The following is a 54,549-nucleotide window of genomic DNA, read 5'->3' as shown; positions in this document are numbered from 1 at the left end:
TTGTGTTTATTGTTAATTGGCTTACCTAGCAGGTTCGGTTAGGTGCCATCATGGCTAATTGGATTTGTCACGCCCCAAAACCGAAGAGTGCGACCATCACTCTACCGAGTGAACCCGACCGAGCAAGCCTATAAGATTTCCTTCTACCCAAACTCATTCATGAATAGAGAGAATATATATGTTTTCATTATTCAACAAAAAAATTGATCATGTCTGCAATACCAATTTCTTACCATCAGTTACTTTATTTTAAAGTCTCAATTCCAAACACATTTTTCATAATCTGAAGTGGAAATAGTAATTCAAGCACAACACACGAGTTTGACTTCCCCAGCACCATTATACAACCCACAATGTGTCTATGGAGCCTCTATAGATAAAGATGAGTAAAATAATAATGCCGGCAACAAGGCCCCGGCTATACCTCAAACAAAATACACAAAGAACAAAAGATACATGACCCCGGGATAAAGTGGGGTTCACCAAGTCAGCTGGGAAGAAGGTGTACTGCTATCACTGATTAATATCTCCTGATGTGTAACCACCTTCATCCATTTAAAGACGCAGCGCCCCTGTCAAAAGGGACGTTAGTACCGTCGAATTGTACTAGTATGAAAACTAAATACCAATTAAGAATTCAGAAATACAAGATAAATATGATGAACCAGTGCGGCAATAGAATAATATAGATAACCATTTAAACCAGAGAAGGCTTATTAAGAGCTATCAATAACATTTATAGGATTTAAGATGAGATCCTTTCTAACCATCTTCACACAAAGCGGCCCCACCGCCTCACCCGATGTACGCAGGTGGAGGTGTAAGTACAATACCGTAACTCTACTCAAGTGGCCTTGCCGCCTCACCCTAATATATGCAGGTGGATGTATAACCACATCACCAAGAACCTACACAAGCGGCTATGTCGCCTCACCCCAATGTTTGCGGGTGGAAATGCATCAACAATACCAATACCAACACAAAGCGGCTATGCCGCCTCACACCAATATATATATGTGGGTGGTGGTGCCACAACAATACCAAACTATACACAAAGTGGTCGCACCGCCTCACCCCAATGTATGCGGGTGGAGGTGCAGTCCCACAATACCAAAATCCCTACACAAAGTGGTCATGCCGCTTCACCCCAATATATGCGGGTGGAGGTGTATCAAAATCCCAATCTCTACACAACTTGGCATAATAACTTTCACATAAATCACGACTTGAAATTATAACATGTGGATACACAATCCATAGTTTGAAACACATCCTCAATTTATAATGCAATATGATAAGAGCATTTGAAACACAAATTGAACATATATCTTTATCACAAAACTTATCGGAATACTTGATTTGTAATCAACATCTTGGAACTTACAAGGATAATGAGAATTCCAATTCTTAAAGAAGAGTTTAGCCAACATACCTCACTTGAGCTTCCTTACACTCTAAACGTTCCGGAATTCTTGGCAACTTCAATCTATTTTAGAAATATAACAAATTGAACCAAAATTAGGAAGATGATCACGGTTCTAGCTGATTTGAGCATTTTATCAAACATTAAGTGTGCATTAAGGTTCCAAGGTCCTTTTATGGAGAATTCCATCATCCCACAACCCAATCCTTACTATTTTTAGCAAAACAATCTTCCTACATCCTTTTATAACACAAGCATGTAAATAAACAACCCTCTTTCCCAGAAATTATCTTGCTAATTATCCATTTCTACATAAAATTCGAAAGTGAGGGTTAGGGTGTAGAATTTTACATCTAGGATGAAGACCTAGTGAGTTGCCCTTCTTAATCTTCCAAAACTTGGGCAAGAATTGAAGAACAATTATTAAAGAATACCTTCAAACTCTAGGGCACTCTCTCTCTCACACTAAAATATCAGATTATAGCTTAAAAATAGCCCAAAGAGTGTATTTAACGAAATAGGGTCGGGTTTTAAAAACCCAAAAATGGAGCTCCGGAACAGGTTCTGTGGTCGCATATATGGCTCAAAGAGTGTATTTAACGAAATAGGGTCGGGTTTTAAAAACCTAAAAATGGAGCTCCGGAACAGGTTCTGCGGTCGCATATGCGACCGCATATCGGTCGCATAACTACAGACCAAAATGACTAAAACTCTTCCTGTGTATGCTATCCGCATAACTGTTATGTGGTTGCATAATGCACCGTATAAAATTTATGCGGTTGCACAGTCGACTGCATAATTACCCCCCAGACTGGCCCTCTCCTGCCTACTTCTGCGGCCATTATGCGGCCTGCAGAGTGGTTCTACGGTCGCATAATGGACCGCAGAAACGCGATTTTTCACCAAAAAATTTTCTTTACTTTTCGGTGCATTGTTCAACCCAAAAAGTTCGAGCCGCGGCGAGCTAAATTTCTATAATCCTCAACATGTAAAGACCATTTAGCACCATGAAACATTATTTTTTTTTACAAACTTTTAAGGGGCCTTACAAGATTTTGGTCATGACAGAAAGGTCCAAGCAAGGAAGGCAGATATATTCAGAATATCCCAAGGAGAATCCGAACTATTACGAGAGTTCGTGATCCTATTTCAAAAGAAGAAGATGTTGGTACCAGCAATATCGGATGAGTGGGCAGCATAGGAATTTACAAAGGCTCTCAACACGTTTAGTTCTGATGCCTCCAGTAAATTGAAGAAAAGCTTGTTAGAATTTCAGGCAACTACGTGCACTGATATTCACAATCATTACGAGTCAAAGATCATAATAGAATATGATCAACTGGGTTCCTCAATGTCTTCCAAAGGATGAAATCGTGATCGTAATCAGGATAAATTTAAAAATTATTTTGATGCAGATCGGAGGTCCTCTAGGAGTTAATTTCAACCTTATAAGAGGGCCGATGGGCGTGGAAATAAATGTTTTCAGTCATCGCATAGGTTTGCTTCCAATAGAAGGGCAGATCGTGGTCGAAGTAGCAAATCATTGCAGGAGAAAAGGGCGTCAAGGTCCCGAGATTCAACATATCCCAGGTTATCTGGTTATAACTTTAATATCAGCTTGGTAGAACTGGTATTGGTTATGAAGAATATTAAAGAAGCTAGGTTCCTAAAACTAATCCGGTCGGATCCTAGAAAAAGGGATCCTAATCTATGGTGTGAGTGCCATGGAAATCACGGCCACATGAGTAAGGACTGGCGATGCCTTCGTGAAGAGGTAGCAACATTATTGAAGAATGGTCATCTTAGAGAGTTTTTAAGTTACCGGGCCAAGAACAGCTGTGGGAAAAATTGAGATATTGCAGAACCATCAAAACCGGTTGCAGGGCCACCTCGTATGACGATAAACATGATCTTTGATGGAGACGAAATAAATGGGTGATATTTTTCAACATCAAAGAAAACAAAGATATAGGTAACTCATGACAAGAGGATCCGAGAGGTCTCAGAAGATGACATCACCTTTACAGACGAAGATGCTGATGGACTTCTTCTACTGCACAATGTTTCTCTAGTAATTTCTCTTAATGTTTTAGATTTTAAAATTAAATGTGTGTTGGTTGATCCAGAAAGTTCAGCCAACATCATACAATGGAGAGTTTTTGAGCAAGCAAAGCTAACCGGAAACATAGTTCCGGCAACAAATCTTTTGGCCGGGTTTAACTTAACAAATGTGACAACCTGAGGAGAGATTTTATTGCCAACACATGCCGAAGGAGTAATGAATACCACCCTGTTTGAAGTGGTAGATGGCGATATGGGCTATAAATTAATCCTTGGAAGGCCATGGATACATGAAATGAAGGTTGTACCTTCAACATACCATCAACTGTTGAAATTTTCCACACTACAAGGGATCAAACAGATCAGAGGATGTCAATCGGCTTCTAGGGAGATGAACGCAGTGATCATTTCCAGTAGCAAAGGCAAAAAAACTAGCAAATAGCAATTACAGGAACCAGTGCTTTCTTCCACCGCAATTCAAGTTAATAAAGAAGAGGAGTCATCGGAATTTTATCAGGTACTGAGGTCTTTTTAGGTACCGGAGGAAACAAACGCGACCAAATCAACGTGTAGAGGAGCTCGAACAAGTGGCATTGCTCAAGGAGTTCTTAGAAAGAAAATTTCACTTTAAGTTCGGGTTTGAGTCTTGAACTCAGATTAAAAATTATGTATTTTCTAAAATCTAACATTGATTATTTTGCATGTTCACATTCAGATTTGACAGGTATTCCATTAGAAGTGGTTTTCTACAATCTTAGTTTGGATCCTAACTTCCTTTGGTAAGACAAAAGAAACGACCGATAATAGATATCAGAAATAGGTTTGTCAAGGAAGAGGTACCCGGTTACTAAATATAGGTTCAATTCGAGAGACAAATTATCCTGATTGGCTAGGTAACATAGTGGTAGTGCGTAAAAAGAATAATAAATTTAGAATGTGTGTAGATTAAAAAGATTTAAATAAGGCATGCCCTAAAGACTCTTTTCGGTTTCCAAACATCGATCAAATGATTGATGCTACAACGGGGCATAAGTTAATGAGTTTTCCTAATGTTTATTTCGGGTATAATCAAATTAGGATGGACACGGAAGATCAAGAGAACATATCTTTTATCACAAATTTTGGCACGTACTGCTATAATGTGATGCCTTTTGGGCTTAAGAATGCTGGAGCCACTTATCAGAGGCTTGTCAATAAAATGTTTGAAAAAACAGATAGCTAATACAATGGAAGTTTATATTTACGACATGTTAGTTAAATCTTTTAATACAGGAGATCATTTGAAACATCTTCAAGAAACGTTTGACATTTTGAGATAATATAACATGAAGCTCAACCCAAAGAAGTGTGCCTTTGGAATTGGTTTCGGTAAGTTCTTGGGGGTTTTGGTATCTCAAATAGGAATCGAAGTAAACCGTAATAAAATCAAAGTCATCGAGGATATCCCGGACAAATTAAAAAGTGGGAAGGAACTACAAAGGTTGACCGGTAGACTGGCGGCTCTGAGTAGGTTCATATCGAGGTCTTCAGAGAAGTGTTGTCACTTCTTTTCACTTCTGAAAAAGAAGAACGATTTCGTGTAGACTCTAGAATGCCAACAAACACTGAATGATATAAAAAAGTACCTATCTAGCCCTCCGTTGCTGTTAAAACTGATAGAAGGTGAGCAATTTTTGATCTATTTAGTGGTCTTGAGAGTAGCGGTAAGCGTTGTTCTAGTCCGAGAGGAGGAAGGTACACAATTTCCTTTTTATTATGTTTGTAAAGTTCTATCAAGAGTGGAGACACGTTAACCATACCTTGAAAATTTGGCCTTAGCTCTCGTAGTCGCATCCCAAAATCTTAGTCACTATTTTCAATGTCATTCTATAGAAGTTGTGACAGCTTTTTCCTTGAGGAATGTCCTTCATAAGCCTGAGTTATCGGCTCGTTTGGCTAAATAGGCAGTCAAAGTTAGTAAATTCGACATTAAATACAAGCCAAGTACTGCAATCAAGTCACAATTTTTGGCCGACTTCGTGACTGACTTTAGTTCGAGATTAATGCACTTAGCTGCTAAAGAAGCAATGTTTGTATCAGGAATGGTATCAAGTGTTTGGAACTTGTTTACGTATAGAGCTTCCAACATAAAAGAGTTTGGTCTCGGGGTAGTATTAATCATTCCTTCGGAGGAAACCCTAAGACAGGACATTAGAACTGTGCCATGAATTAATAATGAAGTCGAGTACAAGGCTTTGGTTGCAGGACTTGAACTAGTTCGGGGACTAGGTTCCGAGGTTATCGAAATAAAGTGCGACTTCCAGTTGGTGGTGGACCAAGTATACGGGATTTTTGACACCAAGGAGGAGAACATGCAATAATACTTAAACAAGGTTCAAGTATTACTTTCCCAGTTCAGAGAGTGGCCAATCATCCACATTAAAAGGGAGGAAAATGTGGAGGCAGACGCATTGGCCAATTTTGGTTCATCCACAAAAATGAAAGGATCTGATTCCGGTGCGGTAGTTTAATTGTTGCATTCGATGTTGTATGTGGATGTCTACTATGAAGTTAACTCAACCAACTTAATTTGGAATTCGAGAAATGAGTTTATATAATATCTTAAGGCATAGCAAATTACCTGAAGATCCAAAAGCATCCTGAGCACTACGGACCAAGGCAGCTTCATTACTGTCTTGTTGGTGGTAAATTATACATGTAGTCGTTCTAAGTATTATTGGCTCGGTGTTTAGGGATATCGGGGCCTGGCTACATGATGAGGGAAGTTTATGAAGGAGTATGCGGGAACCATTTAGGTGCAGACTTGTTGGTTCTCAAGTTAATAAGGGCTAGCTACTACTGGCCACGGATGGAGCAAGACGCAAAGACATTTGTACAAAAGTGTGATAAATGTATATGTCATGCACAATTAGTGCATCAACCGACGGAACTTTTGCATTTGGTGGTATAGTCGGTCCCTTAGCATAAGGACCCGGTAAGGTAAATTTTCTTTTGGTTTTAACTGATTATTTTACTAAATGGGTTGAAGCAAGTGCTTACCAAAAGATTGGAAGAAGAGAAGTGATCGATTTTATATAAGATCATATCGTCTGCCGGTTTGGAATACCAAAAAAGATTGCTTGTGACATGGGTCACAATTTATAGGTTCCAAAGTCACAAAGTTTTTGGAGGGATTGAAGATCGCATACCACCCGAGTGCTAATGGACAGGCGAAGTCAACGAACAGGGAAATAATCCAAAAATCTTAAAAGGAAGTTAGAAGATGCTAAAGGCAAGTGGCCAGATAGGCTACCAGGTGTGTTATGGGAATACTGGACTATGGCAAAGTCAAGCACGAGTGAAACACCCTTCTCACTTGTATTCGGTTCAGAAGCTTTCATCCCGATGGAGGTGGGGGAATCGACTCTAAGGTTTTCCCGAGCAAAGTAGGAGACAAACAATGAAGCATTACTGATGAAACTGGATTTTCTTGAAGAGCACTAGAATCTGGCATATGTGAGGGTGGTGGCACAAAAGCAAATAATAGAAAGATATTATAACCGCAGAGCAAATCTCTGATATTTCAAAGTTGGATATTTGGTACTAAGAAAGGTAACTCAAAATACTTGGGAAGTTAATGCCGGAAAGCTGGGACCAACATGGGAAGGACTTTACCGGTTTCAGCTATAACTGACAAAGGTTCATATGAATTAGAAAATTAAGATGGAGTTAAATTGCCAAGCAATTGGATCATAACTCACCTCAAAATGTATTATTTCTAAATATCCTTGATGGAACTGAAAGTATATGCTACACTCTTTTTTCCTTCATCCAATTTTGGTTCCAATTGGGTTTTTTTGGCAATGTTTTTAATGAGGCTGACCTTATGGTTAAAAACAAAGTTGTTGGCATAAAATAGCTCTAGTTGTGACCTTTAGACTCTTGTGTTGACTCAAATAGTCATTGAGTGGTTCAGTCAACCCATTTGTGATTCTTAAAAACTAGTTAGCACAAAATAAAGCATGTCTAATCTAAAGAAGAAAAACAAGAAAAAGAAAAAGACACATGGGTTACCTCCCAAGAAGCGCCTGATTTAACGTCACGGCATGACGCCCAAATGGGTTGAAGTTGTGGCTTTTCCCAACAATGAAGCTCAGAGTGTGGTGTCACTCACAAAGTGTCGACCCCCTATCATCCTCAAGCAAGTGGATAGGTTGACGTGTCCAACCGAGAGATAAAGAGTATTCTGTCAAAGACTGTGAATGCCAACCGGACAGATTGGTCGAAGAAACTTGACGATTCTCTTTGGGATTATTATAAGGACAAGATGAAGTACCTCCACGACAAGTATATCCAGAACAAATAATTCAAAGAATGTGATCTTGTGCTTTTGTTCACCTCTCAGTTGCGGATGTTGTGACCTTTAGACTCTTGTGTTGACTCAAACAGTCATCGAGTGGTTCAGTCGAGCCATTTGTGATTCTTAACCTTAGCTAGGGTTGTTGTGGGCCCTCGACTCCATTCTCTGTAGCAATCCAGCAGTATGAGAGGTGAGGTATTGAATTGCAAGTCCAAGTTTCCATGCCAATATTCTAGAATTTGCCCCGAATATTTTTCTTGATTTTGAACTTGAATCCAACTCTCTGATTCTTCACTCATGTGGTCCGCATAATAGTGAGTGCGGCCGCATTTGATATTCTGCGGCCGCACAATTTTGGTGCGGTCCGCACTCCTTCAGCTTGCCCAAATACCATTCTCTGAATCTCCTCTCTGCGGCCGCACTAGAATTGTGCGGTCTGCACTACTGGCCTTTATGCCATGTTTTGGTTCTTGTTCACTTTTGACTCCTTTATGAATAAATTTTGACTTCTTTGGATCATATCCCAATATTCCTGCAAGAAGCACATTTTGTTAGTTTCCGGGAATGCCTTTAATCATTTTTAGCTAAAGCGCAAGTAAAAAAGAGCAAATAATCGGTCGAAATCCCTACTTATTAGAGGCAACAATGCAAAGCATAATATGAAGAAAGTATCATCGGCAAAAACAAGACTTCCAGTGTTCGAATTCTTATACTTAGCATCTGAACACTGGGGGGAACCATGAAGGCACTAAAAGTGTTATGAAGACCGGGGATTGTTAGAACCGGTAACAATGTCTTATCAGGACCAGAGACTACAGGATCAGCCTCGTAGAAATAAGTTGTACAAGTTTGTCATATGTATTAACAACTTTATTTACTTAAGAAAAAGAATTCTTATGTAAATGTACTTTTAAGATAGAGGGAATAAATCAAAGTCCTTTTATTTTTATCTTATTTCTTGTGTGAATGATAAGTTAATTTACTTTATCGTTTAAAAGTTAGTTAAAACTTCAAATGCTTGTGCCGGAATGAACATAAGATGTCCTCTTTAAGAGCATTGTAAACATAAGGGCCCCTCTCTTATAAAACTCTCATAGTCAAAGGGTAGATTCCAGAAGTCTTAATGCCTGAAATCAAAATCTATTGGATGTGAAAAGATTCTCGAACCTTTGTCAGTTAAATAAAAAAGAATTTTTTGCACAATATTTAAGCAAAGAATTTCTTTCAATAATTAAAATGCCTAACTCAATAAATAAGTTTGGGCATAGTTACAGAAATTATAAAATAAAATAAAATATACACATCAATTATTCTTGCTGCTAGAGCCCGAAGGGAGAGAAGAGTCTTCGTTTTTTTATTTGAGGAAGGTTGTTCCGCTTCCGGTTTGGGGCCTTCATCTTTACCTTCATCTTCTTCCTCTTCCTCTTCCTCTTCCTCTTCAGTTTCCTCTCCAGTTCTCGAATACTCGGAGTTAGTATTCGAGGAGTCAGAAGCAACGGACCGAGGTGGTTCTTGAAAGCAATTATCTCCAGTTTACGATCTTTGCCAATGCATTCATCAATGTTTGCAATACCTTCTTTGGCCTCCTTCAAAGTCTTCCTCTTCGTATGATATATGGCATAGGTTTTCTCGAAGAGGATAGAATCTTCCTGGTCTTGGAGTTTAGCTCGGAGTTTTTCAATCTTGTATTAGAGCTTATCATTTTCAGCTTTCATAATGCTGATTTTGGAATCAAGCTCAATATTGGTGGTCGCGTGAAGTTGATTATGCTCCATCACCCTTTCGATCCTTTCTTCCATTCTTTCTCTCTTCTTCTCAACAGCATTGGCCTCCCCGGTTTTGGAGTTTAGGCTAGCCTCTAAGTTGTTGACTTGCTTCATGAAAGCAGACTCGCGCTCGGTAGTAGCAGTTACTGTATCATATAGGTCAGCCCACTTAGCCTTTGCATCCTTAAGGTCTTCATACAATTGTGCAGCCTCTTGGATGTGGGCCATTCTATCCTACTCAAATTGCTGCAACCGAGCCTCGAGATCATCTATTTGAGAAATTTTTGCTTTCAACACCGGGAGGTGCTCGGCAAGCTGACTCTGTTCAGCCAAAAGTTGATCTTGTTCCGTAGTAAGTGTTTGTTTATCCAAAATTAACCTTTGTAGGCTGCCGAAATCAAGATGGTTGGACATAACAGGTTAAAGCTAAGGTTATTAATTCAAAATATAAGAAAATAAAGAGTGATGGAAGATGACTAAATTGATGCATATGTCTAGCAGTGCATGTTGTTGTTTAACAGATACTCCGCAGAAGAGAGTCCATTTTTCTCTAATTATTTTCTGTGGCCAGCGGAATCAGATAATTGGCAAGATCCACCGGCTTGGAAAATATATGGCACTCATTCGATATCGTAATGATGACGTTTTGTTTTCCATGAGGGTCTTGAGTAGGTGCCTAGTAAGTATTTCCCAAATTTCCATGGTTGGGTGACCGTGGGGAAGGAGCATCTTCCATTTGTTTGGGTGACGCCAGTGGAGAGGTAGCAGCTAGTGTAGAAAGGGTAGGGATTGAATTCCTTTGATCGGAGACGTCGGCAGAAATTGGAAAACAGGAATCAGCATTTTCAACCAAATCCATTTTCATAATGAGTCTCTGAACTTCCCCAGATGGTGGCGTTCGAAGCTCTCCCGACTGAGTATCCGGTTGAGATGATAAAGGTCTATTTTTTCTCTGAAGGGCAACCACTTCATCATCAGTTTCTTCATCATTGAGGATCATTGTGGCCGGTCCGGTTGGTGTTCTTTTCAATTTCTTCTCTTGAGTCCCAGTCGAGGAGGTACGCTTCCTCTTTGGTTTCTTGTTTTTGGGTTGGGGACTCCAGGAGGAGGCACCTTCACCAGAAGTGAGAGTAGATTCACGAGCTCTTCTCCGGTTAAGGGTATTTTATAGTACCCATTCATATTCCACTGGATCATCGAGAGCCTCAATGTCGAGGAAAACAACAGATCCCTTCGGAAGTTCTGTGTGGTACTAAAGGTAGTTAACAAATTATTTCTACGTTATGTTTAAAGATTGATATCCAGAATTTTCTATACCCATTCTACCAGATCCTGAAACCCATGGTGGTTCCCAATAAGTAGCTGGAATAAGAAAAATTCAAGGTTAATAAAGTAGTAAATCTTTTTAAATATGAAAAAAAAAGATATCGGAAGACTTACGAAGAATATTTCATGATTCAGGAAAAGATGTGTTGTGGTCGGGAGGATTGCCCTGGTAGCAATAACAACGAACTGTTCCATCCATTAACGGTTGTTGTCGTCATCAATGCTGGTAAGAAGGGAATGATGAACTCGTTTACTAAGTTTTAGCACACTCCCACGGAAGTTCTTTGGGGAGTAGAGATTCATCATGTGAGAAAAATTTAGGGTTTCTCTGGTCTCAGAGCACAATTGGCGGATGCAATCCACCGTACGCCAAACAGATGGGCATACTTGTGCCAAACAGATTTGGTACCGGTGGCAAAATTTCAAGATAGTTGGGTCGATTTCTTTTTTCACTCCTAAAGTGAAAGGGTATGTATAAGCATACATGTACCCTGGTTTGGAGAAGGTGACCCTTTTTTATTTCACTTAGGGCGAAGATTTCAAAATTGTTCTATGAGAAATATGACACGAGAAAATTATATTATTGATGTGTTTTAACTATAATTCAAGTACCCCTATTTATAACAATACACAATACTTACATTACTCATATTCCATGTAGGACTATACATATTTACACAACAACTAACTAACACTCCCCCTCAAGCCGGTGCATACAAACCATATGTACCGAGCTTGTTACATATATAACTAATACGAGGACTAGTGAGAGACTTGGTGAAAATATCTGCAAGATGATCATTGGACTTCACAAACTTTGTAGCAATATCTCCTAAGGGTATATTTTCTCTGACGAAGTGACAGTCAATGTCAATGTGTTTAGTTCTCTCATGGAACACCGGATTTGATGCAATATAAAGGGCAGCTTGATTGTCACACACAAGTTCCATCTGGCTAATTTCACCAAATTTCAACTCCTTGAGCAACTGCTTGATACAAACTAGCTCACATGTTGCCATAGCCATTGCTCGATATTCTGCTTCTGCACTAGACCGAGCAACTATATTTTGTTTCTTGCTCTTCCAAGATACCAAATTGCCTTCTACTAAACCATAATATCTAGACGTAGAACGTCTATCAGAAGATGATCCTGCCCAATCAGCATCTGAATATCTAACGATATGCGCATGGCCTCGATCCTCAAACAATAATCCTTTACTTGGAGCCGACTTTATATACCGAAAAATGCGGACAACTGCATCCCAATTACTATCATAGGGAGAACCCATAAACTGACTTACAATACTCACGGGAAAGGAAATTCAGGTCTAATCACTGTGAGATAATTTAATTTACCAATCAGCTGCCTATATCTTGCAGGATCGCTTAGCGGCTCCCCCTGTCCTGGCAGAAGTTTAGAATTCAGATCCATCGGAGTAGCAACAGGTCTACAACCTATCATCTAGTCTCCTCAAGAATGTCTAAGGCATACTTCCGTTATGAGATCACAATACCTGAACTAGACTGAGCGACCTTAATACCCAAAAAATATTTTAATCTACCCAGATCCTTGGTCTGAAAGTGTTGAAAGAGATGTTGCTTCAACTTTGAAATACCATCCTGATCATTGCTGGTAATAACAATATCGTCAACATAGACCACCAAATATATACAAAGACTTGAAGCAGAATGCTGATAAAGCACAGAATGATCGGCTTCACTATGAGTCATGCTAAACTCCTAGACAATTGTGCTGAATTTACTAAACCAGGCTCGAGGAGACTGCTTGAGACCATAAAGTGACCGGCGCAAGCGACATACAAGGCCACGAGACTCCCCCTGGGCAAAAACAATATGTAGTTGATCCATATAAACTACATCCTCAAGGTCACCGTGAAGAAATACATTCTTAATGTCCAGTTGATAGAGAGGCCAATGGAGAACATCATCCATAGATAGAAAAAGACTGACTGATGCTATTTTAGCCATGGGAGAGAAAGTATCATTATAATCGAGCCCAAATATCTGAGTATATTCTTTGGCAACAAGACGGGCCTTAAGTCAATCAACCTACACATCCAGACCAACTTTGACTGCATAAACCCAATGAAAACCAACAGTTGATTTACATGAAGGAAGAGGAGCAAGTTCCCAAGTACTACTCGTTTGTAAAGAAAATATCTCGTCAATCATAGCATGTCGCCATCCTAGATAAGACAATACTTCACCTGTAGACTTAGGGATGGAAACAGAAGACAAAGAAGATATAAAAGCATAATTTGGTGATGACAGACGATGATAACTTAAACTGATATAGGGGATTAGAATTAAGTGTGGTCTATATACCTTTCCGGAGTGCAATCGGTGTACTAGAAAGAGACAAGTCCGCAGTAGGAGCAGGGTCAGATGCAGGACGTGAATCAGCTGGGCCTGATGCTGGGCGCGAACGATGATGATAAGTCAATAGTTGTGCTCCTGTGGTTGGGGATCTAGGAGGAGAAACACTAAACTCCTCAACGGTTGGAATGGGTAAGACTTCTGTGGCGGAAGGTGAAGGAGGAGCTATAGCAAACTCCTCAAAAGTCGGTATAGGTAAGACCTCAGGTATATCAAGGTAGTCAGAAGAGGTAAAGAAAGGTTTAGACTCAAAAAATGTGACCTCAACTGACATAAGGTACCTACGAAGATCAGGTGAGTAACAACGATATCCCTTATGAATACGAGAATAACCAAGGAAGACACACTCGAGAGCACGAGGAGCTAAAATATTTTTCCCAAGGGCTAAGTTATGAATGAAACATGTGCATCCAAAAATACGAGGGGGGAGAGTATAAGGGTGACTGGAAAAACAATACTGAATACAGAATCTGATTTTGGATGGGAGATGAAGGCATCCGATTAATAAAATAACAAGTTGTGAGAACTGCATCGCCCTAAAAACGCAACGAAACATGAGATTCAATGAGAAGTGTGCGAGCAATCTCAATAAGGTGCCTATTCTTTCTCTCTGCAACCCTATGTTGATAAGGGGTATAAGGACAAAAAGTCTGATGAATAATTCCTTGAGAAGTCATATACTGCTGAAATTGAGAGGATAAATATTCTAAGTCATTATCACTACGAAAAGTGTGAATAGAAACACCAAACTGATTTTTGATTTCAACACAAAAATTTTGGAATATAGAAAACAACTCAGAACGATCTTTCACTAAGAAAAGACAAGTACAACTTGAATAATCATAAATAAAACTAACAAATAATGAAATCCCAAGGTTGAACTGACTCTACTAGTACCCCATATATCATAATGAACTACAGAAAAAATAGACTCTGCATGACTCTTAACACTACGAGGAAAGGAGGCTCGGGTATGTTTCCTGAGATGACATGACTCACAATCTAATGTAGATAAACTAGACAAACTAGGCACTATCTTCTGAAGCTTGGATAAACTCGGATGTCCTAAAGATCTGTGAATTAGGTCTGGAGGATCTATAACTAGACATGCTTTGGAGGGTTTGAGTGAGTTAAGGTAGTAAAGGCATCTGATTCAAGCCCTGTGCCAATCGTCTGTCTCGTACAGTGGTCCTGCATAATAAAAGAATCATCAATAAAGTATATACCACTATGGAGGGCATGAGTCAAATGACTAACAGATGCAAGACTAAAAGGATATCTAGGGACATAAAGAATGAAATCTAGAGTGACAAAAGATAGGGGATTAGCTTGTCCAACTGCTTTTGCTTTAGTTTGAAACCCATTGGCTAAAGTAACAGTGGGAAGAGACTGTGAATATACAATATTTGATAAAAGTGATTTATTACCAGAGATATGATCAGAAGCACTTGAGTCCATGACCCGGTCCAAGAGTACTAGACTGGAAAACACAAGCAAAAGAATTACCAGCAATAGAAGTATCAGTTTGAGCAATAGAGGCTACTTGTGGAGATGTCTGCTTACTTTCTCGGTACTGAAGGAACTCATTATATTCTCCTTCAGATAAAGAAAATTATTGGTTACATGTAGTCTCAGTCTAAGCAACATAAGTATTTTTGGGTGATCGACCATGGTTATCGCACCACGACCATTTATGAAGTGGGGAATGGATATCGTATGTCCTTTGCTGCAAGCACTAGGAAATATTTTTTATTAATATTAACTGATTATTTTTCTAAGTGGGTGGAAAAATGTGCCTTCAAATAGGTACGAGAAAAGGAAGTTATCAACTTCATCTGGAGGAATATAATATGTAGATTTGGGGTTCCAAGAAAATTATTTGTGATAATGGACCACAATTCGTGGAAGAAAAGGTCGCTGACTTTCTCAAAGAATAAAAATCAAAAGGATTACATCAGCACCATATCATCCCATAGCTAATGGGCAAGCGGAGTCGACAAATAAAATTATTGTCAACCATGTAAAGAAACGCTTGGAAACATCAAAGGCATGTGGCATGAGATGCTATCTGGGGTATTATGGGCCTACAGAACAATGACAAAAATAAACACGGAGGAAACTCTAATTTTACTTATTTATGGTATTGAGCCACTAATTCCAGTAGAAATAGGGGAACCGAGCCTGAGGCTTGAACATACAAATGAACTATACAATGAGGAAAACTTTGTACAAATTTGGATTTGGCAGAAGAACAAAGGGAAGCAGCTTTAATATGGATGGCAGCGCAAAAGTAAAGGATTGAGTGATATTACAACAAGGGAGAGAATCTTTGATATTTTAATATTGGGGACTTCGTCTTTAAGAAAGTGTTTCAATCAACATAGGCGATAAATGCAGAAAAAATAGGTCCAAATTGGGAAGGGCCATATCGAGTTCGAGACATTGCTAAGAAAGGAGCATATAAATTGGAGACCATGGACGAAAAAGTGTTATCTTTCAATTGGAATGCAGTACACTTGAAGAAATACTACTTTTGAGAAAGTAACGTTCAGGTATCTCAAAGTTCATTATTTATTTATTCATATAATTTTTACTAACCTTGTTAGATGATAGGTAAAAAGCTAACTCAAACTAGATGATGACATTAGACCCAAAATACACGCAGAATACTTAATTATTCTCGATCAAGCTTACAATAGTTCTGATGTGAAAGGTCCAACAGTCATCATCTAAGACATTACCCCCAAGTCCCGTGTGTATTTTCTTTTCAGGAAAAGGACTGTGGAGAAAAGTTGATCCATTGTTCAAGTTTTCATACTTCAAAGCTCAAACACTAGGGGGACTATACATATGGGAGAAGCATATCTCAAGAAATTCCAAAAGAAATCTTTGAAGGAAATTTCAAATTTTCAAGCTCAAAAATTGAATGGGAAGTAAAGAATTGAAGATTCAACAAAAAAACTCACAAGAACTATTAGGTTAAGGCTACAAAAATAGTCACAAGATAAATATCCCTATACTTGTAAACATGCTATAATAAAGTAGTTATGAAAATGTTGTATATGAATATTTGCTTTGAAATTTTAAATAAAACTTTTTCAAATTATTTCATATTTCATAATTTTACACCAACATGAAGATGAGACGACATCTTCAATAGTGTCGATTGCATAAAAGGATCCTCTTTTATAAGTAAGACCGTGAGTATTTATTCACAACATATTAAAGCATTCATTCTACTTAGATAATGCGAAAAAATGCTCGAAAATTAAAGAGCAAAAGTATATATAAAACATGTTGAAAGTTAACATTGATGTTGATAAAAGTTTTCAATAAACATCCAAAAATATTTGATACAACTTTCAAAGAAAAAAACTAAGGAGCATTTTGGGAAGGAGCGGAAGGATCAACTAGGGGGCTTGAAGACGAAGGTTGAGAATCAGCAGGATCAGCCTCCGAACTGTATTTGCTTAAATCACCCTTGGATTTTTCATCCTTAGGTGTAGAAAAGTACTTTGACGTTGGTGAGTAATCTCAATTGATTCTTTAGACGTGGCAATCTCGACTTCGAGATCAAAGCCTTCTTAGCTAACTTCAGTCAAAGTTTCAAGAAGGGTGTTCAGGAAGGTCCAACTCAAGCTTAGAGTTAGTTTGTCCTTGAGATCCTCGTAGTCTTTCTCTAGTTGTTCAACTTCAGCCCTCAGTTCTTCTTTTTCAACTTCGGCAGCATCATATAAAACCTTCAAAGGTTCCAATGTAGTTTCAAGGAATTTTAATCCGTTGGAGGAGGCGCAAAGATCTTCTTGAGATTGAGTCAATGCCTAAACCAGATCACCCACGTATATTTCTTTTTGATTCAAAAGTTTTTTCAAACTTCAAATCTCCTTAGTGGCCCTTAAATGCTGCTCAGCAAAAGTGGCCTCCATCTTAGCTTGTTCCTTCTCTGCCTGATTGGCTGAAGCTTTTATCACTACTAACTCAGCAGTAGTGATCCTAAGTTGTTGCTCCAAAGTCTCTTTTTCACCGTCTAAGACATCCTTCTGTAGTTGGAGGCTCTCAAATTGCTCTTTCAGTTATCAGCTTTTGTACCCAACTCTGCAACTTGCTGCTCAGTCCAAGCCAATCTCTCCATGAGTTGCGTACCTATTAAGTTGATCTGTAAATAAAAAAAAGGCAAGGGGAAAGGAGGTATAAACCTAAAGAAGGAAGAAATAAAAGAATTAAGAGAGGAAAGACATAGCTTGATAGCAGAATGAATTACATCATTCATCAGAGTAATGGAGGAGTGAAAGTCAAGTTTTTTCCTCTCGACGGGGTGAATCAAAGGCTTAAGCCAAATTGTATCTCGGTGGGATTTCTTCAGCAAGTTAATACCCTCGGGGACTTCGATCATAACTTGTTTAATATCGCCCCGGTAAAAGGACCAGCTTCATCTTGAGGGACAGCAGCGGGCAATAGGAGAAACATGACTCATAGAAAGAGTAATGAGAGGTGGCTCTTCAGAAACGAAGCCAAATATTTTCTCTTCACTCTCAAATCCTTGAGCAAAGAGTCTTTCAACAGGGCTCAAAGGAGTGTTCAAAGCAGGATCAACATCTTCTTCATCTGAAATTTCCAGAGGGACATCTTCAGGCTCATCAACCAAGTGAAAAGGCACGGAGTTTGAAGGCTGGTTTTGAGGAACGTTGGATTCATCATCCAAAATGACTTGCCTCCTAACTCGAGACCTCTTCACTAAGGAACTTTCTTCTTCCTCTTCATCAGAGGCAAATGGGTTCTTTATTCTTCCTCTTCGAAAAGGACACATTCAAAATCCGCTCCTGAGCAGTGTTAACATCAAGTCTTACTGCGGGAGCGGAAGAAGGACGAACTCTACGGATTGCAAATCCTGAAAATCAAAAAGGATGTCAAAATAAGCATAAAAAATCACGGTAAAATAAAGTAACATATCGTGGGTTTGACTTTCCATCCAAATTTTTGGGATAGTAATTTCCAAATCTACTCTAAATTATCTCAAATTTAAAATAAAGCTTCCAAATACCAACACATACAATCCCCAATCACCAAATAGTCAAATAACACCAAATCAAGAAGACACACTTTGTCATCTTCAACACTTTCTTAAGTCCAACAATGGAGTTTTGAGATTTTTTTTAACCGTAAATCGCACAAATTGTGTTTGAACGAAAAATTTAAGCACAAATTATCAATATTCAAATGATTTTAATCATAATCTATCATCAATTTCTATTTTTTACCACCACACAAGAATTTCTAGTTTTAAAAATTAAAGATCTATGATGTTCAAGTAAAAAATAGGATATTTCAGTACCTTTGGGGGTCCCGTGCAAAGTTTTTAGAAGAAATGACACTGTATAGCCGCTGTAAAAATAGTAGTCGAAAAAATATATAAAATTTGTATATATAAAATTATACAAATTTTATACACTTTTTTGGCTACCAGCTGTAAATAGTTTCTGGCGCGGGTTAAAAGTGATAATATCCAATTCTTTAAAACTAAAAGTAAAGAGGCCCAAAAGATAGGGATCAACTGCTTATAATATAACAAGTAATAGGATCAATTTTTAAACTACTTAACAATTATCTTATCAAGGCAAGATAAGATTACACATCTATTAAATATATAAGCGCCTAGTCTTCCTTTACGCCATATTATATTCTAAAAAAAAATTACTTTTCTTTTTTGCTTTTAGGCATCTGATGTCCAAAATCAATTGGCCGTTTCTGTAGGCTGAGTAAAATGCTTCCTACCAGAAAAATTTACATTCTCGTAGCTTTGAGATTTCTGTAAAGAATTGAGGAATCTCAATCATCCTATCATATTTCTAATGTTTTTAATACAAGTATACAACACAATTCTTAATGACGTTCTTTATTGTTTAGGATAATTTTGATATCCTTTCAGATTTTGCTTTGTAATACTAACATATCCTATAGTTCACGGTATTACAATACCTTTCATATTTTAACTTTTTTACCAATACATTTAACCTGTATGGAAAGCATTCAGTCCTAAAGCTAAAATCCCTTCTAACATGTGTAGCATCAAACTGAAATAAAAATTAGAGATGGATACCATAGGTTTTAGCCCATTATTCAACTCAAATTATGTATACAAATAATACATACAAAGTCACACTCATTCTCGACTCAGTGATTTTAAATTTTAATTCGCCCAAGTCAAAACACTAGTCCACAATAAATTATGTCACTTATAGAGGTCATAGAACTTGTAGGTGTAGATATCCACAAATATAAATGAGAATTCAATATTTCCTTTATCTTTTTTTCTTTTCTTTTGGGTGTGGGGGAGTCATATTAACTGTCAGTGATAGAAAAAAGAAAGAAAAAGGAAAAAGGAAAAAGAAAATAAAAAGCTTGCATAATAATGCAAGAAAAAGCAAAGAAGCAAGGAGCTTTCTTGATAAGAAACTTCATAAACCCTAAAAAGTACTCAATTCACATAATTAGGCTAAAAAGTAAGATTAGGTGAAGGTTCCAAATGATAAGACAAGCCTCTATGACAAAAATTGGTAAACAAGTCATTCTATTTTTAGGCGGCGTTAAAGTATCAATATTGTCATTCCTATCATATAATTAAATGAGAGCTGGTGAGAGTCACATATTTTTCATATTATCCCCCTCATAAAAATGTGTAGTTTTACATCAAATTGGTCCTAACAAGTTATGTCAGTAAGAATAAGATGAAAATAATAAAGATTAAATTGGTTTTAAGTATAAAAAATGTAGCATTTCTTTCTTAACACGCTAAAAATGTATGCAACATAAAATGAAATGGATGAAGTAATAATCAGAGGAAGGCAAATATAGAGTCATTGACTGAGACGTCCAATCCTGTGCATGAAGTACATTCAAAAATTGCCCATTGTAACATAGCTTCTTCATTCAATAAGGAATTCAAAAGGCACCAATATTTAGAACATTAAGCACTTATCCACCAACTGCATATTGGGAAAAGCACTCAGAAAAGGTAAACCACAAGGAAACTATTAATCCGGACTCCTTATTTAAGCCAAGAAACAATTTAGCAATATCATAGTTACAAATTTAAAATGAAGACATATGTATATATGTAAAAAATGCATTTGTTATATTATTCATTGTTTCTTAAGGCGAGTGTCTGTCATCAGCGTTTGTTCATAAACTTTCCAATTTTCACTTGAAGATACTTTTTAGAAATTTTTCGAAAATTTAAAAAACTCCAAAAACTTATTTTTCAAAAAGTTCTTTTTGAAATTTTACCATTCTTATGTCCAAACGTCCACTTAGACCATATCTTGAACTTAGGATAAAATCGAATTTCAAGAACAAACTTTTTCCAAACAGGAACTTTCTGTCAATATGAATGATAGTAATGTCAGGTGGTTTATTTCTAAACGCCCCCACCAGTGAAAGGGAAGGCAAATAATAGTATCAGATACTGAAGGCCTTCTTCACCTTTTATGTTGAGTGGTCCATTGATGCAAGTAAATGTCAATAAGGACCTCTGGTAGTCTTATTGTGCAGAACAATTTCTAAAAGCACATAGTAATACAAAGCTGTAAATGCTGACCACAGAAACTATAGAGAAATATCATAGGCTTATAGAATGGCAGATCCATGTGTATTCGTTCAACAGAATCTATTGCTTCGGACTTGAACTCTATAAAGGGCATCATGTGTTTACGTAGGGTACGTGTAAGGACCACCCTAAGGGGTGTGATGCAGACAGAATAATTAATGCAAGCATTAGTAAATACTTTCACGACTTGAACTCGTAACTTATAACTCACGTGAAAACGATTTTAATGTTGTTCCAAGCTCCTCTTCTAACGTGTACTCTATAAGAATGTGAAAAACAAGTACAAGTAAAATAAGATATAGAGATTTTAGAACTCACGCTTTCAACTCAAAACTTACCTAACTTTTGGATATAGATTTGATTGAAACTTGAAAAAAGAATTTTTAAAGTTGTATTGAAAAATAATTTTTGAAAGTTGAAATTGTGTTTGATATTGCATTTTATTTGAAGAAAAGTTGAAATTTTGTGAGTGGAAAAAAAATTCACCCAAAAACTGCCTTAAACCAGAATTTGATAACCTGAAAAATTTTAAATTTTTTTTCCAAAATATGATCATATTTCGTAAACAATGTTCTCAATTTTTAAAAAAATATATATAAAGCCAAAATCTGTGACCAAACGAATTAGAAAAAACTTATTATGAATTCGATACTAGGCTTATAAATTTATTGGGTACAAAGTTGTCCCTTCTTTACATGTTGGTAGAATGTATCCTTTTCTCTGATCTTTGGCTGAGGGGGTATGAGAAATGGATTATGATAAAGCAAAATGAGATCTTTGGCTTTCCCCTTCTTTTCTTCTTCTCTCTTAATAATTTGTCTTCTTGACTGAAAAAAAGCTTACTTGCAGCCAACGTTGTCGGTGCACCTTTTGGTTTTCATTAATCTTCTATATAACACAACAACCAATTTTGACGAAAGCACTGCCTTGTTCAGAGGGGGATGGAGATGAAAATCTAAAATTAGAAACTATCATCGTTCAGTTAGTCAAGGGAGAATGTCTGATATAAATTTCAAAATTTAGTCCACCATGATATGAGATATGAATAAAGATTATTTGAGGCACAAGTCGTCTGTCTTCCTGTACTCTTAACTACACTAGAAATATCACAGAATTTACTGAACATCTTACCTCTCATGCTCTACTATCCTATGTTCTTTTGCCTGTATAACTGTATTCTTTCGCTTTCACAAACAAAGCTTGTTGGAAGAAACATCCTAGCTCGAAAACTAGAAACACAAATTAAAAATCACAGAACATCTCTCTGTTAGCATCAAGTGAAAGTATCCTCCATTCTCCCATCAGATTCTTCCTTTTGTAATTTTTTGCGCTGGCACCAACATAGATGCTGAGGGATGGGACCTTCATTTCCGACAACCCATTCGTGCTCGGACACACTCTTGAGTGTTATCCTTTGTGCTGGATCTGCACGAGCCAGTACTTGTTAGGAGAACCCCGAGGGAGAAAAATACATATTATAACTACCACTACGCCTCAATCCCAAGTTTGTTGTGTTGGCTATATGAATCGTTACTATCCATGTAGCTTTTTTTAAGCCCGTCTTAATCCCAATATATTATAACAGAAATAAAAACTTGAGCCGAACACGTTTCCACAAATTCAAAGCATACGCAATAAGACAGCTTAAGGCAAATGCCAGTGGCATGAAAGACGAACCTTTACAAAGAAGCCCCTCAAGCAAATTCTTCAGCAGCGGATTCATACCATCAGGGAGAGCGAGGGAGTTATTTACTATCTGGGAATACAAAATGAAGACTGTTAAAAGAAGCTTGAAACTAAAGGACTTAAACCTTGTATCATACATCTGGAACAAGTTGACCCTTACCCTGTCATATGTGTCCTGGAGTGTGTCTCCTAGAAATGGGTATTTTCCTAAAACCATACAGTAAAGGGTGACACCAACTGCCCATGTATCAGCAGCTTTTCCATGATATGTTAGTCCTATTAATAAGAAGAAAACACTTCAGTAAGTAAAAAGTTTATTTAAATGTCAATTTTGGAGGACCAGAGACTCTAACCTAAACAGCACTCGGGAGCAGTAAAAACCGGAGTGCCAGGAGACCGCCTAAGCTCATCATTATCATCCTACAAAAAAGCAGTTCACTAATGTTAGCAATTAACTGAAAGAGCAAAAAGTAAGATAAGATAATGGCAAATATAACTTAACCCAACCACCCTAAACCCTTCAGCCCCAGAATTTAGAACAAAAGGATATAAATAAACAGCATCAAGAGCCCCCTCTCCCAAGGGCCTTCAAATGCAAAAGGTATGCATATTATTGATGAGTACAGCAGAGGCTGCCAGAGAACAATGAAGGTGACAGGAAAAATAACTTTCTCCAAGTAAAACCTGAGGGCAAGCTCTTTGTACCAGTACATACTCGGATACGGGTACGGGTATACAATACATGTATGGATCTAGAAGTCAGATTCGTTATCTCACAAACTTTAAGATTCGGGGATAGGGGATATGGGTCGAAGTATGGATACGGGTGCTAGGATACGAGCAATAAGTATATAAGAATAATATATATGACAATTAGTTATTTAAGATTGTTGGAAAAAAATATATTTTTCGATTAATACGGTGACTTGAATCCATTATTGTTAATTAAGTTAAACAAAAAATGATTATTAGTAATTATAAGTTGATACAAGTATTAGTATTTTTTAATCTTAGGATTCGAGAGTAGGGCCAGGATTATTGGTACGGGTATTAATATGTAGTCAAGAAGAAATGTAACTACGACATTTAAAGTATATATTTTGACAATTAATTGAAGTTATTAAATTAAAGCTAGTATAGTTACATTTTTTGTACACACTTATATTTTATATATAAATTATCTCGTATAATAGCAAAGTGTTCTAGTACTTTACTGAATTTACGTATGACAAACCTAAAATCAAACCAAATACCCAATCAGCTTTTCTTGGCCACAGGTGTAGTCAAAATATCAAAGTTAGGGTCACCAAATTCAGTGCAGATCCTGCACTCAAAATTTTGAAGGGTCCGAGCAACATATCACATCAGAAGGAGAAAGAGAAAGCAGGGAGGGAAAGCAGGCAGGTGGAAGTTAGACCCACAATTCACACTCCCTGCTTCCATGCAAACAATGTGCTGAACAGGGCCAGTGATCCCTGAGGTACATATTCATCTCTCATATATCTAACAGCTCACAAAATGATGCTTGGACAATAAATTGAAAGGAGTCAGATCAAGGTCTTCAACAGCTAGATCAGGGAAAACACCAAGAATCCGTAAGTGCAGAACAGATACGACAGAACTACAGAAGTACAGCAACTAACATATGCTGCGTGCCGAATAAGTCAAGGGAAGCACGCAACTTTGAAAGACCCACAGCCTACATCCCCAGTGGGAAAAATGAAGAAAAAAAACTCAAAAACAGACCCTTGTACGTGAGTCTACATAAAAGGAAATTCAGAAGAAAACCATTGTTCCTTTTTAATTAATAAAGCCGAAAAAACCATTGTTGAAAAAGGTCATACCTCAAAAGCTTGGCTAACGCTGAAATCACCAATCTTCACCCTGCCAGAGGCCGTAACTAAAAGATTGTCTGGCTTAATATCCCCGTGGATTATATTCTGTTCAAGAGAAGAAAAAATATATATGTTAAACTGCATAAAGCACATTACAGTGATCTATCAATGACATATAGGTATCTGCTAAGCCTTAAAATTAGTGATACGTGATTTAAGGAATCTAAAAAAAATGCTTGTGTCCAAAGGTTTCATCTCCGTGTTCACATTTAACATAGTAGTCATATCGATAAACCCTGCAGGAAAGAGGTCCCCGACTTTCTTATACCTCAAGTTAAAGGACTGCGCTTATGCAAAGAATCTCATAGGCAGTATGACATGCTTACAACTAGCTGAACAAACAATTTCTAAAATGAACAATGTCATGATTCAGGTTAAAATAGCTACCTTCCCCAACAAATGGGAAAGAGGGAGGGAAGAAGGCCACTTGCAAAGGAGACTAATCGTAGTTGACAAGCCTAACAACTATAGCAGCAACTACACTACAATTTCAAGCTAGTTCGGGACAGACCATAATGCTCCACTAAGGATAGGCTATGTGAATCCTCACAAAACCATGTCACTCCATTTAGAACTGCAGCAATAAAATTTGAAGATTTAGGCCCTTTAGCACAAGAGTTTTCTACATTTTTCACAGAAATACAAATCATTAACGCGACAAAAGACTCCTATCAAGCAAAACCTTAATCACACCTAATTGGTTATGCCAATTTGGATCTTTTCTTCCATTATGTTCTATTTTGTATCAAGTCTGCATGGATTCCAAGAGATTGTAGGTCTTTTTCTCTAACTTTTATCCTCTATTATGTGCTACTTGCACCTTCTGACTTTCATGAAATTCCTAGCTCTCTATCTATATCTGAGATGTTGGGATTTTTCAAAACTCAATGAATGTGCAGAAAAGAAATGTTAACCCCACTCGGACCACTGATAGAACTTTTACTTGTTCAAATATGTGACACCCCCACCCGTGGTAATGTGGACGCACGGAGGTATTCAATTTGAAAACCAGTTGCATGCTCATAACCTAAGCAAATAGACAATTTCAAAATGGGTTCAAAGCCCAATATACATAACACGTCCGACAAGTACTACCTGAGTTAACCAAAATTTAACTACGAATCCCACGGGGTAACCATGGAATTTCTAAAGACAAAATAGAATACAACATATCATGGGGACACAACCCGCTAAGGCAAGAGAATGAAAAACTAATACAAATTCCGCCACCGGATTCATAATATGGGGCTTATCAAAGAATAAGAAAAGGTTGAGTCTAATGTATCACCGTCACACTGCACACTTGCATCGGTAAATTTAAAGAAGACGACATGAGTACATTATGTACTCAGCAAGTCTCATAGACTCCCTCCAAAATGTGAGACAAGTCTTTCAGAAAACACACATAAGAGTATCTAAAAATCACAACCCAAAGTACATGTTTAATAGCAATATTATAATCACATTCGTAAACAGTTCTCATTTTATTGCGGCTGTAGCTGCCATGGAAAACACATTTGTTAATACAATTGAAATAATTCTTTAAAACATATTTTGTCTCTTAGGCTTCAAGTGTAAACATAATCTCTTTTAAGGCCTCAAGCATAAACATACTCTCTTTCTACGGGCGGTTCTACTTAGATCCTTACTTAAATTCACCATAAGCATCTAATGTGGTTGACCCAACCTCCCGATCAGCAAGGCTTATGTCGACATGTTACACCATGTATTGTTCGTGTCGGTCAAGCCAAACTCCCGCATGTCGGGACATGTACCAGTTATTTTCATCACGTGATGTACATGGCGGACAAGTCAACCTCCCGCTTGCCGGAGCTTATACCAATTATTTTCAGCATGTGCTCTCCATGGTGGACGAGGCAACCTCCCGCTTACCAAGGCCTAGTTTCACCATGTACTATTCATGGCGGACAAGCAAATCTCTTGCTTATCAAGGCTTATATGACTTAAGGGTCATTTGGATCACTTACTAGTCATGCAAGATGATAATGCAGGGACTGTTTATGCGGTGATTAATGAGAAAGGGATTGTTATGCGGTGGTTAATAATGAAGGCATTGTTACACATGATATCTTTCAATATTCATAATTTTAAATGACATAGTAATTCAAGATACACCAATCATTTCATAAGATAGTCCATTGATGCACATTGTTGAGTTGTCCCATATCGGTGAGATTTGAGGTATTTGGTCTCCTTATATGGTCTTGGGCAATCCTCACCTCACAAGCTAGCTTTTGAGGTTGAGTTAGGCTCAAGGTCCACTTATCACACATATTTGCAGAACATGGTGCGACGCACACCCACAAGCATAAGTCCCTATTTCAAAACCTATTCGAAAGCATTTAAAGCATGCAATTTTGGAAAAAAACACCTTAAGATGTAAGCTCTCCACTTACCTAAATCTTGGCGTACCAACAACATTTTACGGTCTCAACATGTCCAACAAGTTGTATCATTTACGATTTAATTCATGATATTCAACACTTTAAGTATTCACCATAGAGTAGACCATTCAAGGTCTACAAGATAGTGGCTAAGGTTTTAATTGACAGTCTACAAAAGGTGATTGGGAGGCTGGCCTCAGGGTACCATGCATTTATTAAAAGTAGGCAGATCACTGATGTTGCCCTTATTGCTAATGAAGTCCTAGATTGGAGGCAGAAAAAGTGGTGAAACTTGGCCTTTTATTCAAGCTTGACTTTTGACAAACTAAATTGGCAATATCTAATCTCAATCCTAAGGCAAATGGGATTTGGAGAGAAATTGATCAGATGGATCAGATATAGCTTCACCACAATGAAGTATTATGTACTTGTTAACAGAAGTCATATAGGCGTCTTTTCTCCTAAAAGAGGGATCAGGCAAGAAGATCCCATATCTCACTTTCTATTTATCTTCGCCATGGAGGGGCTTAGTAGAATGCTGGAATAGACCAAGCAGCTGCAATGGTTACAAGGTTTTGATGTGGGTAGCAACTCAAAATTGACAGTTTCTGTATCACACTTATTATTCGCAGATGACACCCTTATTTTTTGTGGTGCTGAAAAATCTCAAGTTCAGTAACTTATCCTCACTCTTATGCTTTTTGAAGCTATGTCAGGTCTCACACTAACATGTCTAAAAGCATTATTTACCCTGTTAATGTGGTCCCTGAATTGGAAGAGCCGGCAGATATTATGTATTGCAACACTGGTTCCTTCCCTACCACATATCTTGTCTTCCTTTGGGTGCTAGACAAAGGTCAACTGAAATCTGGAATGCAGTCGTGCAGCAGCACTACCTATCTCTAAGTGGCAGATTAGCACTCATCAATAGTGTTTTGGACAACATACCTACCTATTTCATGTCTCTCTTTGCAATTCCAGTCAAAGTGCAAAGATAGCTTGACAAGATTAGGAGATCTTTCCTATGGGAAGATAATAGCTCCAACCACAACTTCCACTTAGTCAAATGGGCCAAAGTTACACTCCCCAAGAGGTCTTGGGGTCAAAGACCTAGCACTTCACAACAAGAGCATGTTAATGAAATGGCACTTGAGGTATAACCAAGAAGAGGTTGGCCTTTGGAAGGAGATAGTTCAAGCAAAGTATGGGGTTAATAGTCACTGGTGTACCAAGGTTGTTAAATCACTTTATGGTACTGGGTTATGGAAGGGTATCAGGAAACTATGGGAAGACTTCTCTTGCAACACATCTCTTCAGGTGGGAAATGGGGCACTCATTCAATTCTGAAAAGACAAATGGCTAGGACACATTACACTAAAGGAGGCCATTCGAAGATCTTCCTAGTTGCAACCAACTCAAATTCCACCATTGCTCAAACCTGGGAGGACAGCACATGGAGACTGAACCAAAGAAGGGACCTTAATGACTGGGAGATTAAAGATTTGTCTGTACTTCTTGAAAGCTTCAGAACAGCTCAGTCAACAACCATAGCAGAGACATACTTAAGTGGAGCAATACTCAAGTGGAGCAATAGCAGGAAAGGCACTTACCCGGTAAAAGCAAGTTATTTTCAATTAAGCTCTAATAAAGACTTAATTGATCAATGGTCTTGGAAACTAGTTTGGAGAACAAAATTACCACCAAATGTCACCTGTTTCAGCTGGATCACTTTAAAAGGAGCATGCTTAACTCAGGACAATCTCATCAGGAGGAACTTTCAATTACCTAACAGTTGTTACATGTGCCTTTGCAACACGCATATGGAACATGTTTTTGTCACTTTTTGAACTGCACTAGACAATGCCATGCAATGTCAGGGAGGCCTTCTTGAGTTAGAATGCCCAGAGAGTTGAGAAGTCCATCAAAAGAATATGGTCTATGATTTCTGCTTATATTTTATTTGATGAAGTAAGGCGTTTCATTAAAAAAGCATCAAGAAGATGCCTAGTTACATAGTTGCAGGAGGCCTAGTTACAAAAGACAAACAAAAGAGAGAAGCTAGGCCCTATACAAAGTATCAATCTAGAACAAAAGTACTACGATTTCTGCTTGTATTTTGTGGTGTATATGGACCGAAAGGAATCAAAAATGTTTTGATGGCATTTCAACTACCAACCATGCACTCAAGGCCAAATGTCTAGTTAATCTTTATAGCTAGGTTAATTTTTACACATGTATATAACCCTGATTTATTTGGAATTTATCAGCTCCTTAGTATTACAATAGTTTTTTTGTCATTGGGTCGAGCAATCCTCACCTCATGAGCTAGATTTTGGAGTTGAGTTAGGCCCAAGTTTCATTTATCGATCTACCTATGTGTGTGTGCAACAACAACAACAACCACCCAGTATAATCCCACAAGTGGGGTCTGGGGAGGGTAGAGTGTTCGCAGACCTTACCCCTACCCCCAGGGATGTGTGTGTGTGTGTATATATATATATATATATATGATAGGATACCTCTTTAATGCCAAATTCATAGTTTCTCCTCTTGGGAGATTTAATAATCAAGTCAAAAATCAATGTTGTTGATGTTAGGGCTAGTATTAATGGATTATAACTACACCAAAAAACCATGATTACACTTACATGGGTGATTAATGTTTAATCTTAGAGTAAAAATCCTCCCACAAACAAGCTCCCTTGTCCTTGTTCCGAGTCAAAAACCCAAAATGAGGTTTATATAGGTGTTGGACTTCAGCTAATCGCGCTATAACGCGACTATCGCATTCCGGGGAAGTCCAATTTTTCTTCTTTGTGAGATAGTCTCACCTACACCTGTGTCGACACCATTCGATAAAAAGGTCATAACTTTTTTGTATAGAGCTTTGATTGACAAACGGTATAAAACGCCGGAAGCTACATTTCAAGGACTACATCTTTGCTTCATGAACCATAGGTAGATTCGTTATATATTAAGAGATAAATCTTTTTGAAAGGCCTTCTAAAAACTTAGGCTTTGTTTCGCTTGTTAGAATTTCTCGCCCCTTGCGTTATTTTCCAACTCCTCTTGTTTTTATGCTTACCATCTAACTCCAAAACACTTTCATCTCATTTCAATCATCCACCAAGCATATACCCACTATCTTAACACATTATATCAGTTTTCCTTTCACGACACTAGCCTATTTATAGGAACTAAGCGTCTCTCCCTACTCGCATAACGTGAGCCAGCCGCGACGCCTAGTGGCCTACGCAGGACCCCTCATCGCAATAGCGCCGCGACTTGGCCCAACTATGATGTCTCATCACTTAGGCAAAATAGTGTTTCATACGATAAAAGACCCCATGTAGCTGAGATTTTTTCTAACTCCAACTTTTGTTTCTAATTGTTAGTTTTTCTTCTAACTCAAAAATTAACTCTTTGTGGTTACAAAATTACTTTAACACAGCTCCAAACCATATCTAACATATATGTTCATATTCCAACCATATAATCCATATCATATAACATTATTTTCACATATTACCATGCATTTATAACGCAATTAAGCATGAAATTGACTTAACTAATTGAAACTTTCAGGGGCATTACATTCTCCACACCGCGAGACTATCGCACTAAGAAAAAATGAACTTCCGATGTGCGCACTATAACGTGAGTAATTAAAACCAATACGTTTATAAATCTCCATTTCTAAATTGAGTTCAAAACAAGAAGAAGGGAGCTAAGGATGCACACTGCCTTACCCCTACACTGGAAGGGCAGAGAGGCTACATTGATATTTTACTAGATTAACAAAGCGGAAGGGATTTCATCTCCCCTCGCCAAAAATTACATTATACATATAAGTTAATTTTTTATTCATATATATATATATATATATATATATGTGTGTGTGTGTGTGTGTGTGTGCGCGCGCGCGCGCGCGCGCTAGGCAAGAGAATTCATATGTGGGGCTCATAAAGGAATAGGAAAACGTTAAGCCTAGCTCGTATAGTTGTCGTAGTGCACACCTACATCTGAAGAATCATACAATTTGGACATGAGTACATAAAATACTCAGTAAGCTCATACATTTCCTCTAAAAGGTGGGACAAATCTTGTAGTACAACATGCATCAGTTTATCTCAAATTCTAGGCTTTCAGTGAAATCTTGTTTCACCCATACCATATACCATTCAAGTCATTTGTGGCCTTACAAAACCACTAATTCACCCCAACTACTATTCATCATTTTCTCCGGCACCCAACAACCACCATTAATGCCCCTCAAATTGGTTCTTCTGAAAGTTTCATACAATTTAAGATAATACACAAAACATTTACCGTACACACACACACATATATATATGTCCCGATCATATGTTGTATTCCATAAAATCTATATAAGGTCCATGATGACCATATGAGAGTTCACAATTGTATTTGGGGCTACTCAAATATAGCCCTTCTAGAACGTGTTATGTATAAATGATTGTGCTACGGACCAACGTATTGGAATTGTCTATGTGCAATTTTATGAGCATAAAACGGGTTGGTTTTGAAATTGGACGCCCTTACGCACGGTGGTCACATTATCTCGGGACTTGATCTACTACTATTATTACTATTATGATCGACCCAAATAAGTTGGGGTCGACTATACGTATACCCATGTTACTTCATATAAACTCATCTCATACTAATATTACTAAAAATAAGAACAAAGGAGAATGATTGATTTCTAAATTAAAGCACTAGCCTCTCATTTTCATTCTAAAAACATTGCACTTATCCATCAACCAAAATGACCACTGAATCACCACACCATCCAGTAGCCACCACCCATCACATTAAACTTAATGGTTGCTCATCCATAAACACATATACAACAACACCTTTCGAAAATACACCCACAGACACCATTAAACTTCACCTCAACCACCACCTCAATAAGAAAAAACTTGTTGGACGAGTACATAGCGGACAAGCAATGAAGTTCTTCTGATGATTGACAACCACCAAGCATGTTACAACGGAGAGCGCCAGCGTAATACACGTAAACCTTGTAACCGATTGGAACGTTGTATACCTCTTTAATCATCATTGATTACTTCTCTAACGTCTCCCGAATCGCAGATAAACAATGAATATAAATGATAGCTTTCTCCTTTTGAAAGAAAAAAAAAACTCCTAAATAGCTTATCAAATTGCAACAGCAAAAGGCACCAAACTCTAGCTTAGATTAAAAAAAGTTCATCTTTTGACGTAGCAATGCAAGCACTGACCCCTACAAATTTTAAACTGAGAACCCCACCACCACGTCAACTTTTTGTAGAATAGCTTTCTCCCACTTGGGTTCTCTACTTTCAGACAGGGTTGTGGTTGTTGTGATGGAGATGTAGAGGGGGGAAAACTTGCCGAATTAGTGGTTGTGGTGGAGATGTAGTGGGGGGGAACTTGCCGAATTGGTGGTAGAATATGCTGGCGGAAATCGATGAAATGGGAAGAGATGTGGGTGGGTGAAAGATTGTTGCCGGAAAGTGGAAGTTGTGGAAGAAGTTGGGAAAGGGGGTCCATTTTGGTTTTTTATATAAAGAGGAAATTGGTTTTTTAACTTTTTTAATAATTCTATTTCTTTTTCTAGGTACATGTGGCAATTATTCTCTTAAAAATTACACATGTCATCATAATTCTATCTATGTATTTCGCATAAAAAATAAGGTGAAGCACGGTCAGGCAAGTCTCTTTTTGATAAAGATCTATTTTGCACGTTCGTTATGTGATCATGTCTAATCTTTTCTAACCTTGATAAAAAAGAAAGATCACGTATTACCACATAGCTATCTTAATATTCCCATTTATACAAAACTGCACCATTCTCTTCCATATAACATTTTCGGTCTAATAATCCTTCTACATAACATGTCTTCCACTTTGATAGGTATATCTCCTTATCGCTTAATACTCCAATAGCCTTTTCCATTTTTGAATAACCACCAATAGCCTTTTCAATTTCAACCGTAGCATTTTGAATTTATGTGTAACATCTTCATTTATCATATTATTCTCCTAAAACATAGAGCCTAAATATCTGCATCGTTTGCATTTAGGGCACAATCTCGTCTCACCTCAAATTCACACTTCTTATGCTGGCTAAACTCCATGGCATCTATCCAATCGTACTATTTATCCTAAAACCATTTTGTTTAAATAGGAAAAGAGCATGTAATATATTTATCCTTAAACCTTTAGGAGTCATTTGGTTAAAAAATAGTTATATCAAGATTATAATACGAGGATTAAATAATAACGGGATTATTTAGTGGATATACTTTTTTGCCTGGATTAAAAATGGGATATACAAAGTATAATATAAAACATGTATTTTTTTTACAAAAGATAAACCTGAATTAAACTTCTATCTCCAATTTTCACATTGTCCTTCTTAAAGGACTTTGGGAGAGAAGTTTTGAAGAAGGGCATTTTGGTCATTTGATTGTTTTATCCCTGGATAGCTAATCCCAAAATTGTCATCCCAAATTGAATGTGGTATAACTAATCACGAGATTGCTTATACCGGAAACAAAAATTCAACCAAACACGAGATTGAATAATCTCATATTCTATCATGGTTTTAATTTTCTCTAACCCATAAACCAAACGACCCCTTGTTGTATAAAGTGCTTTTGGTTGATGGTTTCACTAGTTTTATCAAGCCAAAGCAACCTAGAAATTAAAGGTAAGCATTTCATTCCTCAAACACATTAAAATAGAGCACGGAATTGTACACGAGGAACAACTTACCAATCCCATACACCAAGATTATAAATATTTAGTCAAAGTGTGCCAATACTTCAAATTAGAACTCAACAGTCAATCAAGAATAACATAATTAACCCAATACATAACTGGAAGTGGAGTTTCTCTGGACAAGGTATATGCCTTCAAGAATGCCCTTAGCATAAATTAGTGATGAAGCCTTTAAGATCAATTACATTAAGAAAAATCCACACAAAGGTCATGATGCACAGAAAAGCTCATGAGACATGATTCAACGAAAATATATTTCTTTCAAAGACATGACTAAAAGATTAGGTCATACATGAGAATGTAGATACATCAAGCCGGATACCGTGTCGCGCAAGTACGTCCGTGCCTTATGTTCTCCGAGACCACCTGCCGGACCAGCACCCTCACAGACCCATTTTCCTTCAACGTATTCAAGAACTGTTTGAAACCAAAAAAGAAAAGGAAAAATAGCTTAGGATTTTCTGGGATTCCCTTTTTTTTTGGGTACTTTGGTTCCCTCTTTCCATTCACCAAAATATGATTCAATATACAGAGCAAGCCAAAAGCTGACTGATTTAAATGAGGTTGGTTTATAGGAAAAGGGATGTTCAAGGAATACCCATGTAGAAGTGATCCGTTGTTGGGTCATCAATCACCTCAATAAGATTAACTATATTGGGATGGCACAGCATTTTCATGATCAGAACCTGTAAAAATGGGAATAAACATTTAGGCCATAATAGTTTATGAGAATAAAAAATGTAATAGGTAGCTGGGTCATATAATAAAACAGGAGTGACATAGGGCAATCCATCCATCAATCCATCTCAAACTTAGTTGGCACACAGTAAAACAAAAGTAATCAGACATTCTTAACAAATATAAAGACTAACACTACCAAATCTTACACAGTGAGGAGTCCTTTTTGTTCTTTATTGATAAATCAAACTGAGAAGCCTAAGGATAGAGTAGAACTGTCAAAATTTTCAAGTTGATCTATGGCCAAGGTTCAAAGTCAAGAGAATCATCAAGATTGCGTAAATATCACTTGTTATCAGAAAAAATTAAGAATATTATGCAGAATGTAGACATACAACAGTTGAATTTATCATTAATGACTAGGTCATTATTAAGAATTCAAAGAATTAGAAAAAAATTTCTTACTTCATAGTTCATATAACTAAGATCTCCTATAAGTATCTATGCCGTACTTATTTAAAATAAATAAACAAATAAATAGAGCCCTGTGTATGTCTTTAATCAGCCAATTTTAACAAGAGAATTTTCTTTTCTTCACTTTTTATGATATCAGAGAATCTACAATCTTGATAGAGACATAAGTAGCTTCTGCATACTGATAGGTGACCTTCCATCTCTTACCAAGCCCAAACTTTTCTGATTCTAAATAAGTTTACTATTCTTGCATCTTTCAATTGATCGTTCTAGAATAACCACTTTTATTTTTAGTAATAATTGTTTGACTTCGCCACTTATTAATTACCACTCCGATAATATAGAGCCACTCCATAGTGATCATTCTATCAGCACCATCTCTATCTCTTCTGACGACTATCACATTTATTCTTGTAACAACTTTTTATTTTGGGACAACAACTTGCATGTACCTCAACTAATCTACCAGATACCTGCTACCTCCTACCAGGATAGATGTCGTTCACCAAAGCTTAGACAAATCAAAAGAATTCACCTAGTATCGACTCTGCTGGGATTTGAAACTTGGTTCCCAAAATTATCACTCTTAACTCTTCGACCGCTAGGTCACCTCCTTGGGGGCTTTCTTCAAGCGATTTTTCAAGCAAAATATTTTCAAAACTCTTTTCTTTTTTCTCCATGTATCAGATTCCTGATACTAAGTCCCTCCTCTAAATAAGAATTCCGGTCAATATTTCGAAAAAGTTTTCCTCTTCATTTTCTTCATGGAACTAGAGTTTGGGTATTAAATCCCTCTTTTGAACACTAGTATTAGCACCCGCGCGGATGCGCGGACACTAATCATGTCAAGTGATTAAGTTATTTGGATTATATGTAAATAATCTTAAAATTTAAGCTTTCTCGGTAAATATAGATAATCATTGGATATTAATAAAAAATAATACATGGAAAAAATTAACCATTTCTTCTATTTTTCTTTTTTGAGACCATTCTCGCCGGTGTCATTGTATCCTAAAAATAGTCAGGAAGCAAAATAATAACTCATATTTATGGCAAAACAATCAAATGTTGAGACTATGAATGACTCTTTTGATACGACTTGACTCTTTTACTACTACTTGAACTCTTATTTGGTGTGTTGATATCTCTTAAAAAAATATTTCTTGTTTAAAATTTCAGTTTCTAAAACTTTATTTTTCAATAATAATTATTTTTATAATAATGTAAGTGAAAATATTATCCTTAATTCAAAACTCATTTTAGTTGGCTATCTAAATATTTAAAAAATTCTTTAGCCAGTGAATGTTTTTTTCCAGTATGACTCCATTTCGATATTTGACATTAACCATGTTAAATATCTGAGTTATTTGAATTATATGTAAATAATTTTTAATACCCTATATATAAAAAAAAAATTATTCTTTGAATCATTAAATGTTAAATTAGTTGATTGTTATTATATAACATTGCATATATTGTCTTAAAATTGCCAAGTAGTTTATTTTTCGACACCATACTTGGCTTAACCTCAATGCAAACTACTCAAATTGCATTTAAATTCAAATTCGAATATCATATCAGTTTGTTAGTAATAGTGATTTTGTAAAAACGACACACAATGTAAATAAAAAATATATTCTAAGATATCCTTATCTTATAATCTATGTATTTGAGTGGAAAACAATATTTGAAATCGATGAGATTAGCTTCCAAATTTTTTATACTCAACAAAGATGACGACTTGACTCTTTTACTACTACTTGAACTCTTATTTGGTTAGTTGATTGTTATTGTTATGAATTATATGTAAATAATTTTTAATACCCTATATATAAAAAAAAAATTATTCTTTGAATCATTAAATGTTAAATTAGTTGATTGTTATTATATAACATTGCATATATTGTCTTAAAATTGCCAAGTAGTTTATTTTTCGACACCATACTTGGCTTAACCTCAATGCAAACTACTCAAATTGCATTTAAATTCAAATTCGAATATCATATCAGTTTGTTAGTAATAGTGATTTTGTAAAAACGACACACAATGTAAATAAAAAATATATTCTAAGATATCCTTATCTTATAATCTATGTATTTGAGTGGAAAACAATATTTGAAATCGATGAGATTAGCTTCCAAATTTTTTATACTCAACAAAGATGACGACTTGACTCTTTTACTACTACTTGAACTCTTATTTGGTTAGTTGATTGTTATTGTTATGAATTATATGTAAATAATTTTTAATAACCTATATATAAAAAAGAATTATTCTTTGAATCATTAAATGTTAAATCAGTTGATTGTTATTATATAACATTGCATATATTGTCTTAAAATTGCCAAGTAGTTTATTTTTCGACACCATACTTGGCTTAACCTCAATGCAAACTACTCAAATTGCATTTAAATTCAAATTCGAATATCATATCAGTTTGTTAGTAATAGTGATTTTTGTAAAAACGACACACAATGTAAATAAAAAAAAAAATTCTAAGATATCATTATCTTATAATCTATGTATTTGAGTGGAAATCAATATTTGAAATCGATGAGATTAGCTTCCAAATTTTTTATACTCAACAAAGATGAAACATAAGAAGAAATTCGTTGTCATCTCTTATTTCTGGTTTTTAGATCTTTCATACATTTTTTTCAATATTTATTTTCTTTTATATTATTTTTTATGTCATTCTTTCTTTTTTTACAAAAAAATAATTTATTTCACTGTAAAAGGATGAGTTTTAATAGAAATTATCTACATAAGAACTTTATTTATAATTTTAGTTTTTGGTTGAAATTCTTTCATATTTTTCTTTTGGCTTTATCTAATCAGCCTAAATAGGTGCTCACCCGACCACTTAAATTAAAAAATTGAAAGATGTGTAATTTATATATAATCCATATATAATATGTGTATAATCGTGTGTTGTCGGTATATCATTTATTTATATTAGCTATAAAAAGTAAACAATAAATCTGGCCGGATATTTATGTAACATATTCCGTAAGATTTCGGTTTTTGAGTTTATCAAGATATGACTTCGATTATAATAATTTTAAAAATTCTCTACTAATGTTCAAAAATATCTTATCCTTTTATTATCTTTGAAGTAGAAAAAAGTAAAGAGTTTTTTCGAAATAATTTGTTTACATTTTAGAAAAAAAATGTTTCACGTCATACCAATTTTTTTTTTAAAATATACACTTTGTTACACTTGAAAATCGCTATAGAAAGTATCAATTAGAAATCAATATCTCTCTTGTTGAGTTCCAGAAAAAAAAAACCTTTCACATAATCTAATGATTCAAAACAAATATTCTTCAACGAAAACAAATATTATACCCTTGCAATATTGACTTGACTGCAGCTAAATGAAGGGGTTTCAGCTTATACCCTTCAATTCCTAGAATGTGCTAAATTGAAATTAATGATAGCAATTGTATAGCCAAAGTTTTGTTATTTGTTTGATGTCCATTTATACAATTTGACTCTTCAAACAATTATTCTTCAAAAAGAAAAGAAAAAACAGCTTCTTCTTTTTTTTTAATATTGACTGATTTTTGTGATGTTTCTTTCTCCAGCATGTATGTTTACTTCATTATATATGTAAGTAAACTTTTATTCGATTTTTAAACTCTTTTTTGTTATTTGGATAAACATAGACGTGTACCCTATATATTACATTTATTTTAAAAGAAATTCACTTTACTCAAATCTAGCTACAGTGTTTTAAAGGACTATATTATAGGGTTTTAAACGTGAAAGAGTTTTATAGTTATATGGAATAGTTTTTTTTTTACCAGAGGCGAAGTAGTATTTAAATAATAAGAAAAGATAATAAAAGTTCCTAACATGATTGCATATGATCATTAACCGAATTAAGTATGATAACATGATAAAAAAAGATAAATTTTTATTTTTAATTTAAATTCGAATTTTAAAACTTTATCTATAAATTCAAAATTATCTTTTAATTCAAATTCAGTATATATATATTATATTTGTATTTGACTAACATAGTCAAATATAGAATAAAGTTATCATATACTATTGACATTTATTAGCTTGCCACTTAGCTTAACCATAATGCCAATTATATATGGTAACTTTATTCCTTTAATATATATATATATATAGATAATTTGTTTACATTTTAGAAAAAAAAATATTTCACGTCATACCAATTTTTTTTTTTAAATATACTCTTTGTTACACTTGAAAATCGCTATAGAAAGTATCAATTAGAAATCAATATCTCTCTTGTTGAGTTCCAAAAAAAAAAATACTTTCACATAATCTAATGATTCAAAACAAATATTCTTCAACGAAAAAAATATTATACCCTTGCAATATTGGCTTGACGGCAGCTAAATGAAGGGGTTTCAGCTTATACCCTTCAATTCCTAGAATGTGCTAAATTGAAATTAATGATAGCAATTGTATAGCCAAAGTTTTGTTATTTGTTTGATGTCCATTTATACAATTTGACTCTTCAAACAATTATTCTTCAAAAAGAAAAGAAAAAACAGCTTCTTCTTTTTTTTTAATATTGACTGATTTTTGTGATGTTTCTTTCTCCAGCATGTATGTTTACTTCATTATATATGTAAGTAAACTTTTATTCGATTTTTAAACTCTTTTTTGTTATTTGGATAAACATAGACGTGTACCCTATATATTACATTTATTTTAAAAGAAATTCACTTTACTCAAATCTAGCTACAGTGTTTTAAAGGACTATATTATAGGGTTTTAAACGTGAAAGAGTTTTATAGTTATATGGAATAGTTTTTTTTTTACCAGAGGCGAAGTAGTATTTAAATAATAAGAAAAGATAATAAAAGTTCCTAACATGATTGCATATGATCATTAACCGAATTAAGTATGATAACATGATAAAAAAAGATAAATTTTTATTTTTAATTTAAATTCGAATTTTAAAACTTTATCTATAAATTCAAAATTATCTTTTAATTCAAATTCAGTATATATATATTATATTTGTATTTGACTAACATAGTCAAATATAGAATAAAGTTATCATATACTATTGACATTTATTAGCTTGCCACTTAGCTTAACCATAATGCCAATTATATATGGTAACTTTATTCCTTTAATATATATATATATATAGATAATTTGTTTACATTTTAGAAAAAAAAATATTTCACGTCATACCAATTTTTTTTTTTAAATATACTCTTTGTTACACTTGAAAATCGCTATAGAAAGTATCAATTAGAAATCAATATCTCTCTTGTTGAGTTCCAAAAAAAAAAATACTTTCACATAATCTAATGATTCAAAACAAATATTCTTCAACGAAAAAAATATTATACCCTTGCAATATTGGCTTGACGGCAGCTAAATGAAGGGGTTTCAGCTTATACCCTTCAATTCCTAGAATGTGCTAAATTGAAATTAATGATAGCAATTGTATAGCCAAAGTTTTGTTATTTGTTTGATGTCCATTTATACAATTTGACTCTTCAAACAATTATTCTTCAAAAAGAAAAGAAAAAACAGCTTCTTCTTTTTTTTTAATATTGACTGATTTTTGTGATGTTTCTTTCTCCAGCATGTATGTTTACTTCATTATATATGTAAGTAAACTTTTATTCGATTTTTAAACTCTTTTTTGTTATTTGGATAAACATAGACGTGTACCCTATATATTACATTTATTTTAAAAGAAATTCACTTTACTCAAATCTAGCTACAGTGTTTTAAAGGACTATATTATAGGGTTTTAAACGTGAAAGAGTTTTATAGTTATATGGAATAGTTTTTTTTTTACCAGAGGCGAAGTAGTATTTAAATAATAAGAAAAGATAATAAAAGTTCCTAACATGATTGCATATGATCATTAACCGAATTAAGTATGATAACATGATAAAAAAAGATAAATTTTTATTTTTAATTTAAATTCGAATTTTAAAACTTTATCTATAAATTCAAAATTATCTTTTAATTCAAATTCAGTATATATATATTATATTTGTATTTGACTAACATAGTCAAATATAGAATAAAGTTATCATATACTATTGACATTTATTAGCTTGCCACTTAGCTTAACCATAATGCCAATTATATATGGTAACTTTATTCCTTTAATATATATATATATATAGATAATTTGTTTACATTTTAGAAAAAAAAATATTTCACGTCATACCAATTTTTTTTTTTAAATATACTCTTTGTTACACTTGAAAATCGCTATAGAAAGTATCAATTAGAAATCAATATCTCTCTTGTTGAGTTTCAGAAAAAAAAACCTTTCACATAATCTAATGATTCAAAACAAATATTCTTCAACGAAAAAAATATTATACCCTTGCAATATTGGCTTGACGGCAGCTAAATGAAAAGGGGTTTCAGCTTATACCCTTCAATTCCTTTGAAATTAATGATAGCAATTGTATAGCCAAAGTTTTGTTATTTGTTTGATGTCTATTTATACAAATTGACTCTTCAAATAATTATTCTTCAAAAAGAAAAGAAAAAACAGCTTCTTCTTTTTTTTAATATTGACTGGTTTTTGTGATGTTTCTTTCTCCAGCATGTATGTTTACTTCATTATATATGTAAGTAAACTTTTATTCGATTTTTAAACTATTTTTTGTTATTTGGATAAACATAGACGTGTACCCTATATATTACATTTATTTTAAAAGAAATTCACTTTATTCAAATCTAGCTACAGTGTTTTAAAGAACTATATTATAGGGTTTTAAATGTGAAAGAGTTTTATAGTTATATGGAATAGTTTGTTTTTTTTTGCCAGAGACGAAGTAGTATTTTAATAATTAGAAAAGATAATAAAAGTTCCTAACATGATTGCATATGATCATTAACCGAATTAAGTATGATAACATGATAAAAAAGATAAATTTTTATTTTTAATTTAAATTCGAATTTTAAAACTTTATCTATAAATTCAAAATTATCTTTTAATTCAAATTCAGTATATATATATTATATTTGTATTTGACTAACATAGTCAAATATAGAATAAAGTTATCATATACTATTGACATTTATTAGCTTGCCACTTGGCTTAACCATAATGCCAATTATATATGGTAACTTTATTCCTTTAATATATATATAGATATAGATTTGAATTTCCGATCACTGTTTCAGAGAGGACTTCTTCCTTTCATCATCGTATTAGAATTTGCGCATTGAGACCCTTCTCCAAGCATTGAACAACTAGTCACTGTGACCACTTTTTCTACCGTCAAACTACGCTAATGATGTTATGGAGAATTGTATCACTATACCTTTTTATAGTGATAGAGGATAGATTCATTATCGCGTGTGCAAGCAGTTCGGCCACTTGGGGAGGGGGGGTCAAACATAGTTTTTCTTTCCTGTGATTGATTGCTATTTAGGGAGTAGTTTACTATTTCAGTGCTTTTTGTAGTGTTTCCTGATTTCAAAATAAGCACACTCAAACTACTTCACCCCCTTGAGTTTAGTAAGGTTGTTGAAAGTCGAGATAAACATTAAAAACATTAAATGGGCTATCCTTGGTCTTGTGTTTCGGTGTTTCGGTTTTCTGATTGCATTACCTTTTGCTAGGTTTGTATTTTTTGCTTTGGTTGTCAGATTGGTTTGCTTGTTATTGCCCCTCCCCTCTCCCCTTCCCGAGCCGAGGGTCTTCCGAAAACAGCATCTCTGCCTTTTAAAGGCAGGGGTAAGATCTGCGTACACTTTACCCTTCCCAGACCCCACTTGTGGGAATACACTGGGTATGTTGTTGTTGTTGAATGGGCTATCCTTAACGAATATGCTATAGAGCAATTAAAAATTGTGGAAGATGTTAATGATTATATCATAACTAAAGATTATACAAATTTTCGTGTTCATATAACTGAAGAAATTATACAAAAATTTACTCTCTTCTCCTATTTTCACAATGGACTATTGTTTACCTACATTTGCAAGAGATTCACGTTCAACATTGTATAGCCGAATTACAGAATAAAGTTTGACGATAACCCAAAAGTGGGTGTAACAAAAATTCAATGGAAGAACAGAGCATGTACCTCACGAAGAACATCCGACATAGCAGTTTCTGAAGGTGCCACACGCAATTTTAATAAATGAGACTTGCGAAAGGCCTGCATAAATTACTGAAAGCACTTACCACTATTTGAGAGACCAACTAAGCCAATATCAATGACAAACAGTCATTATTCTAAAACCACCTATTCGTATAAAATAGTTCACTTCTTATCCGTTTTCCATCTATTCTTCCACAACAATAATTACTAATAGAACTAGTGGTCATGGATAAAATAGTTGATCAATCCCTCCCTCCCAGCGATCAATGAAAGGACGAAAATGACTTGAGTTTGATGGTGAGTATTCTCTAGTACAACTTAACAAATTCCATCATGAATCTAGCAGCCCATTAAAGAGAACCGTAACAAAAAGCCATATTAAACTTTTAACCTCCAATTCTGTGTTTAAAGCAATCTGATTTACACATGAGAACAGAAGTACAGATCGTGAGTGCAGGTAAAGGAAATGCATGCTTTATGCTAAGTCATGTATCAACAGCCAGATAAGATGAAATCATGAAAATTTATTTCTTATTGCTAAATTGAAATATCATATAATGTTACCTTAATGGCATAATGTTTTCCGTCAGTACGGCTCCGATATAGAACCTGTCATTGCAAGGTGACAAGATATTTAACCGAAATTCCTTCAATTAAAAATGGTAACATAACACCAGTAGCAATCAGCTCACCACTTTTCCATAACTACCAAAACCAATCTTATATTCACGTACATACTCATTAACCATCTTGTTCCCATCTTCATCCTGGAACAATTACATCCATGAGTAACACCAGAAAAAGTAATGTGACAAAATAGCTGCATAGAAGGTCAACCGTTTTTTTCTTTTTAGAAAAGCTGCATAGAAGGTTGACCGTACAAAGCTTATAGAGCGTGCCACTTCAACAATTGCATTTGTACAAGAGAAGATAAATAATGCGATAAAATAGCTGCATAAAAGGATAACCATGCAATAGAGCATGCCACTTCAGTTGGTTCAACATACAAATGTATATTACAAAAAATTAATAGCAAATTAAAAGGTGTTGTGGGTGCACTAGCAAGAACTCAACCTTTTCTTATCAAAAACAAGTTAATAGCAACATAAGGAAGTATATTTCTCCAACCAGACATCTTTGGAGATACTGCTCTGGTTTACCTTTTTTAATAGGTAAGCATATGCTATCAGGGGAGTATATTTCTCCTATCAGATATCTTAAGATGTTAAAACTAATATGTTCATTTGTCTGTTCCGGGCTTAATTTTTTTGTATGAGTAAAAAGATATGCTTCACATCAATTATCGGAGGAATTTCCCAAAAGGAGAAGCTTTCATATATGAACGTCTTAGAAAGAAAAACAAGAAGGCCTCTTAGTCCTGACTTTAGGGGAGAAAAAAAAGCACCTATCAGGACAGCCAAACCTACTCATCTATAGCTCGATGGAAGCTGAGCTGAAGTGGAACCATCATTTTCACGTCTATTAAATTAAATGAAGGTTCAAACATTTCCATTTTCCAACTATACATGGATACTTTGTTTGCCATAAGTGTTAAAAAGATCTTATATTCTCCTATTACCTCATCCCGTGTGACTTTGTGGGTTTCCTTGACAGGGATCTCCCTGCAAACCAACCCATTTTGAGCTCTGTACATGAGAATCTCTTCAGAGCGTTTGACTGGGCTGCGATACTCACCATCATCCCCATTACCAGTATCAGTTACATCACCATTGTAGGAGCAACCATCTTCTTCCTCCCCCTCTTCATACAACAAAGACTCCTGAGAACAGTTATTTGACAATCCCAAATTGGGCCTTCCCACCCTCTTTGGTTTCCTAGCAAAACAGAACCCAAAACACCCACAGCACCCCATTTCTGTCACTTTAGCAACAGAATGCCCCTTCACGAACATCAAGAAACTACAGAAAGTTGTAATGACTACACTATACAACCCGATAACAATTTGATCCCCACACCTGAAAATTAGCATGTGTTTTGTTACAAATCAATATGCAACTCAATTCACATACCAATCCAAAGATAAAAGCAGTATGATCCTTGATTATAAAGAAAGGTAAAAGTAGTATGATACTCTTAAAAGGGAAAATTTTGATATGGGCTTCAAGCCCCAGTTGACTTTGCTATTCAAGTGGGTGCCATTCAGAAAAATGAAAGAAGCAGTTGATCAAATTGACTCCATTGCGATTGAATCCCGACATAGTGAAATGAGCTCCAGTTTACTACAAAAATTAGTTACAGACCGAGGCAGGTTAGTATATTCCACTCTTCAAGAGCCAAGGAGCCTTATCAGAGAACCTAACCTTTCACCATAACTGAAAAAAACCAGAAAGGAAAAAGATGACAAGTTTTAACTACTACACATTATGGAATATGAACTGAAGTAACACGTTATATATGTCTATCTATCTACACACACACACACACACACTATATTCATGTATCATCTGCATACGCAATCAGAAATATCATAAACCAGAAAAAGGCAATGAAAAAAGATTCAAAAGCAGTGAAAAAAGTTAACCTTTTACCTCAAATTGAATTAAATTTACAAACGTAACAACCGGAAAAGAGAAAAAAGAAAAACTAAGTATAAAATACTATCCACATTAGGAATATAAGGTGAAATAAACTAAAGTCAAATTCCAAAAATAAATTAGTTTTTAGGAGAGGACAATTCAACATTAAAATAACATGAAGCTAACATCACAAAAATCAACCACCGAAAATTGGAGAGGAAAAAAATAATGCATAGGTACGAACAAACATACTACATATTACACGTACACATGCCCATACACCTAACATATACATGTATCATCAGCATATGCAATAAGAAGGCAGAACACAATTTAAAAAATTCAAAATCAGTGAAAAAATATTTAACCATTTTACTGTGAATTGGTGGAATTAAACAACTAACCTGAGAATTTCCAGAAGAATGATTTGATTTGATTCGTTATCAGCGAATTTGGTGTTCAAAACCCTAAATGCTTATTATTATCAAAAAATAAAAAAATAAAAACCCAAATGCTTATTGATTTTACCTGAAAAAACAAAAACAAGAAATAGCCAAAAGAAATTACAAAAATGTAAGATAAAACGAGAACACAAAAGGGGAAAAAATAAAATAAAAATATAGAGAGAGATTTGCTGTGATAGTTCTTACAGTGGAAATGGCGTTTTAAGGGGAAAATTGAGATTTAGGGCTGTGTTCAGTTTTGTGCGGAAAATGGGGACGGAACGCGAGAGGGAAAAAAGCCAAGGAAATGAGAAAAAGAGAGGCAAAAAGAAAGGTGAAATGTGGCAGTTTTGTACTGGCTTTTTGATATTGCACTTCCAGCTATTTGAGGTATGTGTCCGTTATGACTTATGAATTTGCAAGATGGTGACACGTGGGCTGTATAAAAATCGCACCAAATCCATTAAAAAGCTGAACTAATATATAAATCGCACCAAATCGGTTTGCTTTGTTTTGAAAAAAAATCTGAACTAAACTGACATATAAATATATAATTTTTATATATATTTTAAAAATTTTATGTAAAAATTTCTTTAAAAGATATCTAGAAATATTTGGGATTCTCTTATTTGATGTAATATTATACTAGAATATGAAGTGCTCTATTTTTATTAACTTTAAATAATGTGTTGTATGAATATTTTTTTATCAAATGTTATTTAAATACGTCAATCTCTTTATTTTTTTATATTCATATGCCAAGATCTATTATATTCTTATATCTTTTTTGAATTTCAAGTGGTATTTCGATAATTGAAAATTAAATAGAACACATCATTATTTATGTATCATATTAATTTTTATGTTTAATTATTAAACTCGGTTAACTTTAAAGTGTACATCAACGAAAATTTATTGTAAGACAACTTAGAAATTAACTATCATGTGTTACTAAGATAATTCTCTCATAAGAATATTTTAATAGATCATATGTTTGTCATTTTTTTTAATTTTTATTAAACATATATTTACTTATAAAAAATTTAACAAAGTAAGATAGACATATTATTCATATAACAAAAAACTCGAAAATCTCGAAAAATCTAATAAAATCGAACCAATCCGGATCGATATAAATTGTTTGGTTCTGTTTTAATAAAAATCGAACTAATCCGGTCCATGAACACCAGTAGTGATATCTACTTGTATAATATAGAATTCTTTAATTTGCCTTCAAAAAAAAGATTAATTATGGTTATTTAATATATATTCCATCTTAGTAAATCATTCAATTGTGATGAGTTGTTATGATTTGATGTGAATATCTAATATGGATAAGCTTTTACTATACTATAATACCCATTATCTTGAAAATTCTTTTACTTTTGGAGTATTTAGTTTGTTTCTTTTAGACAATACTTTTATATATTCCTAGTTGGTTATTTCTCGAAAATTGTTGAAAACCATTATATTTCTGAATAGAAAAAGGAAAAGTGGCAGTTTTGTACAAGTTATTTGAGTATGTGCGATGTGATTCTTTTAAATTTGCAAGCTGGCCATATTATAACAACCATAACAAAAAATGCATCTGCTATTTCTATTTACATTAATTTTTATTTTATTTTCTTGCTTAGAAACGGAAAACTAGGAAGCTAAAATTTGGTTATTACAAATAATTGAATGTAATAATTGTAACGGATAACATATCAATCGTTAATCCAGCATAGTGCACCGCCCCGCATAGTTTCCAAACGAATTTTCCGCCTAAAGGGCTCCAAACCGAGCCAAACTCTGCTGCCAAAGACCAGAGGGTCTTTGCACATGGAGGCAACAATCCCACGGGCTGTCAGGACCCTCATAGAGGCCACACTCTGCCAGCAATATCACATGCTGCACAACTGGGTAGGACCCCAACCTGCCAGGACAATCATGGAGGCAACTATCTGCCAGCAAAGGCATGTGCTGCACAGGACCACAGCCTGCCAGGACAATCAGGGAGGCAACACTTTGCCAGCAAGAACTGGGGCACAACAGCTGGACAGGACCATTGGCACAAAGGCTGCCAATATAATCATGGAGATCACATGATGCAAGCAGAAAGTTGTGCTACACAGCTGGACGGGTCCACTGCCAACAAATCTATAGTGGACATTCATTGTATATATAGACATGTATATGCCTTGTTAGAAGGCAGATCTCATACACTTGTATTTTCTTCTTTTGTATATCAAGCAAATCCGAAAATTAGTCTTGGCCTCCCATCCTTTATGTGCCTTTCAGTTCATTATCTTCCCTAACTTTGAGTTTGTGTGATTGCCTTGATTCAAGCACGATATTATGCTTATTTCTTGGTTAGGACTGAAGCTAGAGTAGCAGTCAAGCTATCTTGATGTCCGCACGGAACCCTTTTAAATCGGTTCCGTGACAATTGTCTTTATTAGAAGTATGTAAAGAAAATGGGAAGGAGTTTCCCAAATATGATAGTGGCTTCTTTCAAACTGAGTGGAATAGAACTTCTTCCATATCGTGCAAGCTTGTCTTCTATATCATTTATCTCCCTAAAATGTGGCAGATATCCACAATGCCTACAAACGTCAAGAAGAAACCTGCAACATTAACAATGTGTCAATAGAGAGTAATAGTTGTAGAAAATAAATTGCTTAATACATAAGTATATGTTTCCACAATTAGAGAAAATAATTTTATTTTTGTAAAAGCTAGTTCTAGTCCCGCCAATAGGCTAATAGTTCAGCATGCAAAATATGTAGGCACTAGTCTATTCCTTTCGATAAGATTTTTTTTCTTCCCCTATTTGATTATTTCTTAAAAAATGTTGGAGACTAGGATCCATTTATCCATAGATTTTCTTTCTTTCTTTTTTCTGAATTATTTTTTCCAAAATGTATTTATTCATGAAATTTGGTAAGTTTTTTAAGATTTTTTGAAAATGAGTTTTTTGAAAAACAAAAAGCGGTCAAAATTATGTTTTTGTTATGAATATATTATATTATGGATGTTCATTTAGTACTCCGTTGTAAATAAGCCTCCTGAAGAAGCTTATCCTTTCGGTACTCTGCTATGGATAAATATTACCCATGATAGAAGATTATCTATATCTGGCACAACAGTTTAGAGCAGCAGCTTACAAGCAGCTTACACAGCAGCTTACAAGCAGCTTACACAGCAGCAGCAGCTTACAAGCAGCTTACACAGCAGCTTGCAGTAACAGCTTACACAGCAGCTTCCTTTTTTCTATAAATAGAGGAGAATTCAGTTCATTATGTACAGAAGTTTGAAGTTTGAATAATATATCAGTTTCTCTCTATACTTGTCTTTACTTTACAGTCTTTATTTTATAACACGTTATCAGCACGAGACTCTGCCATCTCGAGCAAATACTTTGAAAGTATAAGAGGTACGAACTTTCTTTTTCTAAATAATGTCAAATCTTTCTAAACTTGAGTTTGTAGCCCTGGATATATCGGGCAAAAGCTACATGTCTTGGGTGCTTGATGCCGAAATTCATCTTGATGCGATGGGTCTGGCAGACACCATCAAAGATAAAAATCAGGCATCAAACCAAGACTGTGCCAAAGCAATGATATTCCTACGCCATCACCTTGATGAGGGCCTGAAAATGGAATATCTTACTGTTAAAGATCCAGTCATACTGTGGAGTAATTTGAAAGATAGATATGACCACCTGAAGATGGTCGTTCTTCCACAGGCACGTTATGATTGGACTCATCTAAGGCTACAAGATTTTAAATCTATAAGTGAGTATAATTCTGCTATGTTCAGAATTATTTCCCAATTGAAACTATGTGGTGATAATATTACTGATCATGATATGTTGGAGAAAACTTTCACCACTTTTCATGCCTCGAATATGCTCCTGCATCAGCAATATCGAGAGATGAGATTTAAAAAGTATTCTGAACTTATCTCACATCTTTTTATAGCCGAGCAACATAATGGGCTATTAATGAAAAACCATGAAAGCCGACCTACTGGTTCTTGTCCATTCCCTGAAGTGAATGAGACGAACTTCCACCAAGCTAAACGTGGAAGGGGACATGGCCCCAGTCGTGGTCATGGCCGTGGTCGGGGAGGAAACTCTAATCGTGGTAATAATAATGCATCAAAGAACCCTCCTCACCACCAGCAGTGGAAAAGGAAGGAACAAAAGCATGAAGCGGTACAAGCAGCAAAGCCAGAAAATGCATGCTATAGATGTGGAGGAAAAGGGCACTGGTCACGTACATGTCGTACGCCAAAGCACCTGGTTGAGCTATATCAAGCTTCCCTGAAGAAGACAGAGAAAAATGCTGAAGCAAATTTTATTTCTGAAGATAATTTAGACTTCATGCATTTGGATGTAGCTGATTACTTTGCACTCCCAGAAGGAGAAACAAGTCATGTGATCGGTAGTGAATCTGTAGAGATGTAAATATTTTAATTTTTGTTATTTGTAGTAGATAGTATGGTTATGTAATTGTTGTACATAAATAAAAGTTATGCTTTGATAATAATATTTACTATCATATTTATTTTGTTTATGTCATTTTGAAGAATATGGATAATCCTCAAATTATGTTTGGATCAAAGACCAATCATGAAGATATTTGTGTAGTTGATAGTGGGACAACTCATGCCATATTCAAAGATCAGAAATACTTTTCTTATTTGCATAAGGAAAAAGCAAATGTTTCTACAATTTCTGGTAATATAAGTTTGATTGAAGGCTCCGGAAGAGCTATTGTATTTATGTCTAAGGGAACAAAACTTATTATCGACAATGCATTATACTCATCTAAGTCCCGAAGAAACTTGTTGAGTTTTATAGATATCCGCCGAAATGGGTATCATATTGAGACAATAGATGAAATGAATGTGGAATATCTTTGTATTACAAAGAATATTTCTGGCCAGAAATGCATTGTAGAAAAGTTACCAACTTTATCTTCTGGCTTATATTATTCAAAGATTAGTACAGTTGAATCACACTCTATCGTAAACCAGAAGTTTACTGATTCAAATACTTTTGTGCTTTGGCATGGCCGTTTGGGCCATCCTGGATCAATAATGATGAGACGAATTACTGAAACTTCGAGTGGGCATCCATTAAAGAACCTGAAGATTCTTACAAATAATGAATTTTCTTGTGATGCTTGTTATCAAGGCAAAATGATCACTAGACCATCACCAATGAAAGTTGGCATTGAGTCCCCTACCTTCTTAGAACGTATACATGGGGATATATGTGGACCTATTCACCCACCAAGTGGGTTGTTTAGATATTTTATGGTCCTAATAGATGCATCTTCAAGATGGTCTCATGTGTGCCTATTATCATTTCGCAACCTGGCGTTTGCAAAGTTATTAGCCCAAATAATTCGATTAAGGGCACAATTCCCAGATTATCCTATAAAGGCTATTCGCCTTGATAATGCTGGAGAATTCTCATCTCAAGCTTTTGATGATTATTGTCTATCAGTTGGGATAAAAGTTGAACATCCGGTAGCTTATGTTCATACTCAAAATGGCCTTGCAGAGTCATTTATTAAACGACTGCAATTGATAGCAAGACCACTACTTATGAAAACAAAATTGCCCACTACTGTTTGGGGCCATGCTATCTTGCACGCAGCATCACTTATCCATCTCAGACCAACACATTATAATAAATATTCTCCGTCACAATTAGTTTTTGGTCATGAACCAAATATTACCCATCTACAAATTTTTGGATGTGCTGTATATGTGCCAGTAGCACCACTCCAGCGCAGTAAGATGGGCCCCCAAAGAAGGTTAGGAATATATATTGGGTTTGAATCACCCTCTATTACTCGCTATCTTGAACCATTGACGGGAGATTTATTTACTGCTCGATTTGCAGATTGTCGATTTGATGAAACAAATTTCCCACAATTAGGGGGAGAGAAAAAGGAAATCAAAAGAGAAATTGTGTGGAAAGTTTCATCATTATCTCACTTTGATCCACGTACCCCTATATGTAATCAGGAGGTCCAGAAGATCATCCATTTACAGAATATAGCAAATCAAATGCCAGACGCATTTACTGATTTGAAAAGGATAACTAAGTCACATATCCCTGCAGAGAATGCGCCTATTCGAATTGATGTCCCAGCAGGACCATCTATTAGCATGAGAGCTAGTGAACCTAAAGCACGCCTGAAGCGTGGTAGGCCTATGGGTTCTAAGGATCGAAATCCTAGAAAAAGAAAATTGACAAATGATCAAAATGATATTATGAAGGGATCTCCTGAAGAGACCCAAGATCTGATTAGTTATGAGATTCCTGAAGAAATCAATAAACCCGAGACTCAAGTGAGCGAAGAACTTTTAATAAGTTCTACTGGTGATGGGATTAATTTAAATCGATCTGAAATAGTGGTGGATAATATTTTTGCATATAATGTTGCACTTAACATTATGCAAGATGGTGAGGATTTTGAACCCCGATCTGTCGAAGAATGTCAACAAAGATCTGATTGGCCAAAATGGCAAGGGGCAATTCAATAAGAATTGAACGCACTTGCTAAAAGAGAGGTCTTTGGACCAGTAGTCCAAACACCTGCTGGTATAAAACCAGTTGGTCATAAATGGGTTTTTGTACGAAAAAGGAATGAGCAAAATGAAGTTGAAAGATACAAGGCTCGTCTTGTCGCTCAAGGATTCTCACAACGACCTGGAGTCGATTATGAAGAAACATATTCACCCGTTATGGATGCCATAACATTTTGATATCTCATCAGTTTAGCCTTACGTGAAAGGCTTGAAATACATCTAATGGATGTGGTTACAGCTTATCTGTACGGGTCACTTGATAATGAAATTTACATGAAAATCCCTGAAGGATTTAAAATGCCTGAAGCATATTCAAAATCTCGGGAAATGTACTCAATCAGATTACAAAGATCTTTGTACTGTTTAAAGCAATCTGGGCACATGTGGTATAATCGCCTCAGTGAATATTTGCTGAAAGAAGGTTACATAAATGATGTTATTTGTCCATGTATTTTCATAAAGAAAATGGCTTCAGAATTTGTTATACTTGTTGTTTATGTTGATGACATAAATCTTGTTGGAACTTTAGAAGAGCTCCAAAAGGCAATTGAATATCTTAAGAAAGAATTTGAGATGAAAGATCTTGGGAAGACAAAACTTTGTCTTGGTCTGCAAATTGAACATTTAGCAGACGTGATCTTTATCCATCAATCTGCCTATACAGAAAGGGTCTTAAAACGCTTTTACATAGACAAAGCACACCCATTGAGTACACCAATGGTTGTTCGATCACTTGAAGTGAATAAGGACCCATTCCGACCTCCAGAAGAGGATGAGGAACTCCTGGGTCCTGAAACACCCTATCTTAGTGCAATTGGTGCACTTATGTATCTTGCTAATGCTACAAGGCCAGACATAGCATTTTCTGTTAATTTACTAGCAAGATATAGCTCTTCTCCTACATGGAGACATTAGAACGGGATTAAGCATATATTACGATATTTAAAGGGAACTCTTGATATGGGTTTATTTTATGCTAACAAAGATGGTGCAGATCTTGTTGGTTATGCAGATGCAGGTTATTTATCTGATCCCCATAAAGCTAGATCTCAAACCGGGTACGTGTTTACATGTAGAGGTACTATCATATCATGGCGCTCCACAAAACAATCTATTGTTGCTACTTCTTCAAATCATGCTGAAATAATAGCTATTCATGAAGCAAGTAGGGAATGCGTATGGTTGAGATCAATAATTCATTTTATTCGAGAAAAATGTGGTTTGGAATGTGAGAAAAAACCCACAATTTTATACGAAGACAATGCTGCATGCATAGCCCAATTGAAAGGAGGATTTATAAAAGGAGATAGAACGAAGCACATTTCACCAAAATTATTCTACACACACGATCTTCAGAAAAATGGTGATATTGATGTGCAACAAATCCGTTCAAGTGACAATCCGGCGGATTTATTCACCAAATCTTTACCAACTTCAACTTTTGAGAAGATGGTATACAAGATTGGAATGCAGAGACTTAAATATTTGAAACAAGGTTTTCATCAGGGGGAGTAAAATACGCGATATACTCTTTTTCCCTTATTAAGGTTTTTTCCCACAGGGTTTTCCTTATAAGGTTTTTAATGAGGCAGTTAGCAATGCGTATTACTAAATATGTGTACTCTTTTTCCTTCACTAGGATTTTTTTCCACGGGATTTTTTCCTAGTAAGGTTTTAACGAGGCACGTTATCTTTTAATTAACATCCAAGGGGGAGTGTTATGAATATATTATATTATGGATGTTCATTTAGTACTCCGTTGTAAATAAGCCTCCTGAAGAAGCTTATCCTTTCGATATTCTGCTATGGATAAATATTACCCATGATAGAAGATTATCTATATCTGGCACAACAGTTTAGAGCAGCAGCTTACAAGCAGCTTACACAGCAGCTTGCAGCAGCAGCTTACAAGCAGTTTACACAGCAGCTTGCAGTAGCAGCTTACACAACAGCTTCCTTTCTTCTATAAATAGAGGAGAATTCAGTTCATTATGTACAGAAGTTTGAAGTTTGAATAATATATCAGTTTCTCTCTATACTTGTCTT

At 35.4% G+C, this 54,549-nt stretch overlaps 1 protein-coding gene across 6 annotated transcripts; it reads right to left on the bottom strand.

Annotated features, from left to right (window-relative positions):
• Nucleotides 1-21,897: 21,897 nt before the first annotated feature.
• LOC107778951 (serine/threonine-protein kinase GRIK1) lies at nucleotides 21,898-46,272 on the bottom strand. 6 transcript variants are annotated; one of them, XM_075234087.1, is made up of 14 exons: nucleotides 46,120-46,270; nucleotides 45,874-45,997; nucleotides 45,025-45,265; nucleotides 44,512-44,908; nucleotides 43,625-43,699; nucleotides 43,497-43,541; nucleotides 42,915-42,989; nucleotides 34,295-34,382; nucleotides 33,989-34,113; nucleotides 24,446-24,541; nucleotides 22,955-23,021; nucleotides 22,762-22,877; nucleotides 22,593-22,671; nucleotides 21,898-22,340 (listed from the first exon to the last, which is right to left on the bottom strand). In XM_075234087.1, the coding sequence occupies exons 4-14, from the start codon at nucleotides 44,842-44,844 to the stop codon at nucleotides 22,189-22,191; spliced, it is 1,251 nt and encodes a 416-aa protein (XP_075090188.1). In that variant the 5' UTR covers nucleotides 44,845-44,908; nucleotides 45,025-45,265; nucleotides 45,874-45,997; nucleotides 46,120-46,270; the 3' UTR covers nucleotides 21,898-22,188. The 6 variants fall into 6 exon arrangements, with proteins under 6 accessions (XP_075090188.1, XP_075090189.1, XP_075090191.1 ...); XM_075234088.1 differs by having other exon boundaries at nucleotides 45,025-45,172; XM_075234090.1 differs by having other exon boundaries at nucleotides 44,512-45,265; nucleotides 46,120-46,272.
• Nucleotides 46,273-54,549: the final 8,277 nt, after the last annotated feature.

This window comes from Nicotiana tabacum, chromosome 17 (genome assembly GCF_000715075.1).
Source record: "Nicotiana tabacum cultivar K326 chromosome 17, ASM71507v2, whole genome shotgun sequence".
Taxonomy (NCBI): Eukaryota; Viridiplantae; Streptophyta; class Magnoliopsida; order Solanales; family Solanaceae; genus Nicotiana; species Nicotiana tabacum.
Note: the sequence above shows the minus strand (reverse complement) of the source record. Positions and strands in the feature narration are given on the sequence as shown.

Excerpts from the sequence above, each read along its gene's own strand:
- LOC107778951 (XM_075234090.1), bottom strand. The coding sequence starts at position 44,922 with ATGCTAATTTTCAGGTGTGGGGATCAAATTGTTATCGGGTTGTATAGT. Across the intron at positions 43,700-44,511 it reads ACAAAGTCACACGGGATGAG|GATGAAGATGGGAACAAGAT; the intron begins GTAATAGGAGAA and ends TAATTGTTCCAG. Across the intron at positions 22,672-22,761 it reads TCCAGGACACATATGACAGG|ATAGTAAATAACTCCCTCGC; the intron begins GTAAGGGTCAAC and ends TTGTATTCCCAG.